The 72,089-nt window shown below is 34.5% G+C and overlaps 6 protein-coding genes and 1 pseudogene across 10 annotated transcripts; 2 read left to right on the top strand and 5 right to left on the bottom strand.

Moving 5' to 3' along the window:
• Positions 1-32,172: 32,172 nt before the first annotated feature.
• Positions 32,173-36,923, bottom strand: LOC128394203 (protein CBFA2T3-like). Its single transcript, XM_053354497.1, has 4 exons — positions 36,646-36,923; positions 34,073-34,421; positions 33,818-34,005; positions 32,173-33,436 (listed from the first exon to the last, which is right to left on the bottom strand). Exons 1-4 carry the CDS (start codon positions 36,739-36,741, stop codon positions 33,086-33,088), a joined length of 984 nt encoding a protein of 327 aa, XP_053210472.1. The 5' UTR covers positions 36,742-36,923; the 3' UTR covers positions 32,173-33,085.
• Positions 36,924-45,034: 8,111 nt separating this feature from the next.
• On the bottom strand, positions 45,035-49,232 carry LOC128394214 (cytochrome P450 3A31-like; annotated as a pseudogene).
• A 1,048-nt stretch (positions 49,233-50,280) lies between these two features.
• Positions 50,281-51,334, top strand: LOC128394193 (rho GDP-dissociation inhibitor 1-like). The gene is made up of 2 exons (XM_053354488.1): positions 50,281-50,659; positions 50,737-51,334. Exons 1-2 carry the CDS (start codon positions 50,398-50,400, stop codon positions 51,072-51,074), a joined length of 600 nt encoding a protein of 199 aa, XP_053210463.1. The 5' UTR covers positions 50,281-50,397; the 3' UTR covers positions 51,075-51,334.
• A 60-nt stretch (positions 51,335-51,394) lies between these two features.
• On the bottom strand, positions 51,395-58,600 carry LOC128394175 (epidermal growth factor receptor kinase substrate 8-like). Of its 4 annotated transcripts, none has more exons than XM_053354469.1 (13): positions 58,326-58,600; positions 57,511-57,572; positions 57,140-57,356; positions 56,923-57,075; positions 56,476-56,671; positions 56,194-56,353; positions 55,383-55,512; positions 54,979-55,104; positions 54,767-54,853; positions 54,218-54,625; positions 53,907-54,117; positions 53,370-53,572; positions 51,395-51,791 (listed from the first exon to the last, which is right to left on the bottom strand). In XM_053354469.1, exons 3-13 carry the CDS (start codon positions 57,309-57,311, stop codon positions 51,721-51,723), a joined length of 1,917 nt encoding a protein of 638 aa, XP_053210444.1. In that variant the 5' UTR covers positions 57,312-57,356; positions 57,511-57,572; positions 58,326-58,600; the 3' UTR covers positions 51,395-51,720. The 4 variants fall into 4 exon arrangements, with proteins under 4 accessions (XP_053210444.1, XP_053210435.1, XP_053210424.1 ...); XM_053354460.1 differs by lacking the exon at positions 58,326-58,600 and adding an exon at positions 57,984-58,297; XM_053354449.1 differs by lacking the exon at positions 58,326-58,600 and having other exon boundaries at positions 57,511-57,780.
• Positions 58,601-60,498: 1,898 nt separating this feature from the next.
• On the bottom strand, positions 60,499-64,636 carry LOC128394151 (casein kinase I-like). The gene is made up of 7 exons (XM_053354423.1): positions 64,278-64,636; positions 63,601-63,711; positions 63,309-63,457; positions 63,007-63,238; positions 62,427-62,746; positions 61,847-62,100; positions 60,499-61,721 (listed from the first exon to the last, which is right to left on the bottom strand). Exons 1-7 carry the CDS (start codon positions 64,408-64,410, stop codon positions 61,667-61,669), a joined length of 1,254 nt encoding a protein of 417 aa, XP_053210398.1. The 5' UTR covers positions 64,411-64,636; the 3' UTR covers positions 60,499-61,666.
• Positions 64,637-65,130: 494 nt separating this feature from the next.
• Positions 65,131-68,182, bottom strand: LOC128394159 (mitochondrial glycine transporter-like). 2 transcript variants are annotated; one of them, XM_053354435.1, is made up of 4 exons: positions 67,950-68,182; positions 66,355-66,488; positions 66,203-66,293; positions 65,131-66,117 (listed from the first exon to the last, which is right to left on the bottom strand). In XM_053354435.1, exons 1-4 carry the CDS (start codon positions 67,980-67,982, stop codon positions 65,452-65,454), a joined length of 924 nt encoding a protein of 307 aa, XP_053210410.1. In that variant the 5' UTR covers positions 67,983-68,182; the 3' UTR covers positions 65,131-65,451. The 2 variants fall into 2 exon arrangements, with proteins under 2 accessions (XP_053210410.1, XP_053210404.1); XM_053354429.1 differs by lacking the exon at positions 67,950-68,182 and having other exon boundaries at positions 66,355-67,476.
• A 494-nt stretch (positions 68,183-68,676) lies between these two features.
• On the top strand, positions 68,677-71,240 carry LOC128394142 (glycosylphosphatidylinositol anchor attachment 1 protein-like). The gene is made up of 3 exons (XM_053354411.1): positions 68,677-69,209; positions 69,280-69,796; positions 69,878-71,240. The coding sequence occupies exons 1-3, from the start codon at positions 68,859-68,861 to the stop codon at positions 70,840-70,842; spliced, it is 1,833 nt and encodes a 610-aa protein (XP_053210386.1). The 5' UTR covers positions 68,677-68,858; the 3' UTR covers positions 70,843-71,240.
• The last annotated feature ends 849 nt before the right edge of the window (positions 71,241-72,089 follow it).

Genomic DNA, 72,089 nt, shown 5'->3' with positions numbered 1-72,089 from the left:
CTCATTGTAAAAGGCCTAGAAGCCTTACTTGTTATGTAAACACAAAAATTAGTGACTACTAACTTAAACCAGCTAATTGTAAAACCCAAGCACCCACCTAGCCAACCATTGTAAGTCTAGTCAGTCGCCTGACTGGGTCGCCCAGCCAACCACCCACCTAATATCGCCCAAGTCGCCGAACTGGGCAACAAAGACAAGCCCATGTAAATAATTGTATTACATGTTAAATCCGCCTAGTCGTTTATAAATAAACAGTTTTATGCAAAAAAAAAAAAAAAAAAAACCTAACCTAACCTAACCTAACCTAACCTAACCTAACCAACCTGGTCTCTCACCGAGTAACACCTTATTTTTTCTCTCTCCGTTAGTGGCCTTTTATACCCCTCTCAATCCCTTTTTTACTTTAATATTTTTATTTAATTTTATGTTTAAAGGTCCCCTGCATCGATTGTGATCATCTGCAGGACCTAACAACCTAACCTAAAAGAGTTGTGACCTGAAAAGGGCTTCGGCCCTCTTCAATCACATAAAACCTTTCAATTTAACATTGAAAAATCATCAACATCATCACCAACATTCTTTCTCTCTCTCTATCGGCTTAATTAAGCCAAAAGTGACCTCATCAACATCACCAACACATTCACCATCACCAACACTCACCAACCAACAACATCTCAACACCAAAAATCACCACCCGTTCTCAGGCCATCTCAATTTCTCTCACCCGACATCATCAATCTTCGCCATCTCTTTATTTGTGTTTTAATTAGTTTTAATTAATTCTAATTAAATCACAACAAACTTGTGCATCTGACGAATCTTTTTTCGTCTCAAAAAATCTAAAAATGTCACGGATTCCTGGTCCAAAATCCAAAACCATGAATCGCCAGGAACAAGCTGATCTTCAAGGTGACCCCACATCACGAGATACCACATCCCAAGATATCACATCCCAAGACACCACATCACGAGTAGCAGCATCACGAGATAAGTCGCCACATGATCAAGGTTACACTCACACAAATCGGTACCAAGTTTTATCGCAAAAGGATACGGATTCAGAACCAACAGAAATAGAATCAGAAAATGATGAAACACCTAGAACAAAGAACAAAAATAAGAGAGTCGCATCAATTACACCCGAACAACCAGAAACATTACAAATTCAACGGACAAAAAAGAAATCAAAAAGCACAGATGATCCAACCACCCATGTTTATAAGAGAATTCAAACACCAAAATCGAGTAATATAGTTCAAGCAATTGAAACATACGAAGAAGATACAAATATGATCCAACAATTCCTAAAATCTCGAACAGCTCAAAACGTTAATAGTAATCTCAAACAAGGTATGGAATCAACGCTAATCAACGGAAGCAGCATCATCCACTTCCTAATGGAAAGAATCCTTAACCTGGAAAAAGAAATGGAGACACAAAAACTTAAACATCAAGAGAAAAGATCAGAATGGTTAGAACAGCAACTTAATACGGAAAAGGATTTCTCAACCAGACTAATTGATACCATAAAAAACACAACAACCACCATAGCAGAAAGTATCACTGAAACAATCAGTCGGAAAATGGCACAAATGAATGAGGAAACGATAGAAAGAACGATCAACAAGATTAAAGAAATTCAACCCGTCAACGCAGCCCCAACCTACGCTCACATTACACAGTCCAACCCAACAGACCCATCACAACAACCAAAGAAACAGCTACACTCAATAATCGTCTCAATCAATAAAACATCAGCCTCGGAACATGAGATTAACAGCGACATCGTTACAACAGTAAAATCAAAAATAAACCCAAGGAAACACAATATCTATCCTGAACGAACTATCAAAATCTCACAAAATCGCATGATTATGAAGTTCCGCAATTCATCCGAAGCCAACCATGCAGTCGAGCTGATTACAAAAGACATCCCAACCTTCTTAGCTGACCATACAAAGAAAAGAGACCCAACATGCATGATAAAGAGAGTAAGAAAAGAGCTAGCTGACGATACCATAATCCAGAACATCGCAAATCAATGTGAAAGAGCAGGAATCGACAACGAACTCATTCAAAAGATAAGGATCAAGGCTAGAGTCAACATCAAGGCAACAGAATATTTCCAAAATATCATCATTGAATCTCCTGCAAGAATTTACTGGTACCTCATCAAAAATGAAAGAATTGGAATCGAATGGGAAAGGTATAGAGTTGAAAAAACAAGAAATCTAATGCAATGCTATCGCTGCTGTGGATTTGGACACACCTCACAAAGGTGTGAACAGTATGGCAACAAAGCTAAGTGTGGCAATTGCACAAGTGAAAAACACGCAACAAAGGAATGCATGATAGAAGACGAAGCAGAACAAACCTGTACCAATTGTCTTTACAGAAAAGAACATTTCAAACGTGATATTCCTGTCAACCATTCTGCCTTTTCAACATGCTGCCCTATCCGTCAAGAAATGATCAATAGAATAGAAGAAAATACTGACTATGGCTACTAAAAACCCCCATAGCAACAAAGATATAACCAAAATAGTTCAAGTCAACCTCAGAAAAAGTCCCGCAGCCTTAACCGAACTATACAAATACATCGAACAAAACAACATTGACATAGCCCTCATTCAAGAACCTCCTATCAACAGACAAGGTCAACCATATGGATTATCAACATCATACACAAATCATTTCGTTAACAACAACGACCTCACAAGGACAATCACAATCACAAGAAAAAACATCACGAGTCACATGATACCACATCTCACGACATCAGACATCAACATCACAAGAATACGCATCATAAATCATGAAATTACATTTATAAATATATACGTAGATAAAACAAAACCTATCGAAATCCTATTGGATAATATCACACACATAATCACCACAATCAATCAAAATCAAATCTTATTCGCTGGAGATGTAAACTGTTTAAACACCCTATGGGGCTCTCATACAACTAACAACAAAGGCAGGGAACTATTCAGTTTACTAACGTCAAATGGCTTTGAAATTTTTCATCAAAATACCCCTACGTGCACAACAATTAGAAATGATGAACTAATTGAAACGATCATCGATATCACAGCTCACCTTCAACTACAACAATACATCATCAATTACATAGTTCAACAACACATCATCGCCAACACAGATCATTCTCTCATCTCATTTGAATTCTCAACAAACCATCAAAAACAACAACAACCAACTAACAATCAATCAACACGCAAATACAATCACAAGTGGACTAATTGGGAACAGTTCGATAACATGTTGAAAGATCAGCTAAGGTTAAATAATCTAACTAGTGATACAGTGAAACAAGTAAAAGATATAAACAACCTTGAGCTTGTCATCAACAACTATACAAAAGTCATTCAAAAAACATGTGAAAAGAATATGCGACAACAACGCACAACTAAAAAGGCTAAAGAGATATGGTGGTGGACGGAAGAACTGGCCGAATTGTCTAAACGTATTATCGCAATTAAAAGATCAATGAAGAATGCTGGCACCGGAAGATTCAGAACGCTAAATCTAAAACGCCAAGAGCTAGTGGATGAATACAAAGAAAAAATTAAGAAATCTAAACAACAAAAATGGGAACAATATCTTGCAGAGACTGATATAAGTACGATATGGACACTTATATCAAAGATAAGAAATAAAGGAAAGCAAAACAACAGAGTCACTCTTTTAAAGGATGATAACACCCCAATACCAGCTGAAAAAACTGCCGAAGCAATAGCAAGATCGATCTATGCAGATCAACTGCAAACCACCAACCAAACATCACATCATCACTCATCTCACGATCTCATATCAAAAAGCTTCACATCACACGACCTCACATCACAACATCATACATCACATGATCTCACATCACACACTCACACATCACAAAATCACACTTCACAAGAAACACAACAAATTAATTCAACAGATTCTCAAAAAATCACACGTGAGGAACTCAAAGACATCTTCACAAGTGTACAATTTAAAAAAGCACCAGGAGAAGATGGATTTGATCCAATCATTTGTGAAAAGACTCGCAAAGCTGACCCAGAATTACTGCTAACAATATACAACAAATGCCTAGAACTCGGTTTTATGCCGAAACAATGGAAAAAGTCTATCGTTTGCCCTATTCACAAGGTCAAAAAAGGAAAACCTGAGAACCCCAAAAACTATCGACCCATCGGATTGCTATCAATGCTAGGAAAAGGACTGGAGAAGATAGTAAATGAAAGAATAACCTACCACATGCTATCAAACGATCTGCTTTCTGAAAAACAACATGGGTTTAGACCTGGTAGATCGACAATAACAGCAGTTGAACAACTAATCAAAGAAATACAACTAGCAAAAGATGAAGCAAAAATCGTTACGTTGGCTGCATTTGATTTCAAAGGAGCATTCGATAATGTCTCATGGTCAGCTATCAAGGAAGCACTGGCAGAAAACAACATAGATGAAACGATAAAAAACTGGTTTGAAAACTACTTTCAAGACAGGTCATACCAGATTCATTTCCAAAATTCTAAATTTACATTCGAACCAACAAAAGGATGTGTACAAGGAAGCCCTCTCTCACCTACTCTTTGGAACCTGGTAATCAACGATCTTCTCAAAAGACACAAAGACAAAGAGACTCATATGCAAGCTTATGCCGACGACATCATCATCATCATTAAGTCACAGAGCTATCAACAAGCACACGGTCAAATAATAAAACAATTCAACATCATCAACAATTGGGCAAGAAAAAGAGGTCTCTCACTCGAACCGAGTAAATCAGAAATCATGGTCATTAAGGGTAAACAAGATTTACTTCCTGAACTAATCTTAAACGGCAATCTCATCATTCCTCAGAAAGAGACAAAAGTACTTGGAATAGTAATAGATAGTAAGCTGAGATGGACAGCACATGTGAATCAAGCGAGTCAAAAAGCAACAACTACCTTCCAAATACTCCAAGCTATCGCCGCTAAAGGGTCGGGTATAAATATGCATCTACGCAAACTATTTTACAACATGATTTTTATACCAACTATATCATATGGAGCGGAGATATGGGCAGAAGCCGTTAAGAAGAAGAACTGCGAAAAGATGTTAGAGAAAGCTCAACGAAGAATCTTAATCATGATGCTAGGGGCCTATCGAACAACAAAAATCCAAGATCTGCAATTCCTTGCTAACTGTCCACCTCTTACGACTACAATCCTAGCAAAAGCACTAAAATACGATGCTCAACACGGTAAAACAAACGAAACGTTTCAGATAAAGGGAAGAGAGATAGAGAGGAAGTCCTATCACTACAATCTATTAGCCCCATGGCAGCAACCAACAATCACATCGCATGAATCACCATCACAAGAATCACCATCACAAGAATCACCATCACAAGAATCACCATCACGTGAAGCACTACCACAAACATCGACACCAAGAGAACAGACATCACGAGAAGTCACATCAAAAGAACCGACGCCACAGGATATAACGGAAACGGACATCAGCAAAGCGGATATAATAATATACACTGATGGATCGAAAAACGATGATGGTACAGGAGCAGCATTTGCGGTCACGAACGGTGAACGAACAATATATGAATCCAAGATCCTGTTAACGAACTATTCATCAGTGTTCCAAGCCGAGATGATTGCAATAAGAAAAGCAACAGAGTGGATTTCTAAAACGAGAAACAGAAAAGATGCAAAAAAGATTATTATTTTAACAGATTCTCAATCATCAATAGCAGCCATCAAATCGTCCAAAAACAAAAACCCAATAAGCCAACAGATAAGAAAAAACATCTACGAGTTAGAAAAAGAAGAAATAGAAATAAGATTGGAATGGATTAGAGGCCACAACGATAACACAGGAAATGAGTTAGCAGATTACTTAGCCAAAGCAGCTATTTACAAAAAGACAAAACCAGAATACGACCAGATACCGTTATCAACCATCTCACTTTCCACAAAGAAATGGGTCGAAACACAGTCCAAGTCAATTGTTGATCACCTCTCTAAAGAACTTAAAAAGATTGCACAAGGATTAATGCCTTCACAAAAAATGATATTGCACAGATTGAGCAAACACTCGATCTGGTTTCTTACGAATCATGGCCCATTCAACAAATATCTTAATACCATCAAGATCACTTCATCGAACAAATGTATTTGTGACACCATACAAACGGGCACACATCTACTCACAGAATGCGAAGCATTCACCGAAGACAGGTCGATCTTTTTCAACAAAAGATACATAGATATAAATGATCTCAGGGAAATACTAATTGATGAAGAAACGATTGGACATCTGAATCAGTTCTGCAGAAAGATCGCTATCAAATTATACAGATTGAGATCAGAGAGTAATGAATAAAATCAAATAAAAACGACAATCCATCAACCAACAATCAACGGAAATAGGAAACGATAACATCCAAACATCACATCACAACACACACATCCCAAGATGCACATCACAAGCCACACATCCCGATACACACACCCCAATACACACATCCCAATACACACATCCCAATACACACACCCCAATACACACATCCCAATACACACATCCCAATACACACATCACAATACACACACCCCAATACACACATCCCAATACACACATCCCAATACACACATCCCAATACACACATCCCAATACACACATCACAATACACACATCATAAATCACAAATCCCACGTTTTGTATCACCAAACACATCACTAGATACCAAATCACAAGATATGTATCATAAGAAAACACATCCCGTGAGATACATCACGAGATACCGAATCTCATGATACCACATCATAAGATACCACATCTTACGATCACAATCCCCTCCATATAAACCACTGAAACCGAAATCCCATTTGAATACTAACCGGTTCAAGAAAACTACTATTATAAAAACACCCCTGAATTGTAATAACCCCAAATCAAAGCCCTCAAACCCCCTACACTGTATCACACACCTAGCCTCAAGGCTGGGATTCATGTTTGCTAATAAATAGTTTTCAAAAAAAAAAAAAAAAAAAAAAAAACCTAACCTAACCTAACCTAACCTAACCTAACCTAACCTAAACTAACCTAACCTTAACCTAACCTAACCTAACCTAACCTAACCTAACCTAACCTAACCTAACCTAACCTAACCTAACCTAACCTAACCTAAACCAACCTAACCTAACCTAACCTAACCTAACCTAACCTAACCTAACCTAACCTAACCTAACCTAACCTAACCTAACCTCAACCATATTAATAAACAATAAAATAAATAACAAAATAGTAAAGTTATTTTCCTCGTAGTAATCCACAATTGAAACAAATTCAATCAATATCACTGTCATTATAGCAATTCATTTAACATCCTCTGGTAAGATACCTTGTTAATAAATCGATACTTTCTGAACTGTGAAGTATAAATTAGAAATCAACATCACAAATTCATCAAGAACCTTAGTGTCGCCCATTTTTATACTTTAATATTCATTATATTAACTAAGCGACGCGAAGAAAGAGTGAGGGACTGCACGGAAGTATACTTTATACTTGAATAATTGGAAAATTTTTAAAACATAAGACCTTTTAATCACTCTAATTTATTTTATATGTACATTGTAAAAACCAAAATTGTAAATTTGTCATAATAATGCTACTCTCTGTCAATACTAACTAAAGTTAGGAGGCCGAGAGTAAGCACAGAAAAGTAGAATGTAAAACCCACTCCCGGAAAGTACAACCCACCCAGATCTTTAACTTCCTAAATCTTAAGTACACCTTATCCACTACCCCTAAATCCACATTAACCAAATAAGTAACCATAACCTGACTAAATTAAGTCGGGTCTTTCAAGCAAAACTCAGAGTATACTCTGTAAAATTGCTACTTTGTAAAGTACAAAATTTATACTCTCAAATAAAGAACTTTTCCATACCAAAAAAAAAAAAAACCTAACCTAACCTAACCTAACCTAACCTAACCTAACCTAACCTAACCTAACCTAACCTAACCTAACCTAACCTAACCTAACCTAACCTAACCTAACCTAACCTAACCTGCATTCATCCAGAAACGCGCCTCGTCAGGATGGAACTACCCAGAGAAAGTTTAACTACACGAGATATACAATGATTCAGCTCATTGTTAAATGTGAACTACTCATCAGCGGTATAATGCACCAGTCGTATCGCCAAGGCACGGAACCCTCAGCCGACCCGGAAGACCTGGAGGAAATATGTAAAGGATTCTAGCTGGGGACCTTTATGATATTCATCTAGAGACACCGGCGACAGTAACCTTTCTGAGAGCCATGCAAATATCACAAAATACGGACAAGGCCAGCTTGATGGTAAAGAGAACCCAGGAAGGAACGACGAGGCTAACGCCTGGGTCAAAATCCTGACACCGGAGAAACTCAAACAAGCAGCAAGGCAACTGCCTTATCCGATCCAGCCAGATACATGACCAGGCCAAACCTTCAACTAAATCTTACTTTCATAAACAATAAAATATCTGTGTGAAAGAGATTGAGAGACAGAATACCAATTCCTAATACCCCATCTAGCCAATCGCCTAGTTATCCCAATCAAATTTACATTTACATTATTCATTATTAATCCAGACATAACAATTCATTCTTCACAATAAATTCAGAAACCATTAAGTCGCTCAGCAAGTCGCACTAGCTAAATCAAATTCATTATCTAATGAAGTCGTATTAAGTCGCTCAGTCGACAGACTGTGACGCCTAAGCAATGCCTTGGCAGTCAACATTCGCACTTAACGACTCACTCAAACATGTAATCTTCTTCATCAGCAATAAAATATTCAATTCTCATTTGTTAAAACCCAACCCTTTATCCCTGCCTCAAAACAACCTAAGCATCCCGTGCAAGTCACAAGCCTTGACATAGCACCAAGACCGATGAATAATTTCAATGAATACGACAACAGAGCATCTCAACTAGGCGACGACGTGATCGCCTAGTATTATTCCAGAGACTAGTCGTACTTAGAACAAAATTCTCGATGTTATTATATCATAAAATACTCATTGTAAAAGGCCTAGAAGCCTTACTTGTTATGTAAACACAAAATTAGTGACTACTAACTTAAACCAGCTAATTGTAAACCCAAGCACCCACCTAGCCAACCATTGTAAGTCTAGTCAGTCGCCTGACTGGGTCGCCCAGCCAACCACCCACCTAATATCGCCCAAGTCGCCGAACTGGGCAACAAAGACAAGCCCATGTAAATAATTGTATTACATGTTAAATCCGCCTAGTCGTTTATAAATAAACAGTTTTATGCAAAAAAAAAAAAAAAAAAAAAAACCTAACCTAACCTAACCTAACCTAACCTAACCTAACCTAACCTAACCTAACCTAACCTAACCTAACCTAACCCAAGTCAACAACATCCAAAAGGAAGAGAAATGGAGGTGATGGCAGTGGAGGCGAAGGTAAAACACCTAAGAAGGTTAAACCAGTGGCAACTACGTCATCTCCACCTACGTCCAAAACTAAAACTGATGCGAAAAATGAAGTTAAACAGGACAAGGGTAAAAAGATTGTTAAGGGCAAGCAATTTGCCTCAGCCAAGAAACAAGTTGAACCCCAAATGTCGAGTGACTCCAGTGGAGATGAGTACGTGCCCACCTACGTGACCAATAAAGAAATACAGACAAAGAAGCACCACGTACCTCGAGTCGAAATGGTAACGACAAAAAAGGCTACGCGACAAAATGAAGATCTTCATGAGTTACGTGTATGCAAGGTACCATATTGTCTGTTCATTGAAATCTGGCGACAAGGCTCCAATATGGCAGTTCACCGAACGGTCTATCACACCGAGGAAGAGGTTAAGGCTCTTGGGTCGATTAGACACTCTAGAATAATGGTGGACAGAGAGCAATATGAAGAAAGGAAGATACGATGGACTACAGTCGCCAATTTGGCTAAATCAGTTCGAAACTTTCCAGAAATATACAATGATCCAGATTTGTATAAGAAACAACTACGAATGATTCAGAGGAAAGTGGCCATTATGGAAGAATTTGAACTTGAAGATTGTGTTTACGATGGTTATAAGCGAAAAGTGCTCTTATTAGAACGGAATAAACCATCGACTTCGAAACCGAACCCAACATCAACCTCCAAACCTTGGAAACCATCACCAAAGGAGAAAGGAACAAAAGATAGATCGAGAAGATCTTCTCCCCCTGAGACCAAGATTGCTGAAAAGATTTCAGTTCAACCAACACCACTGCAACCATCAAAACCACCGAAGCCATCGTTTGCAGAGAAACTGATCTCAGAAGCCAAAGAGAAACAGAGGGACAAATCATCCGATAAAAGCTCCAAACAAAAAGACTCTCGTAAAAGCGAGAAAATCAAAAACAAAACCAAAGAGACCCCAAAGAAAAAGGATAAGTCAACCAAAGGAATCTCTCCATCCAGCGAAAAGGCCAAAGCGGAAATGAAGAAATACCGCATAATCAGTGATGATGAAAATACCACTGACGAAGGCTTCGCAAGCTGAATGATTCCAATGCTTGTTTATCTACAAATTTTAACCAAAGAAAAATTACTGTTTAAATTGAAGATGAAAGAATATCTATCCCTACATTTTGTATCCCCCTTTCTCACTTATATTACCCCGTACATTCTCCCTTACCAAAGAAAAGATTCCCTATTTATAAAATCCCGACCATATTAAAACAAAAAGAATTTCCCTCTTTTAATATTCCACAAAAGTTAACCATGTTATTCCCAATATCATTTAATCTCTATTTCTCTCATTAAAACTCGATGCACGAAAACAAATCAAAGCTACAATGTTTGCTGTTTACTCAGTACGAAGCATAATAGGTAAATGTTAATGATGTTAAGGCCAATTGACGGCAAAATTAGAGTACAAATGAATTGATCTCTCCTGGTAAATGAACATTCATATGACCTTATGACTGCTTATGAGCTTAAAATCTCTGAGCAAGTTCAAACAAATTCGCAAAATGTAAATCATTGACCGAGGAAAGAAACCTGAACTGGTTTAAACAATCAAAGATTGAGCCAAATATAGGGAGTCCTTTGTACACACAATAGAGGGAGACACTGTTGAACTCAACAGACTCTCATGAATGAAAGCGTTTTCAATTACTGTTTTTACTACGGATCTTTGATAAATTGTGCTAGTTTAAATTACGCTGAAGTATCTTCAAAACAATTACAGTAAAGTCGACATCGAAACATCAACAAGCGTTGGCCTGTGAAGGTAATCACGTAAACCGAATATGTCGAATCTAGAAGACCTGAAGAAAATCTCTGTTGGAACCGTTGAGTTACTTGCGAGATGGCATGGAAGTGAACTCCTAACCGATTTACACTTAACAAGGAGTGCGCTGGTGGAAAGGGTAGAGAGAACTCTCCTGATGTTGGAAGAGCTCATAAGGCACGCCGAGACAAATGGTCAAGAGGTGAAGACGATAAGAAAAACGATTCGAGATTTAATGAAGCTTATGATTCTAATTAATCAGACCCTTCCTATTGGTTTGAGAGGAAAAATTCAAACAATCAATTAAATGTGGGTCATTTACAACTCGACCTGGATGAAAAGGAAACTAGTATGAATGTTATGTGTCAGTAGAATAGTTTTGTCACAGCATGAAGACTCATTAATATCCAGAAACATGATATAAACTAAAACATTCTAAATGAAACCTTTTCAAAAATTTTCTTTCCTCGGTCAATGATAAAATAAAATCTATTGAAAAATTTGTCAAACCATAACCCATTATTGTCTCAATGCATTTATGTAAAACCAAAACTATAACTTAGTTAGCTAAAAGATGGCGTAGGTGCAAGCTGCAACTACGTCAACAACTACTAACCTATGTGGATATACAACATGAGAGCAACAAAAACTTGTCCAGAGAAGCCCTACGACACGTAGGTGCTAAATAGAAATTTTTTCCCTCGCCGTATGTGTAAATATCCCCCACAATCAAAATTGTAAAAACGAAATAAGGTTGCACAAACAAGACGTATATCCACACATAAGTGTGTGAGATAAACAAAGGTGTCACAGAGGTAAACAGCCTCTTAGCACGTACGTGCCTCTCAAATGGGTCCAAGAACCCACCTATGTTATCACCAAGAATCTATGAAATAGAAAACAAATGTAAACATAGGTGCGATATCGCACGTATGTATTAACCTAATCCCATCTTATTGCTTAAACCCGAATCCACGTACGTGTAAATATGTAAACGTATATGCACCCCTTAACACAAAACATGTAACCTGCGCTGGCGTAAATCAACGTCAGCACTCACTCAAGTTGAGAGAAAGAAGAGCGACTTTTTAATGGTGCATAGGCTTATAGATGTATTAATAACTAGATGGCGTTACAGGCTTGTTAATATGGGAGCACCTTGAGTGAGCAATGGATTGACCTATATTGTTTTGTATTTTTGATTCAGTCCTCATTTTGATTTCGCTTTATTATGGAAGGCCCGTGGAGCCATTCTAGGCTGGAGAGGGAGGTCTTGTTTGATGAGGAGACGGCTTTGGAGTAGGCAAAGCAACAGGGTCTCCTCATATCAAACAAGACCTGCAGCCAGCACCGGGTCCCAATGCGGTTCGAGCCAGACCGCGGGAAGTATGGCACCTTCCGCTGCCCTAAGGGTAAGCATCAGCCCGGCAGGCCAAGTGAGCTTAGTGCATCGATTGGATCGGCCTTTGAGGATTCAAAGCTTCCGATCCAGGATGCACTAAGACTCATGTACGCCTGGTGTGCTGATGACTCTTACGATGAGGCCAGAGCGGAAGCCGGTGTGTCCTCACAAACAGTTTGTGACTGGTTCAAGCTGTTTCGTGAGGCCGTGACTGCAACATTCCTTGAAGATCAGGATGATAGGGGGAAAATCGGTGGTCCCGGAACTGTGGTCCAAATAGATGAGGCGAAGTTTGGGCGGCGGAAACACCACAAGGGCCGGGACATCGAGGGTCACTGGGTGCTAGGGATGATCCAGGATGGGTCTGAGGACTTGCGCCTCGTGAAGTGTCCTGGTAATTCCCGAACATCAGATACCCTGATCCCTATCATTGAGCGTCACGTGGCTAAGGAGACATTAATCAGAACGGATGGGTGGCGGGCCTACAGGGGGCTAAGTTCCCGAGGCTATGAGCATCAGGTTGTAAACCACTCTGAAAATTTTGTGGATCCTGCAACTGGTGCTCATACGCAGAGGATCGAAGCTTCATGGAGGCCTCTGCGGGTTTTCTTCAGGGATAGGAGAATCCCTGAGGCGGACTTTGCAGACCATGTCTTAGAGTACCAGTGGCGAAGATGGTGCTATAAGAATGGTGTCCACCCATTCAAGATTCGCTAAGCGACCACGCCCACCTGAAGGGGCGGGGCAGGGTCAAAAAAATTTCATGGCACCCTTCGGGTGGATCATTTGACTATTATGCTTAGCATATCCTTTTTGACTCTACGATCATACAGCTCATAACATATATTATTCAACTAATTATTTTACCAAATTTATACATTCAGAAGTCTATGTATCATAATATCAAGTCCATTAGTTACCTTTAACATTAAAATATCCAACATAAATGAGCCTCAAAACAAAAATATAGCGATAACCTTGAAATGACCTTGACCGGTAACTTTGACCTTGAGAATAATATGTACTAAATTTTGAGTGTGGCGGACCTTCGGTTCAATAGTAATCTATGAAAACATTGAAAATACACTTTTCATGCAATTTTACCTACACAACCAAGGCACCCAGAACCTTGAATTTTCACACATGAACTCATCATACCAATATGTATACATGGTATCAAAAACATTGTTCTAGAATTTTTTGTGTTCTAGAAATGTAAAAATAGATTTTTGTCTACCTGTATCTTCTGAACCAAAAATTTACGCAGAAATTCCATCCATATGTATGACCTATATGTTAAGGGCTATACACTTAAAAAGTTTCAAGACGATTTGCGAACGGTGGTGTTCTAGAATATAGCCATTACATTATCTGGTGAGCCTTGGCGTACTTCAGTAGTTTTCTTTGGTGAGGTTACTTTAACTAATGCTTCAGCCATTGCTCTTGCTTGTTTCTCGTCCTCGACTTAAAGCTCCAAGTCGTTGTTTCTTGCTTTGAGATCAGTAATGGTTTGTTTAAGGCTGCCAATCTCAATCGCTGTATCAGGTGTTGAGATGCTTGATCTGGGCGACTTGGCGACTGAGTTGACGAATGTCCTTAGTTTCACCTTCAACTCTGTTGCGCTTTTTTCTATGATTTATTTCGCTTCTTTTGTAGCATTGATAATAAAAACTGATTGGGCACGGTCCTTCACTACCTCAGAAACACTAGTTAAAGCGATAAGCATGGAATCAATTATCTGCTCCATTGATTCCACCATGTCGTCACTGTTTCCGGCCGTGTGGCTGCTAAACGGGTTCGCTCTGGTACTACTTGCGGGGGCATTTTTGAGGGTTCCAGAGGTGGTCTTGAACCAAAATTAGTTGATTTAGGTTTGTCCTTACCGATATTGAGGGTAGGCGCCATGGCGAATTTGTGGGTAAGAAAAATACTCATCGTCATCATCATCGTTTTCTTTTCCTTCCTCCTCCTTATCTCCATCCTTATCCTTATCCTTATCATTATCATTATCGTCATCGTCATCCTCCAACAAAATCATGGCTAAGCAAAATTCCTCTATTTCTTTTGCAAAGGAGAAAGCCGATTCATAGTAATCACCGCTCTAAGATATACATTCGAATCGGTGATCGAGGAGAGAGAGTCATTTGTTTATTGACCTCATCAGTACACTGAAAGACGAAAGAAAAACGAATCAATATAAACTATTAGAAAAAACAAATCATGCAAAGAAAATAAACAAAAGAAAAGAGAAAGAAATTACCATTGAAAAGTCCGAGAAAATTCTGCTTTCATTAAAATTATAATGGAAAGAAAGTCGACGACAATAATTAAGAAAGAAAAAAGAAACACGAAAAATTAACAAATAAACAAGAAGAAAAGAAAATTTGTGTTATTGGTGTTGTTGGTGTTGTTGAAAATAGAAAGACGGAAACAGAAATAACCCCATAGTTGTTGTTGACAACTTTGACCGAACGCTCGAGCGATGTATCGAAAGTTTCGATGGTATTGGTCCAAAAGAAATTTCGTTAATTTAGTTAAATTAGTTAATTGTTCCTAACCTAGCCTAACCTAACCCATATCTAATAGATCGCTTTTATCATTTCATGTTAACAGATCAACAATCTCTCTCCTGAAACAATATCGTGAACCTCGACATGGTGGTCAATGCTCTCATGGACGCCATCGCCATTGGACACCTAGTCTGTAGGTTCTACAAGCGTATCATCTTCTCACAAGTGACCGAGTTATGTGTTGAATGCTCGAACACACAAGTTAATTGGGTCTTGGGTAGACTCTACATTGACAATCTTCTGATGACAATGGTTGTGGACTCTTTTACTCTTGGAACAAGAATTCATCTACTTGTAACCTCGATGCATGTAAATCGTTTTTTTGATCTGATCAGATCAACCTACTGGTGGAATAATCAATTAGAATTGTTTCTCGCCACCAATGTGAGATCCTCGCTAATCTTTTAGCATAAAAAAGTTACTATGTTGCTTATGTTGCTTAAACCCGAATCCACGTACGTGTAAATATGTAAACGTATATGCACCCCTTAACACAAAACATGTAACCTGCGCTGGCGTAAATCAACGTCAGCACTCACTCAAGTTGAGAGAAAGAAGAGCGACTTTTAATGGTGCATAGGCATAGATGTATTAATAACTAGATGGCGTTACAGGCTTGTTAATATGGAGCACCTTGAGTGAGCAATGGATTGACCTATATTGTTTTGTATTTTTGATTCAGTCCTCATTTTGATTTCGCTTTATTATGGAAGGCCCGTGGAGCCATTCTAGGCTGGAGAGGAGGTCTTGTTTGATGAGGAGACGGCTTTGGGTAGGCAAGCAACAGGGTCTCTCATATCAAACAAGACCTGCAGCCAGCAGGTCCCAATGCGGTTCGAGCCAGACCGCGGGAAGTGGCACCTTCCGCTGCCCTAAGGGTAAGCATCAGCCCGGCAGGCCAAGTGAGCTTAGTGCATCGATTGGATCGGCCGAGGATTCAAAGCTTCCGATCCAGGATGCACTAAGACTCATGTACGCCTGGTGTGCTGATGACTCTTACGATGAGGCCAGAGCGGAAGCCGGTGTGTCCTCACAAACAGTTTGTGACTGGTTCAAGCTGTTTCGTGAGGCCGTGACTGCAACATTCCTTGAAGATCAGGATGATAGGGGGAAAATCGGTGGTCCCGGAACTGTGGTCCAAATAGATGAGGCGAAGTTTGGGCGGCGGAAACACCACAAGGGCCGGGACATCGAGGGTCACTGGGTGCTAGGGATGATCCAGGATGGGTCTGAGGACTTGCGCCTCGTGAAGTGTCCTGGTAATTCCCGAACATCAGATACCCTGATCCCTATCATTGAGCGTCACGTGGCTAAGGAGACATTAATCAGAACGGATGGGTGGCGGGCCTACAGGGGGCTAAGTTCCCGAGGCTATGAGCATCAGGTTGTAAACCACTCTGAAAATTTTGTGGATCCTGCAACTGGTGCTCATACGCAGAGGATCGAAGCTTCATGGAGGCCTCTGCAGGTTTTTCAGGGATAGGAGAATCCCTGAGGCGGACTTTGCAGACCATGTCTTAGAGTACCAGTGGCGAAGATGGTGCTATAAGAATGGTGTCCACCCATTCAAGATTCGCTAACGACCACGCCCACCTGAAGGGGCGGGGCAGGGTCAAAAATTTCATGGCCCTTCGGTGGATCATTTGACTATTATGCTTAGCATATCCTTTTGACTCTACGATCATACAGCTCATAACATATATTATTCAACTAATTATTTTACCAAATTTATACATTCAGAAGTCTATGTATCATAATATCAAGTCCATTAGTTACCTTTAACATTAAAATATCCAACATAAATGAGCCTCAAAACAAAATATAGCGATAACCTTGAAATGACCTTGACCGGTAACTTTGACCTTGAGAATAATATGTACTAAATTTTGAGTGTGGCGGACCTTCGGTTCAATAGTAATCTATGAAAACATTGAAAATACACTTTTCATGCAATTTTACCTACACAACCAAGGCACCCAGAACCTTGAATTTTCACACATGAACTCATCATACCAATATGTATACATGGTATCAAAAACATTGTTCTAGAATTTTTTGTGTTCTAGAAATGTAAAAATAGATTTTTGTCTACCTGTATCTTCTGAACCAAAAATTTACGCAGAAATTCCATCCATATGTATGACCTATATGTTAAGGGCTATACACTTAAAAAGTTTCAAGACGATTTGCGAACGGTGGTGTTCTAGAATATAGCCATTACATTATCTGGTGAGCCTTGGCGTACTTCAGTAGTTTTCTTTGGTGAGGTTACTTTAACTAATGCTTCAGCCATTGCTCTTGCTTGTTTCTCGTCCTCGACTTAAAGCTCCAAGTCGTTGTTTCTTGCTTTGAGATCAGTAATGGTTTGTTTAAGGCTGCCAATCTCAATCGCTGTATCAGGTGTTGAGATGCTTGATCTGGGCGACTTGGCGACTGAGTTGACGAATGTCCTTAGTTTCACCTTCAACTCTGTTGCGCTTTTTCTATGATTTATTTCGCTTTGTAGCATTGATAATAAAACTGATTGGGCACGGTCCTTCACTACCTCAGAAACACTAGTTAAAGCGATAAGCATGGAATCAATTATCTGCTCCATTGATTCCACCATGTCGTCACTGTTTCCGGCCGTGGCTGCTAAACGGGTTCGCTCTGGTACTTGGGGGGCATTTTGAGGTTCCAGAGGTGGTCTTGAACCAAAATTAGTTGATTTAGGTTTGTCCTTACCGATATTGAGGGTAGGCGCCATGGCGAATTTGTGGGTAAGAAAAATACTCATCGTCATCATCATCGTTTTCTTTTCCTTCCTCCTCCTTATCTCCATCCTTATCCTTATCCTTATCATTATCATTATCGTCATCGTCATCCTCCAACAAAATCATGGCTAAGCAAAATTCCTCTATTTCTTTTGCAAAGGGAGAAAGCCGATTCATAGTAATCACCGCTCTAAGATATACATTCGAATCGGTGATCGAGGGAGAGAGAGTCATTTGTTTATTGACCTCATCAGTACACTGAAAGACGAAAGAAAAACGAATCAATATAAACTATTAGAAAAAAACAAATCATGCAAAGAAAAATAAACAAAAGAAAAGAGAAAGAAATTACCATTGAAAAGTCCGAGAAAAATTCTGCTTTCATTAAAATTATAATGGAAAGAAAGTCGACGACAATAATTAAGAAAGAAAAAAAAGAGAAACACGAAAAATTAACAAATAAACAAGAAGAAAAGAAAATTTGTGTTATTGGTGTTGTTGGTGTTGTTGAAAATAGAAAGACGGAAACAGAAATAACCCCATAGTTGTTGTTGACAACTTTGACCGAACGCTCGAGCGATGTATCGAAAGTTTCGATGGTATTGGTCCAAAAGAAATTTCGTTAATTTAGTTAAATTAGTTAATTGTTCCTAACCTAGCCTAACCTAACCCATATCTAATAGATCGCTTTTATCATTTCATGTTAACAGATCAACAATCTCTCTCCTGAAACAATATCGTGAACCTCGACATGGTGGTCAATGCTCTCATGGACGCCATCGCCATTGGACACCTAGTCTGTAGGTTCTACAAGCGTATCATCTTCTCACAAGTGACCGAGTTATGTGTTGAATGCTCGAACACACAAGTTAATTGGGTCTTGGGTAGACTCTACATTGACAATCTTCTGATGACAATGGTTGTGGACTCTTTTACTCTTGGAACAAGAATTCATCTACTTGTAACCTCGATGCATGTAAATCGTTTTTTTGATCTGATCAGATCAACCTACTGGTGGAATAATCAATTAGAATTGTTTCTCGCCACCAATGTGAGATCCTCGCTAATCTTTTAGCATAAAAAAGTTACTATGTTAAATTTGGAGGAAACTAGATTATGGTTGCACAGACACTGATTTGACTGATATCCAGGTTCTTTCTGCTGATCTACTGGTGGACGAGATCGTTAGGGTTACCTTTAGATGTGGCAACCATGAAGCGCTTGATAATAAAGAATGGCGAATTAAGATTTGCAGAAACAGTTACCCAATTGGTAACAACACCAAAATCGAACAATGTCCAAATTGTCGATTTTACATATTCGAATCACTAACTACCCATCAGTGTCAGACACCCTGGCAGATCTGTTCAAATTGCAACCTCAAGATCACTAACACTGAAGCTACAATGGACAGATGCCTTGACCAACCAGAATGCGTTGAATGTTCCACACATGATGGTCATGATCAAAATCATTCAGTTGGTGATATTAACTGCGATGCCCTTGACTATCTGTTGAAAATTGGGATGAAGAATGACACGATCATCCATCAATATCTCAGAATTTTCACTTACTCGCCGATAGCAGATTATCACGATGAATGGGGAAGATAAGAAAAGCGAAACAACCAATCCGAAAAGTTAAACAAAATCTATGGTTCAGGTCACAAATTTATGACCAATTCATGATATGTATCATTACATTTTGGAGGTAATGATTACCCAATGTGGAGAAAGTTAATCGATAATCACTAATTAAATCAATCAAAAGCCAATAGTTGACGAACTGACTCGGCAATCTTATTTGAAATATGTATAAAGAAATTCATTAATTTATCAGAGTAAAATGAACTTTCATGGAGGAGAAAAGGTTGAATTTCAACATAATCATTATAAAAATGATTCAATCCTAATATCAAATATAGTTCATCGAGATTGTAACTAAATAATAATAGAAGATAATAAAAAAGTTCTGTTGGCCAGAATAAACTGTCTTCATGAGATTTTTGATAACCTTGGTTATCCTCACTGGTAATCAACTTTTCCCAATAGTTTATCATTATTAACCAGCAGCATCTATTAACATTAGTTAATTGTATCATAACAATTAATAATGGTCACTGGTAGTGTCCATCTTGTTAAAGAATCATTGATTTAGAACAATTTTAAATTTAATAATTTCGTCATTTTTAACTCTCAAGTTTCTATTTGAATCAATAATTTTCAGCTCATAATAATTAGCAAAACATGTTAACTTGCCAATTTATAAATTGCTGATAATAAACTAATTGTTTTCAATGGAATCTAATCCAATCATGAATTATTATTTGACTAGACTTGCCAATTAATCTGGTTTAGGTGATTAAGATAAACATGTTTGTTAATTGTTGTAGGTCAAACAAGAGTCTTGTTGAAGTGATAGACATCTGCCTCGCCTTGGCGACCACAACTAAAAGCATCTTCAATAGGTTCACTGACTGCCAGAAGCCAATAACAGCTGCCGAGTCCAAATCCTATGATGCGGTGTTCATCTACTCAAAAATGGTTGAAAAATACTTTGAAACCAAACTGGTTGCGTACATAAAGGAACCGGCCAGCTCGAGCTTCCATAGGTTGACTCAGGCTGCCAGAGACCTCGATGATGATATCATACCGGTTGATTACAAAGCCTCGGCGCCAGCTGAAACCAGCCTAGGCGCTCAGGCATCCTCCAAACACCCGAAACCATCTATATCGACTGGTCAAGGTGCTGAATTGCCATCACGATCCTCACCATTTGAGCAATTCAGCGAGACACCAGCTGTTAAAACTGAAAAGCTAAGCAAGCTACTCTCTGAAGAGTTTGAGACAGCCAGCAAACCGAGACAGCCAAGGTACAAGTGGACAAGTCGGCCAAGGCCAATTATCGTCAACGAAGCCAAGGAAAAGAAAGATGAACAAGTTGGAGATGATGTAAAAGCCTCAAGTCCAGTATTAAAGAAGAAAAGGAAAGTCGCCAAGGCGGTTATCGAATCTGATGATGAAGAGAAAAGTGTGTCTGTTAGCGAACAATCCGCTGAAGTCGATGAAGCCTCTGAAGAAGAGGAACTAGTGCTTGAAAATGAATCGGAAGAATCACCTGACTCATCGGAAGAAGATGATGAAAATGAGGAATCAAGTGACGACTCTGATGAAGAGCCAACACTCAGTGGATCGATACCATGTAACTCTGACGCCAAGGCGCCTCGCAAGCCTAAGCTTGAGCCTAAGCAACCAGATATCAAAGTTAGAGTATTCGGGCACAGGTATTGTCAGTACATTGTAAAGAACACATCAGTTCGCAACTTCACCGACCACTACCTCGAGTACCACTCGCCGAAGGAGTTAGCTGTGGAGCCCAAGTACACCGCCACGGTCTTCCCCGAAGATCTTTACAATCTAATCAAGAACATTAGATGGCCGAAAATAGTGAAAATGGTTCGCTATATAAAAGAAGCCCTACAAGATCAACCAAAAGTGATGTGGAGAAACATCAAAAATCTACAGAAACAAAGAGGGTTGCTCAAAACACGAAAAAAAATTGAGCGTGTCACCTGGTCGCCTCTCAAGAAATCACCACCAGCTATCATCAAAAGGAAAAACGCCTTGGACCGTGAACCTCCACCTCTATCACCGCTCAAGAAACAGAAAACTGAATCAGTCCAAATTACATCCTCACCTCAGTCGCCAAGGCCTGGTAGATTAACCCAAGCAGCCAAACCAGCCAAGGTAACCAAGCCAGTAACCCCCAAAAAGGAACACCCTCCACAGCCTAAGCAAGATTCTCGAGTCAACAAAAAGAAATAAATAAAATCTGTAATCCAAACAACCCAATTGTATACTCATCTAATCCCTGTACCAAAACATATTCACCAACAATGAGCGTTAAAATAGAAACTGAAACAAGAGCCTAGGCGCCTAAGCATTCAGGTCTAAAATGAATAGTTTTGCATTCGTATTTATTTTACTCTTATGTTGCCTAAACCAGGCTATACGCTAAGCCAAGCGAGATCAAAGAACGATGACCGAGTACTATTCTCATCTCACTTATCACCCTTTCCTAAACACTCGCACTTGTAAATTGAAGATGAGTTTAGCCCAGTCGCCAAACTAGTCACAAACACAGTCAGTCGCCTGGCCAAGAATGAGCGCCAAGGCCCCCAGTCAATCTTTCAATACTCAAATCAATGAGCGTTCTGATCATGGTCTGAATATCCTATAACCATCTACACATGTAAAATCAGCTGCCATTTGATACTTGAAATTCAATACTAGTACAACAGTCAAGATCAAGTAAAAGATATTTTCAAGTGATTAATACGAAACTGACCAATTAATATGGACACTTCAAACAAACTATTAAGCCTTAGTGATCAAGAAGTTATGAGAGCCGCCGAGGCCCTAATAAATCTCAACTATAAAACTTTGGTTCCAATCTGTGAGACCAGTGAAAGCCATGATGATACTCCCAAAACAGCAGTCTCGGTTATCACTCAAGCGGAAGACCCGTTCAAACAATTCGCCAAGGCAATTGTTGGCTCCCTTGATGAAGATATTAAAGAGGTCAACCGCCTTATTGCAGCCAAAGTGATGAACAGAGCAAGAAACGAGGCAGCGAGCCAAGTCGATATGGAAGTAGCCAAGGCCAAATCATTAAGTGTCGCAGCTTGGCGAGAAGAAGAAATCATTAAATATCATCTGTCGGTATTTCTTAGCTTAAACAGAAGCCTAATCTTGGCCTGCGATGATTTAATACATACATTCATGGAGAGATGCTCAATTAATAAGGAACTACTATCGACTAACGACACTAAGATTTTACTAGACCTGTGTGCCAAGGCGAAGGCTGTAGGTAAACTCGTCAAGCCGAAAATGAGCTCAAAGCCGTCGATACCTTCATTTCCTTCACCAATTCAATCAATTCGGCCTATTGCCAAGGTGAAGACAATGGAAAAATCAACGATATCAGCATCAAGTAAACCAAATACACCCCAACAAGGCTCTTCGAATAAGGCGTCACATCGTATATTCCCTGATAAGGAACCAGGATACACTATGTATCATTCATTAAAGTTTTCTCTTGTATTCAATGATAAATCCAATTATTGTCAATTCACGCAAATGATCAGAACACCTATCCAGGCGCCGCTCCTAGGTTAGGTACTCATACAACAAATTACATTTACTAATAAGTTATTCTCATATTATATTCATTCATTTACTAACCAATTTCCAGCCACTGAAACTTATCTTAAATAAATACATTCATGAAACCCTACACCCATTACAGATAATTGCTTTTAACTCCAAAAATGCTTCTCCGAACCTAGGCGACTAACTGCTCCTAGTTGCCTAGGCGGAGAGAACGCAAAACTGCCACTTTCCTTACCTAACCCTTAATTCAGTTTTGGATTTAACCCAAACTTGTACATTCTAATCAAAATTTTACTGCCATCGTTAAACCCTCATATCATATAATCCAAATCAAACCAAGGTAAGACTTTACTATACCCCCCCTTTCAAATCGTCTCGAAATTTTTTCTGTGTATAGCTTGCATAATAGTCTACGCATGTGTGAAAAATTTTTTTACGGAAACTACTGTGGGCGGAGTTATAGCCATTTAAAAACTCAAAATCCTTAAGGAGTCTATGGGACGTTTCAACTTTGCGAAAATTAGAATTAAATGAAAGTGGGAGGGGCTTAGATGATAAAAATTTTAAAAATCACAAAAAAATTAGTTGCAGCGATCTTGACCAAAATGACCTTGACAATTATTTTGACCTTGAAAAATATTCTGGTCAAATTGCAAGTTGACCTGAGCAGTCTGTCATTACATATATACAAATAACAGTTTTGACTATTTTTGACCTAGTCTAAGTACTGTTGCTAATATCGAATTCGGCTAAAAGTTGATATATAAGATGTTCATAGTCAAATGTATATGTGAAAAAATTTTTATCATCTAAGCCCCTCCCACTTTCATTTAATTCTAATTTTCGCAAAGTTGAAACGTCCCATAGACTCCTTAAGGATTTTGAGTTTTTAAATGGCTATAACTCCGCCCACAGTAGTTTCCGTAAAAAAATTTTTCACACATGCGTAGACTATTATGCAAGCTATACACAGAAAAAATTTCGAGACGATTTGAAAGGGGGGGTATAGTAAAGAATAGCCCAAACCAAATCAATCCAAGTCAACTTGTGCGTCCGACAGAGCCATGGCAAATATTCAACCTAGGCGATGCCTGGACATGACTAGACCGACCCAGTCACCAGCACAGGCGCCAAATTATATTGCCTGTATTACCATCAGTATTTTCTTAAATAAAGAGTTTAATGCAATTAAAAAAACCTAACCTAACCTAACCTATTTCAGAGAGGATTCATACCAAGATGGCGATGAATCAGATGAAGACGGTGATGACGAGATGATCATCACAACAACACCTAAGAAGAGGACCAAAGTCATCTACTCTGAGTCTGAATGATGACTTAAATCAGTACAGAAGGTACCTACTACCAGTACTGACAGTGGTTCTGTTCATCGTCTCATCGTCTCAGCTTTTTCTTTTTCTCTTTCTTTATTCTCTTGTCCTTCATCCATTCAAATAAAATTGTAATCCAAATCACTCTTTTCTCCCAATCTTATGTACCCCTTCCAATCCAAATACATATTCCCGCCTCCATTACACCCAAGATAACAAAGTACTGAAAGTACTAACAGTAACAAATGGGGAATACGAAATCATAAAAACATTACTAATCACAAACAATAACAATTCGATCACAACGCCACCTACATTTACCTGTACATTACCACTTCACCAAACTCATTCATTCACTCATTCAACCACAACACCTCCACATCAAAGTTAATATTGTGATTCATAATCCTTATTTCAACCTGATTAATTATGAATAATCAACAATTAATTAGTGAATCTAATGCCAACAATATAAAACAAATTCCTCCTCAAGGTGATAACGATGAATTTACTGTTCCCGAAAAGATTGAACCAAATACAACTATAAACTATCAAAATACTGGCATCATGGTGAATCAACAGGTATCCGAAATCTATAATGATATTGAATCGCCGATACAAAAGAAAAACTTTTTGGAAATAGTTCGTAAAAATCAACGAGCTAATACTTATTTACATCGCTTGATTTCCAATCAACAATCTAATCTTACTCATAGTACTGCCAGTGCCACCAGTACTGTCAGTACCTCTGGTACAGGTTATAAACGTGAAGGTAAACCTGAACGATCAATCATCAATAGATTCATCATGCTTAAAGACTTTGGATACGTTAACAAAAATACGCTCAAGTTTGTACCAAAACCTTACAAGAGTGGTTTCGACCCGAAAACGGGTTATCGATTGGTTCTAGAGCAGTTTCGAGGTGGCCAGCGAATTTATCCAGAACCTAAGCACAACAACGAACGTTACCGGATTTGCAATGTACAGTCATGTCAATACATTGAGAGTCAACGTGCGAATAATTGCACAACAACAAACACTGGCGCTACCACCACAACGACAGAGTCAGAACAGCCACATCATATCTCTGGGTTGAAATAAATGATGACCAGTATACACTGAGACTGAGCAGATGGAAACAACAAGACCACAATAACAAACAAATCAGGAAAAGGCAGAGCATTTTGGAGGAAATTGAATCAGAGGATGAATGTACAATATCGGAACAGGAACAATCCTTTAGTAGTACTGAGAGTACTTCAGGTACCGCCAGTACTGCCAGCCCAACATTAGATAACGAGAAAGTACCTTTACCAAAGAATTTATAAATCCAACAAATATATAAAAATTACAAACATAACAAATCAAATCTCAAATAGCAAATAATATGAACCCCCCTCTATGAAAACAAATATATATGTAATAGTCATTACCCTAGTCAACCCAACCAATCAAATTCAATTGTACTACCTACAGTACTGCCAGTACCTCTGAAAAAACCCAATCAAACCCACCTAGATTATGTAAGCAAATACCTACAGTACTATGACTAGCGAAAAGTTAAATCCTGTCTAAACCAAAAGATGGGAACCATGTAACCAAATGTTATATCAAAAAAACAGTACTGACAGTACTGGGGTGATTGGGTACAGGTACTGACAGTGCCATCACTACTAAAGGTACTCAAAGTACCTCACTTGTGATGGAACTAACCGTGCTGTGCCCACTCCCAGTACTGTCAGTGCTTTAAAAAAAAAACCTAACCTAACCTAGCCTAACCTAACCTAACCTAACCTAACCTAACCTAACCTAACCTAACCTAACCTAACCTAACCTAACCTAACCTAACCTAACCTAACCTAACCTAACCTAGCCTAACCCAACCTAACCTAAGCTAACCCAACCTAACCTAAGCTAACCTAACCTAACCTGGAGGAACTCTGTATCCATGATTTTAATTGGCCAGATTGTTTTTGTCTCCGTATCGTAGCTGTAAATATTTGTTTATATTTTGTTCTTTTTACAGAATTGATTTATCCGAGAAACAGGAACATTGCCTCGCACATCAGAGAAGTCATAAGAATTTATATACCTACTGTAACTGGATGAGCGTTGGGGGTTATGTGCTGGAGGGTGTAATGCTGCTAAAATTGCATACATGAAACAGTCAGTGTTATAGTCAGGTGAAATAAGACATTTCTTATTTTTGAGCTCATTCGGTAATTTATGTGATCTACATCCACCTCTATGTGGTTTGTATAAGCCAAAAACAATATCACAATGAAAGAATTTAGATACACTCCACCCTGATCCTTTTTGCGTGTATTGGTCAATGAATAAATCGAGTTCAGTTACGCATTTGCCAATTTTTTTCGAAATATTTGTGGCCTGGTATACTTTATGAAGTGTTGATGTGAAAGTTGGTTTAATATACTGGAGGTCATCAAGTGATTCTTTCACCATTTCAACTTTGACACTAATTCCAACTTTGATCAGTTTAAGTTTAGCGATACCTATTTATAGAACAATAAATAATTAGTGAACCTTTGTTAACTTATGACTTATTCTTAATTAAAATTGCGACTCAATACTTACCGCATTTAATGAGTTGCATTATGTTACCATGTAGTTCATCATGAACCCCACTTATATCGTAAATCTGAAGATTATTAGCACGATATATAATGAATCGATTACCCATTAATATGGAAATAAGATTGAACTTATCGATTACTGTGAAGAATCTGACATTTTTCACAGGTGGAGGTGCTCCGCAGGTTTTCAAATGTAATTTATACATTCCATACTTTTGTATGGTTTATGCGAACACCTTGGGCATTTGTATGTTCGTGATGATGTCATTGTAGCATCCTCATCACCGTCGGACGATTCAGTCGAGGAGAATGAAAGAATCTCAGTTTCAGATGATTTAGCAGAAGACGAGGATGATGCTTCGGTAGACGATGAAGATGATGAGTCTTGAGAGTGCATGATTACTGTATCATCGCCTGAGTCCATCAGGACAGTTTCATCATCAGAACTCTAGAGAAAAAAAACAAAGAAAAATTTTGAGGTTATTTACCGGCAAATTCAAATATTTTGAGTCAATGAATTTATGAGTTTGAATGTTCATAATGGACGAATGGAAATATATTTAATTTATTTTTTTGTTATTCATAATCTTTTCAAGATTTTATTGTCATCATTTTTCTTTCTTTTAATCATTATTATAATTATTATTATTATTATCATTATCATCATTATCATAATTATTTATATGTTTATTATTATTATTTATCATCTTTCTTCTCTTCATCATTAAGTTTTGGCTTTTTATTACCAACGTCTGCAAATAGGTTTTTATATTTTTTCGTTTGGCAGCAAGTTTTTTTTCGGCTTGCGCAATGTTTTTTTCCATCTCTTTTTTTCTCCTTTAGGTGTTACCAATACCCGTTGGTACATGCCTATCAAGTTTTGTTCAATTTTATCAGGGGCTGCAAAATTTTTCTGCCCTTTTTGCATAAGCCAGATCTGTTTATATATGTCCTCCCTAGGCATATCCTACATTTTTTGGGCCCTTTCTTTAGCCCGTATTTTGGCTTTCTGATTTTCAGTTAAGCCCTCAGGGTACCGCTGTAAAGAAAAATTCATCCATTATGAACATAAACCCAAAAATCTATCTTATAAGAAACTTACCTGGCTATCCATAATTGTTGTTGACAATAGAAATTGAAAATGAAAAATACAGAGAAACAGTTGCACACCTAATGAAACAAATTAGAAAAAAATCAATCGATTGATAAACAGAAATTCCGACCAGTTGATTAATATATTTATCAGGTCATCTCTTAAGATGTATGGACATTCCTGAAGGCCATCACAATCATCTCTTGGACTTTCATGGAAAAAGAAAGATTCACTTACGATATGAAATTTATTGTAAAATAAAAAAATTTTCTATCGATAAGATGGTGGAATTTGAAACAAATGGTTTAAAAATACAATGAAAATCTGAATCGATAAAAAAAAACAAAAAAGAAAAGAAAATGGTTAGAAACTAAGCACATAAATGAATTAAGTAGCACTCAATATTTGGCACACTTTGCTCATCACTAGAGATGTAAGGACAACCCCGAAGGTTATCACAAACATCTCTTGGACTCGAATTCTACCATTGAAATGAACTTACCAAGACAAAAGCTGGAGACAAACTGAGAGAAATCCGCTTTGTTTTGACACGTGACTGCAATATAGACAGAGAAAGTAGACAGAGAAAGAAGAAAAAGAAAGTGGATAGAAAGATGGCCTACGTGACTGAATGCACACACATGCAAATGATACAATAATTATTTCGCAATAAACATTTCGCACTAGTTAATATTGTGCAATTTTTTCTCTGTCTGTTTTCTCTGTCTACATACAAAATAATTATTGTAAGTCATATTGAGGTCTCAGTTTATGATCAACCTTTGAAGTGGTAAGTTAATTTCCTTATTCCTTATGCGAGTGCGAGAGATATTTGTGATGACCTTCGGGGTCGTCCTTATATCTCTAGTGATGAGCAACAGTTAGTTAAATTAGATTTAGGAAATTCACTAATCCTTAATATACAGCCAAAGACTTTGAGTTTGCATAAATTTTTAATCATTCGCGCAGGTTATGGTAATCAATTGAAGATTAACTTTGATATCTAACTTTTTCCAATATCGATACATATAATTTTATCTTTGTTTTGAATTTATCTTTAAATGATAATATGACCGTTTCAAATGATTAAAAATTTATGCAAACTCAAAGTCTTTAGCTGTATTTATTTAGCTCACAATCAGATTGTTATTTCACCGAATTCAAAGTTTCTCTGTATATCCCGATAATCCTAATAACTACTAATTAGTAATTAATAATTAATACAGGGTGCCTTAAAGGGCAGCCCATATTCAGATCACACAGTAGGATGATTTTCTTCACTTTGGTACACCCTGTATAAAACTGTGCCAGAGGTTAACTTTTTATACAACTGGTGAAGTTCGGTAAGGTTTACTGTTAATTGGAATTTTAGAATCTAATTCAATGATACATTGTGCTTCAGAAAGAACACCAACGTTAAATTTGTTATCACTAAAAACACTTTCAAATTTTGTTAATAGTTTGATTAAATTATTATTATTATTGATTGAATTCAATTTAGATTCAATATCAATGTGGAAATTTAAAGGTAAATTGATTTGAGGATCAATCAATTGAACTACTGATTGTTCATTTTCCTCAGTTAATTGTTGAAAAATTTGATAATTTGAGGGACAATTTAATTTGAATTTGTAAATGTTATCTAAACCCAATAGTAAATCAACATCCAATTTAGTAACATAAACGATAATTGATTTGGTAATTAAACCAATGGTTAAATTAATACGAGCAACACCTGAGACCAAAACGAGTAATTAGTTTATTTTTAATTGTGATCCAATCACCAGAATCACGAGCAGAAATGTAAGTATTTAAAGCATCTTTGTCTAAATACTCCGCAAGAAGATCAATTCTTTCATCATATGACCAATTATAACGATTAGCAGTTGATTCATATAATTTCAACCAATTTACAATAGTTACCGACTTATCATGTCCATTAAAAATATGTAGTCTTGGGCGGAAGTGATTTGATTGTTGTTGATGTTCAGGTGGAGTTGGTGGTCGTGGAGGATGAACAACTTCACTATTATTATTAATATTAGCTGAAGGCTGAAAATTATCACCATCATTGAACATTTTGATTTTTTGAATTGATTATGATGAAAATAATAAGGAATTGAAACAATAGAGTTGTAATTAAACAAGATACATTGATGAGGAACATTGAGTTGCAAAAGTGAGTGAGAGTAAAGACGAGGCAATTTATCCTGTCGACTTGTAAGGTTTTCACCAGTAAATTTTTTCACCCAAAAGAAATTAAGATTTTTATTATTATTAATATTATTAATTAGACACAAATGATTAGTAATTTAACTAAAACAAATGATTAACTGAATTACATGAACCAGATTGATTGAAACTTATTTGTTGAACAAAATTAAGTTGATTAACTATCTCAATTGAGATCCAAATTGTTAATAGTTTTCAATGGTTAAGGGTTTTGGTTAAGTACCAAAGGATGAGAAGAGGTAAAGAGAAAGAGAGAGGATAAGAAAGAAAGAGACAAAGAGAAAGAGACAACGAAAAGACTAATAATATTATCATTAGTACCCTTTGCTCGACTGTTGTAAAGATTTGAAACTGTTGGGATAAAGGTAAGAAAGAAGATAAAGATGATAAATTTTGTATAAATAGAAAGAGAAAAAGACAGAGAAAAGTAAGAGAAAATTGCTAAAGAAAAATCTTCTTTCTATTTGTCTAATTGTAAAGACAAGTTTTCAAACGTAAAGTTTTTTTGGTCAACTGAATTAGCTGATTGAAACATTACATATTATAACTAATATTTCAAAAGGTTTTTAAATTGTTTGTAAATTACACTTATTTAGTTTGAATTTTTGTTTTAACAAAGTGAAAACTTTTATTTCGGTCATTTGTAAGCTTTTTTTCCAAATTTTTGTTTTGTTAAATGATGTAGCTTTTGTACTTCAAAGTGGCAATTAATTGTTAAACCGTCAATTGTCCTTTTATAACATTGAAAAGCTAAACTGGTCCTTAAATGACGGTTAATGGTAGCTTAAATTTCAGGGCAATCGGAAGGGGCTATAGTATATATAAAGCGAAGATCTTCGGCCAGAAATTTCACTGAATATTTCCAATCAGAATTTAACACAAAAACATGAATTCCAATTAATCACTTCCTTGGAAATAATACCCAATCGAAGCTGAAAAGGAATCAATTAATTAACTAAATTTAAACAAACAATTTAATCTTTATTAATTACAAATTAAAACAAATTAATTTGATCAACATCAACCGTCACCATCATTAGCTAATGACCAACTGACTTGTTGTTGTTGTCGATTGTCAATAACAATCAAATCATCATCATCAACAATTGATGTTGATTAATAAAAATTAATATTTGTTAACCAGTTGTTGTTGTGGTTGATCAACAGCAACAATAACAATAAATGTTTGACAACAATTAGTTAATTAATTGTAGGTTGAGAGAGAGAAATTAAATCAAAAAGAAAGAGAAAAGTAAGAGAAAATGAAAGAGAAAAAGAAAAGAAAGAAAGAGATGAGAAAGAGGATTTCTTATCCTTTGGTTTCTCTTTCCAAAAGTTGATTTTACATTACATATATTTCAGTCAAAAAATTAATCACGCCAATATTGTACATCCCAGACAATTTGTAAATCCTTTCTCACCTCTCCCAACACTGTACAATCTCTTCAAATATGAAATGCTACGAATCATGACACTGACGATGACGTGTCAAACTGACGGTCACGAGTCAGTGATACATGTCACCGTCAGTGTCAGTGTCAACACCCACACTGTCACCAAGTCAAAGTCAACACTGACATGCTATCACCTTAAATACCCGCTCTGAAATTACAATCTCTAGAAAGCTCATGTAAAATCACCTCGCTTTTCTAAAAAGGCTCATTGGAAAGGTACTTTCCATTAAAAGAATTGTTAATATCGTGTAAAATTGGTAATCTATTACATATTTTATTTAGATAATTGTTTCATTTACTATTAATATCTTGTAGCAATAATTTCAAATGAAGTATCAGGTGACTAGCCTCAAGTTACATTATCTCTGTTCGGTCTTAGCTTAGATGAGGTGAGATGATTGGTCAATATTCATCTCATTGTTTTAGTTTTCGGTTAATTATTACACTTTGCACTTGATTAATTGTAATACAATCTTTTTGTTTTACAATCAATTCTTTATACAATCTTATTAATATTAATAGAACAAATTTAACATAGCGGAAGAGAATTAGAGAAACAATTATAAAAGAAATAGGAAGAAATTCTAGGAAATAGTAGGAAAGAAGGGAGTTGAGATTAGAATATTGAGATCGCACAATCAGTAGCAGAGTGGCCATTCTGTTTGCAGTTAGAGAATTTGTGTTAGATTAACATATAAGATGATTTGGTTATCTTTTCAAATTAAATCGTGAAAAGATGAGTCGAGTTTGCATCTAAATCATGAATTGAGTGATTTCAACAGAAAAACTTTTGAGTAAAATGCTTCAAGTGAAAAAGATGAATCCATGTTGCAGATTATGAATTCGGTGGTGATAATAATTTAACTGATTCCATTGTTTAGTGAAAGATTATAAAACATTGGTGGTTACGACGATGAGCGGAATTTAAAGATAAAAATAATTTTCTCGATAAAATGAAGATTTAGAATGTATTCAATTCATCTGCTCTCGTCGTTTTGACTATTATTTATAATTTGACTAGTTTTGCATTCAAGGAACTGGTTCATCAATAAATCATCATGGTTGAAAAAATTGAGTGACAGTGAGTGTGTTCACTGTCATCGAGAGTTATCACGTTTTATCGTTGGTTTTTATGTTGATAAACGGTCGTTTCCTCGAATCAAAATAAATTATTCCGATAATTCACTAACATCGCCATTTACAGTTGACCCTCCATTCCCAATCGGACTTGACCCATTCGAGACTGAACCATTCAGGCTATTAGCTAATTCTTTGGGTTTCTTAAGATCCATCGTCGTGGTGGGTAGTGACGCTGATGGTGAACAATTTGCTTCATTACGCGAACTTGTCACATTTACATGGTGTCCATTTATTACTGATCCTGATTCACGATGATTTGATGATCCACAAACTTTATGGTGATTTTCCCAATCTTTGTGCTGGCAAAAGGAACCACAATATCTAGCAACATTACAACCGCTACAAGTTTCACTCGCTTTTCTCCCGCAATTCCAACAATGCTAAAAATAAGGAAACAAAACAAAGATTAATGATAACAATCAGAATAGTCAATATACTAAACGACGATCAGGTTTCTACGTGATTGTGTTTAAGTAATTACAACAAATCTTTTTTCTAACTCCGAGTAATTTTATTATTGATTGAACTTCCGATAACCGGTCTACGTACTTGATCAACAAAAACTTTCAAACTACGGAAATTAATATGATAAAAACATAAGTCAATTTCAAAGAATTGAACCATTTTGTATTTTAGTTTCTTCCTATTTACTTAGCAACCATAGAATTGAGGTATAAATCTTAATGTTCAGTTCGTTCTGCGTCGAAAAATTTGATAGAACCAGTTTTCTTTGTTGGAGAATGTCGACCAATTGTTCTTACTTCGTCAGAATCTTCCTGATGATTCATAGCAGTGATCGCATCTTCGGTAGCTTGGCGTCGAGCTTCGTTCAACATTCTTTCCATTTTGGCTCGTTCAGCAGCGACGATTTCACTTGCTTTACTTTCCGCCGCACTCATCGCTTTATGGAGTTCAACTACTGCCGCTCTTTTAGCATCATTGACAACCTCTGTTCAGAGATAAATTGAGATGATCATTAATCTAATCAGTCAGATACGAAACTGAGTTACACCCACCGAAATGGTTATTATTACTCCCCAATCTAGTTCGTCTTGCTGAATCTGCTGCAGCGGCTGCAGCCGAAGCCATGGCTCTGTCGACCTCAGATGGATGATTTTGAGATTTTGCAAAATGAATTGTAGTTAACAATGGCTCTCTAGATATCCTGAATTCGTGAACATCTAATCCATTATGAGAAGATGGATCCAATGGAGGAGGTGCAGCACTAAGCCGATTCCTCAAAGCCGTTCCTGGAGGAGTCCACAAAGGGGGAGAATTGATTGATGCATATTCAACACTTCTATGTTGTAGGATAGCCAAGGCTCGTTTTGTCTTCTCTACCATTCCCATGATACAATTAAGCATCTAAACGATTGAGAGAAAAAGATGCATAAACAGATTAGTGATTCATTAGTCCTTTCGCGCTTACAACCAATAAGTTAATAGGACGGATCAGAAAAACATGACACTCTGCCTGACTCTGATTAGTCTATAAATTGTTATTTCATTTTACTATTAAAACATAAATATTTCTTCCAGACCAAAACTGGTGAAATTTTTCACAAGTTCCATTGGGCTGAGTTACTGATTTTAATTGAAAACGAATTTTAATCAAAGATGAAGAACATTGCCAATGATGTTTTCATGGAGTTTAAATTGACAATAAACACTTATCTGTATCTAATCTGAATAACATGATAAAGACCAATGGTTATTGAAAATATGATTATCATAGTTATTATTATCCAGACCACTCGCTTTTAACAGTTAGTTAACAGATGAAACTGATTCTTATAAACACTAATATGATATGAAACACAACAAAACCATTTTGCATGAATTTGAAACTGTCCAGAAACAGTTAATTTAATCCAGAGACAATCTTGTGAATACAAAATTTACCTGCTTTACAATTACTAAAAGTTGTAATAATTATCTAAGCATTCTCGATGGTTTTTCAAATAATTTACTCCAATTATAGACTATGGTCTAGTTTTGATTCCGAATAATATTTCGATCAAATAGGATTAAAGTTGACCAAAAACACGACTAAGATGATGATAAAACTGATAATCTTTATGATTCTTTTGGATTGATTGATGAGAATCGATAGTTACAATTGTTATACTTTTTTCTCGATTGCAAAAGAAAATGAAAGAGATTTTTGTTCTGTTGATATCGATGAACATGATTATTCTTGTCGAAAATAACACAAAAACTCATGTTGGAACTTCAATACCAGATAACAACAACAATAAGACAATAAAACAAACAAATAAACAAGAAAAAAGTAAAACTGATTTTCAATGAAATATTGATTCTCATCTTTATTTTTCTCTTTTTAAGGAAAATGTTGACAACTTTATTCTGTGAGAATGGTATTGATGTTGTTGATATGAATGATTCTGATCATGACAGGATAAGGAAAACCCCTTGAAGAAATGTCTCTCTCGTTTCATCTACAATTGGAACTTGAAATTAAGAGTTAGCTGTCAGAATCAGTTGATTGTTCAGTTCCTCAGGTAAATTGTCAATACATTTTCATCTTTTCCACCATTTCATGAGTATCATCTATTTGATTGAATTTCATGAAGAAAGAAGGAAATAAAAATCGAATGTGTAATACTCACAATTAAAAATTAGCAACTGATTGAAAACTGTTCAAGTTAATCAATTAATTTAAATTACTATTAGATTGACATGATGCAATATGATGTTGACACTTTTGCGAATTTGCAAGTTTTCATCATCTTGTTGTTGATGAGATAAACTCAGCAGGATCGAATAGCAATTTAAATGTCATTTGCAAATAATCTTTCGCTTTATTCAAACAAAAGAGTCGATTTTAATTAAAGTTCAATCAAAAATTAAATTATCAGTTGGCAATGAAACCCTGGTTATTACAAGCAAATCAATTAACATTTATCACAACTATTAAACTTTAGACATTAGTGAACTTGGCAAGTTTAATAATTGAAACATCTTTAAATAATCAATTGAAAAACTCTGGTCCAATCATCAGCATAGGGAATTACAACGAGTTTTTCTCGGTGATGAAGAAAATCAAATAATGGACCGTTTTTATCAATTTTGTGAATAAATTCAACATTTTGTCTCAGAACAAAAACCAATTACCAATTATGCTATTTATAAAAGCCAATTATGTCTATTGTATCATATCCCCTGTTCTCGAGATGTGTAGGGTATGAACCTGATTCTGGTCGCTGAATGACCTCGAAATTCGTTATTCAGCAAAGGGTTGGAATGGACTGGATACGACAATTAAGTACTAATGTATTATCAATAGTTCTTTTTTCTATAATGATTTTCTCGTGAAATAAGTAAAAAAAACGAAATTTTTCTCACTAAAATTGACTGTAGTTTTTACCATTAAATCTAATACGATTGGTTTCCAATCATGAGCTCCCTCTCAATTTTCCAATTAGGTGTTAATACCACGCACACAATATAAAGTCTTGTTTTTGTAGTTTTGATATTTCAGTTCGAGTGATTCATTCGTGAAAAGTTTTTCTCTCTGTCGATAGATCGGGTATCTGAGCAACACAAATAACAATAAGAAAATAATTACCGTATAAATATTTTTCCATTCTTCTTCCATATCTCTTGAAATGTCATCACCATAGTTTCGTTTCATCCTTTTACCTGGTTGTTGACTGGATAACATAATATTTTGATCACTATGAAAACTTAATTGAACTGAAAAACTTCCACAAAATTAACAAGTATTTATAATCAAAGGTTTGATGGTGATGTTATTTTATCTGAATTAATAAATTAACATAGATAATTTCGATGATGTGACAACTCTGAGAGCTAAATGATAACTGATAAACTGATCCCAGTGAGTTAACTTAAACTAGATATCAATTCGATTCTGCGTGTTTTTGTGTTGGTAAAAGATGATGAGGATGAAAATGGAAAGGAAACTCACCTGGAAAGCAGATGCTGTAAACACAAACAGTACTCACAACGATGGAGGATGATGACAGAATGAGAAGGAGAAGAGAGAGAGAGAGAGAGAAGGGGAATATGATATAAAGGAATCGACGGAAGATGTAGACAAGGAGACACAACAGATAAAGAGATAGAGATTCCCAATAAAAGGAGTTGTACAAAGATGCTGCAAATGATGACGATAATGAAGAGAGAGAGAGAGAGAGAGAGAGAGAGAGAGATGAAAATGTACAGTTGGCAGAAAGAGAGGGAAACAATTTGCACAAACTGTCTCATTGTTGATGTGTTAAAAAAGGAAAATGTTTATCGTTGTTGGTTCATTTGTTTTGTCATTGGGCAGCTGATAAATTTTATTATCATTATTTATTAAACGAATACCAAATCATATGGTTAAAACAAAAGACTAAGGAACCATCATAATGAACAACAAAGTTTTAATATCAATCGATTCATCAATAATGTTGAAATATTGAAATTAAATTATTGCAAATGTGAGAGTTAAAGACTTAATCATGATCATTAATAAGAATCAAATTGATGAATTATATTAAATTCATTGTCTTAGATTAAATGATTGATAAAGATTCACCATAGTTTTGCTTTTTAGACCATGATGAATGTTCATACATGAAAGACACATTTTATTATCTAGCATTTGGATAATTGTATTAATAATATAATTGATCGTCAGCATTTCATTTTAATCAAATGCACCTTAACCAGATTATCAGTTTCACTCATTTCATTACTATTGGTTATGTGATGGTGATGATTACTGATCATGTTTTCATCAATTGTTCACATCAATTTGCTTATTGTTTTGTACCATATTCGTTTAATTAGATCATACTGATGCGAAAATAATCTTTGCTTGGATTGACAATCATCCGAAAACTGTAAGAATCAATAATGTCGCATTTCGAACAATTTCATCGATATGATGACTCATCCCAATCTTCATTGAAAGTTAATCATTTGGATAAACTGGCTATGTAAATAACTACATTTATGTTGTATTTAATTGATTAAAAACAGTTGATAAAACAATTAGTTGATTAGAGAGGAAATTGAAGTAGTTTGATTAAAGAATTGGGACTTTTGGTGTATTGAAGTTCGAGGCTAGAAAATGACAACAATAGAAAAAGTGAAGATAAACTGTCCAAGGATAAAGGTGAGAAGGAGAATTAATAAAAAGAAGATGAAGTGATGCGGGTTACAAGCGATTTCAATGGACCATCAGTCTTTCCGTTCTTGATCATCATCTCTCCTCCTTCTGTTTATACCACCACCCACCCTATAATCCTCTTCCACCACATGGCTCTTTCAACTCCTCATTTCAATTAAATTCGAACTTGAACAGTTCTAATAACTGTCACAATCGTAGAAGCGAGCACACAGTTGACCATAATTTCTCATTCGCTGGTAAATCAACCGAGCAAAAATTATGTAAATTACCAAACATCATTAGAACGGAAACTTTCATTATCTATTTTAATCGATATAAAACAATCGCCACAGAGACTTTGTTTCTTTTCAATTTCTTATGCAATGAAATTACAATGAATTCACTTTGAGTGAATGAAAATATGTTCATCAATCGGTAACAAGAAAAAAACTGTTATCCAAACACATTAATTGGTTTTATGTCAATAACAAAAACCTGAGATCTGTTGATGAAACATATTTTTTAAATGCTGTCTGTTGATGACATTTGAATGAACAAACAATTTCTGCTTCGATCTGTATCGGTTCTGCCCTCAATGCCATCGAGTTGGTGACATTATTCGGGAATGGGTAAAGTTCATTGTTTTCAACCAATTGTTTAGCTATTGACCAGCAGTAAAGTTTATTGATTGAGTCGATATTAGTTTCGTTAGTTGTAATATCTATCGAAAACGAAAGGTTAATGAATATAATTATAACCCTGAGTGTGAAACCACGAGTGTATAGCTATTGTTTACACTCATGTTTCTAACTGGGGAGTAAAGTGAACAAAAAATAGGATATTAACTGAATTAACCATGAACATTGAAACAGCTAAACAAATATGAACAAAACTAAACAAAATTCAGTCGATGAATAATGAGAAACAGTTTTTATTATAATTTATTTACATTTTATCATCATCGTCGTTTTGTGCCCAATAAGATGGTGAAGATAAAGTAAGAGATGAAAATGATAAGAACCAGGGAAAGTATAAAATCGACACTTGATATGGATTCCAAATGATGAACATTTTCTCGCAACATTTCGATTCCATGGGAAAATTTGTTCGAAAAGATAAAGAAGAGAAAAGGAAGAGAAAAAGCAAGTGCAAAATGTCGATATGTTCCCATGGTTAAAGTGACATGAATTCTATTCAGAGGAAATATCATTTCGAATACTCATTTTCAGAGTATTTCGATTAATTTCTTCCATTTTACTTTATAATCAACAGTCAATTAAATCCATGATCACAATTTTCGATATCATGTCAGTAAAAGAATCAATTTTAAGACGATCAACTTTTTTAATTGTTGACTTGTTAATTTTCAGTTAGTATGGTTGAAATTAAGGAATCAGTTTTTATTTCAATGATTGAACTCATTTAATTTCAGTCAGCAATTAAACTTGTTAATTATTCTTGTTGATTTAAGGTGAAGAGTCGATCAGCTCTTAATTGTATAATAATTAAGTAGCTAATCGAAATCATCTCTTGTTGCTAATCAGCTGAATAAACGACTGACGCGTTTATTGTAATATTTTCAAGGTTTCGTCCTTTTATCAGTATCTTGATGATCATTATCGTTATTTACTGATTATTAATTGAATGAACTTATACTAATGGTAATTATTTAATTAATTTAAATAATGAACATACAGGTAAAGTGTTAAGCTGAATACACAAATTATCATTTGTGATCATTTTAGTAAATATACAATTGAAATTATATTGTTATCCAATTTATCCGGTTTTCAACTAGATGATAAACAGTGCCCAAATTGTCGACTGTTAATTAACAATCAAATGAATTTTAAGGACCCAAATTAAACTTTATTCAGGTAACTCTGGTTAAACATTTAATCAGCCATTTAATTATACATTTAAATAACAATTGTTCTGCCAATGAACCAACAAAGTAAACAAAAAACATGAATTTCCATTCATGTTTTCAACGATCTTTCATTTTAATTAATCCCAATTAATTTGTACTTCTTAATTCTTAATGAGCTAAATAGTAATCAGTAATTAGCTAACAATCGAAGAAACAAAAATGAGACAAGAACAGTTTATTGACCTTCGATTAGACTTTAACGGTCTAAGGTTCTTCATTTGTTGATGTTTAGGTCAAATGATTATACTAGAACATAAAAGGAAGTAAGGAGTAATCCCTCTTGACCATTCGAATAGTCTCTCTCTCTCTTTTCGACTATTGTCCAGCGTGTAAATACCTTCGCCATAAGTGATAAGCGCGTGTTAGTCGGATGTTCCCTCGGTAACAATGGGCTGATGTAATAGAATTTGGATGTATATTTAATGTCCTTGCGAAAGCTCCGGAAGTTTATTGAAACAGAAAATGATGACCGTTGGTCATCAGACATAAAAGGAAAAAACATACGATAAGTTTTGGAACTGACGAATTTGCTGCTTGATAGATGAATAAACAAAAGTAAAGAAAGGAAATTACTTTCATCTGTTCTTATCTTTTTTTCTTATCAACATCTCACTCTTTCTTATTACTCCTGAACTTTCTCATGAGCTTCCATGTGTACCTTTTCCCATGGTTGGCAAATATTTCAAATTATATTCTGAGAAAACATAAAAACATTCGACTGATAATAAACTGGAAAAAGTAAATATGATAACAAAAAATATTGATAAACCCTCATCCTGATTCCTTTTATCGCTTTTTATCAACAATTTGATTAAAATTGTAATTGTTTTTCAATTCTATTGTTCAATTATCAAACTCAGTCCATCAATAATTCACGTTAGTCTGGAAAATATTTGAATTTTTCCAGAATTCTTAGCCATTTTGATCTCGAATTAATTAATCGTTGAAATTTATTAATATATTACCTGAACGTTCAGGGTAATTTGCTAAAATTTCGTGTTGATTCAAAGATAAGATAAGTATTAGTAAAAGTTCATATTCTCATGAATAGAGAAAAAACTTAAAAAGAGTCAAGAAAAGATCAATAGAACTCATTTCTTGTCCGATATTAAAAAATCGATTCATATGTTTGCAAAGAAGAGAAATAAGGAGGGAGAATGATGAGAAGAAAAAAAGAGAGTCCGTGTTACCCTGAAACACTTTGATAACGTGGCTCAGCTTAATAAGGCTTAAGAAGAAGGTAACAGTTTATTGGTGAAGAATAAGATGAAGATGAAGGAGCTTCTTAAGACTATCGCAAAAAGTCAGTCTCTTGCTCTTCTTGTTATTATTATAATGTAATAATATAATGTAAGTCTTATTATGTCTTTTCGATCAACCAAATTTTCTCTTTCTTTTCTTCTTCTCAGTATAAGGTAATTACCTTAGACTGAAAAATTAAGACTAGAAATTCGATTCTGTTTGTTTCCGATCACATTTATGAGTACAAGTATTAAATTAACATGAAAGGTTATGTCTATCAATTTTTTCACTTTTTTTATCCTTTTTAGTTAAAGGCATAACTTTTTTTGGTAATAGAATCTTGGATTTTTCTCGTGTGGGGTCAAGTTCATTTTCTATTGAAGGTAATTAAAGGTCCAATCAATGAAGAATGACCTTGATTCATTTTACTATTAAAACATAAATATTTCTTCCAGACCAAAACTGGTGAAATTTTTCACAAGTTCCATTGGGCTGAGTTACTGATTTTAATTGAAAACGAATTTTAATCAAAGATGAAGAACATTGCCAATGATGTTTTCATGGAGTTTAAATTGACAATAAACACTTATCTGTATCTAATCTGAATAACATGATAAAGACCAATGGTTATTGAAAATATGATTATCATAGTTATTATTATCCAGACCACTCGCTTTTAACAGTTAGTTAACAGATGAAACTGATTCTTATAAACACTAATATGATATGAAACACAACAAAACCATTTTGCATGAATTTGAAACTGTCCAGAAACAGTTAATTTAATCCAGAGACAATCTTGTGAATACAAAATTTACCTGCTTTACAATTACTAAAAGTTGTAATAATTATCTAAGCATTCTCGATGGTTTTTCAAATAATTTACTCCAATTATAGACTATGGTCTAGTTTTGATTCCGAATAATATTTCGATCAAATAGGATTAAAGTTGACCAAAAACACGACTAAGATGATGATAAAACTGATAATCTTTATGATTCTTTTGGATTGATTGATGAGAATCGATAGTTACAATTGTTATACTTTTTTCTCGATTGCAAAAGAAAATGAAAGAGATTTTTGTTCTGTTGATATCGATGAACATGATTATTCTTGTCGAAAATAACACAAAACTCATGTTGGAACTTCAATACCAGATAACAACAACAATAAGACAATAAAACAAACAAATAAACAAGAAAAAAGTAAAACTGATTTTCAATGAAATATTGATTCTCATCTTTATTTTTCTCTTTTTAAGGAAAATGTTGACAACTTTATTCTGTGAGAATGGTATTGATGTTGTTGATATGAATGATTCTGATCATGACAGGATAAGGAAAACCCCTTGAAGAAATGTCTCTCGTTTCATCTACAATTGGAACTTGAAATTAAGAGTTAGCTGTCAGAATCAGTTGATTGTTCAGTTCCTCAGGTAAATTGTCAATACATTTTCATCTTTTCCACCATTTCATGAGTATCATCTATTTGATTGAATTTCATGAAGAAAGAAGGAAATAAAATCGAATGTGTAATACTCACAATTAAAATTAGCAACTGATTGAAAACTGTTCAAGTTAATCAATTAATTTAAATTACTATTAGATTGACATGATGCAATATGATGTTGACACTTTTGCGAATTTGCAAGTTTTCATCATCTTGTTGTTGATGAGATAAACTCAGCAGGATCGAATAGCAATTTAAATGTCATTTGCAAATAATCTTTCGCTTTATTCAAACAAAAGAGTCGATTTTAATTAAAGTTCAATCAAAATTAAATTATCAGTTGGCAATGAAACCCTGGTTATTACAAGCAAATCAATTAACATTTATCACAACTATTAAACTTTAGACATTAGTGAACTTGGCAAGTTTAATAATTGAAACATCTTTAAATAATCAATTGAAAAACTCTGGTCCAATCATCAGCATAGGGAATTACAACGAGTTTTTCTCGGTGATGAAGAAAATCAAATAATGGACCGTTTTTATCAATTTTGTGAATAAATTCAACATTTTGTCTCAGAACAAAAACCAATTACCAATTATGCTATTTATAAAAGCCAATTATGTCTATTGTATCATATCCCCTGTTCTCGAGATGTGTAGGGTATGAACCTGATTCTGGTCGCTGAATGACCTCGAAATTCGTTATTCAGCAAAGGGTTGGAATGGACTGGATACGACAATTAAATAGGCAAAGTCTTACTACTCGCATTTTGAGCTTGATGGGTGTTTCGATTCAAAATCTTCCTTAAATTCAAAAGAAAATGATGATAATGATAAATTCACATTCACTGTCTTAGTGTTTTTCATCATCGAGCATCTTTAGTCAAAAAAGAGTGTCTATAAATTCCTTGTACTGATAATTACATCCGAGTTTTTTGTTTGAGCATTTAACTCGATAAAGTTTTTTGTATTCTCTATTTCAATGTTTCGTTTTTACTCAATGGAATCAAAATTGATTATAAGCTTTGGTTGACTGAAGAACAACGAGAACCAGAAATACAATATGAATGTTTCCTGGTAGAAGATCAGTTTTCTGTTACTTTCAGCTTTGAATAAACTTGTCTCTTCCTAAATTTACAGAAGGAAGAGAAGATAGAGATGATGAAATTGTTGATTATTAGTTGATTCTTGATGATGTTTAGTTACTGATGAACAAACTAAGAATCAAATTTTATCTGGTAAAGTGTCGATAAGAATGAAAGTAAACGGCATCAACCATTGCTGAAGACAAACACTTTTTATCATGTATTCTGCTTTAAACATGATAAGACTCTTTGCTCTCCCTAAGCAGACATCTCATCATCCTCATCTTCATCTTCATTCTGTACTTTTTACTCTCTCTCTCTCTCTCTCTCTTTCTTTCTTTCTTTCTTTCTTTTACTCTGTATAAGATAGATGAAGTTTATCCATCCAATAAGCACACACTCAATGATCAAAAGGTAACTAGTCTTTATCATCTTCATCCTTGTCTTCATCTTTTTCTCATGGGATCAACTTAACAGTATTAGTTGAGAGAATCAAGAAAAAAAGGTTTTTCTTTTTTCATCAAATAAAACAATTAAGTTTCATATCGATAATTATTGTTAACCACAACTGTATTTAATCGTCTTTAATCAATCAATATCACAGAATGATTAACATTTGAATATCCAAGTGGTTGTGCTTAAGAAAAATAATAAGCTTAATATAGTTCTCATTAAGAGATTCAGCTGAGTGAATTGATTGGAATTCGAGAAAAAATATTCTTTTATTGATATTTTTCCATATTCATTGGTTTCTCCATTTCTGATACATTATATATCTAATACATTGAATTGGAAAAGAAGCAAATTAAGTACAGGTAGTTACGGGCACCCTGATCTATTTGTTTCTAAATCGCCATCATTTTTAGATTCATGAGAATCATGAAATAGTGAATGAGTTATCATCTGAGAAATGAATCATCTGTAGTTTCTATTTATTATTACGATCAATAATATAACATTTACCTGACAGATCAACACGATTTAGAATTAGAAAAGATTATCTCATTTTATTTCTCTATAAATCTAAAGAAAAGATATAATAACTTTTCTGTCGTTAACTTTAAGAATTTGAAGGTAAGAATTTCACTGAAAACAACCAATAGAAAATAATCATTCGATTGTCTTTAAATAAGATTAAAAGAATTTTCGTTATTTTATTGGTTCAAATTTGAGGAAAATTGGTCCCTCTGGATTAAGAACCGCTGTTGGAACTTTGAATCGTAATGGATTCATGGTCTTCTCACAAAAAGTTATCCGATATTTAGAAATGATAGATGATAACAATTTACGAGCTTCTGCATTAGCCAAGTGCATTCGAGACAAGTTCGACCACCAAAGCCATAAGGTAAAAACGATAATGGTACAATGTTTTTCCTTTCATGATAATAGTTGTGTTAATATGCTATTTCGCTTATGAAGTGTATGTTGGTTCGTTACCTGTTACTTGAACTGAATCTCTCAGGGTCAAATGTCCATGGGTCTGGCCAATATCTCTCTGAATGGTGTATCTGCCAAATAGGAGCTTCGACAATCCAGCCCTTTTCAATCGTCAATCCATCGATGTTTACTTCTTCTGATGCTTCACGATTAATGATGAACAAAGGAGGTGGGTAGCAACGAAGTGTTTCAAGCCAAACCTTCAATTCATTGTATTAAGAAAATATTATAATATTATTATATTAATAATTGGAATGATCATTTAGACAGTAGAAGCAAATTACCATTTCTGTATAAGATTCTTCTTCCACCAATTCTGTTAAACTTTCTCTCATTTTATCCTGGACATGTTGATGTTCAGCGATTGAATAAAGACAAAAAATCAAAGCATTCGCAGTAGCTTCGAATCCCGCCAAAACAATGAGATAAATGTTACCTAAAAAAGATAACTAGTTTTAATTACAATTCAATCAACAGGTTAAATTAATTTTTCCTCGAATCATTGAAAAAGCAATTAAGAATACTGTCAACATGAATATCCAACATCAGGAGAAATTCCCAATCAATTGGATAACTAGAAATGGAGTAGATATCATACCAAATAATGAGAAATATAAAGGAATGAAGCAAAGAATAAGCCTCAATTCATCATGTACATAATAAAAATTGGGTTGGTCAATTGGTCAACACAAGAATAAATATTATGCATCAGCAATAATTCACTGAGTATTCCAACTATAAGTTTACCTCAGTGTTTTTGATCAGATGAACTTTGAATGGGTAAAAATGGATAACGAAGAAAATATGAAGAATCAACATACATGTATTACAAATTGATGGAGAAGTGATAAGAGGAAGAAGAAGACAAAAAGATTATGCTCATTCAGTTATTCTGATGGTAACAGCAGGATGGAAATGAAAAACAACATGACGATGCTGATGAGATTGAGGAAAAGGAAGAAGAGAAAGAGAAAGAGAAATAATGGCGAAATGAGAAAGAATAGAATGTGAAAGAAGCGATTGAATGTTTGATGCCAATTTTACGAGAAAATGTATTACATTGGATGAGAATGAAAAAAGAGCAACAACTCATAAAAAGCTATATAATTATTGTAACTGTTCAATATGACCAACATCATCTAATTCAGATTCTCCCATAAGCTTTTTCATGTTACTGCAATTTAATGGCCATTCCATAGCCTCTGATCCAGAAACCGTGAAAGCTCAAGATGTTGCAAAGAGAAGAGGAAAATATTAGTTAACCAAGTTATTGATGCACATGAAACAAGGGAAAAGGAAAAGGAAAAGATGAAGAAAGTGAGAAAATAGAAAAGAGAAAAGAGATTGAAAGAGATTATCTAATTTTGGACATAAATCTTATTTTTAGCTTTTTCAGGCTTAAATCCTTTTCATTTCTTCAAAGAATCTCAAATCTCTGGTTAGAGATTAATTGTCAATCTCGTGTTATTATTATTCAATTTTAAGAAAGAAAAGGTTCGCTTATAATTACACAGTTCGTAACAATGTCAACGGTAAACTTATCATCCTTATCTTCTTTCTCTTCCACATCCACATCCTCATCTTAATCACCTTCAAACATTTCCCTTTTAGTTACTTTCTCCTTTTCTCTCTAATCTATTCTTGATGTATGATCGTAACAAGAGACGAACCATAAATAGTTGTACCATGAAATTATTTCGCTTCGTATTGAACCTAATCAATAGTCAACATTTAGTTTAAATTAACTTGATTTTGATGAATGGAACAATTTAGTCAAATATAAAGGCATTTATAATATAGGATTATAATTGAATAAATTGTGATTTAAATGGTCAAATGGAAACAAGAAAACAGGCAATTAGATGTTCATCAATATTCACTTAATCATGTCGTTTCTGCTCAGTTAATGAGTTAATTTTGTGAACAATTAACAACAATTTATTGATGGAAATCTTAACCAAAGTGGCTTAAAGTCACGATAATCAGTCAAGATAATAATCTTCAGGTTGCTTACCGATTAATTCTTGTTGACTCAATTTACCATCAACGAGAAATTTCAACATGGATTCCAAGAAAACGGGTTTTCCCGGCTCATCATCGACCGATTGTGCTGATTTAAATTCGATGAAATATCTGATTTGGTTTTTCAGATTAGCAACAATTGAATTGGTCATTTTTCCAGAAGTCAGATAATTATTGATAAACTTTAATAAGTGTGAGAAAAGAGGAAAAGCTTCGGACAGAAGAACCGCATTGTTAAAAGCATTGTCGAAAAATTCGACAACGGACTTTACTAATTGATCATTTTCCGAATAGCAATTAGATTCCATTCCAAGAGATGTGCGACAAATTATATCGAAAGTGAATCGATGAATGTTGTCAACAATATCGACAATGAACGGTGCACCTTCGTCTACATTTTTTGGCCTGAGATGTTCAAGATAACTTTCAACACATTGGGAAATGATCGATGTCAAAGGAGGGGAATCAACTCGAAAACGACTCAATAAAGGTGATATTGTTTTCCTTGACCGTCTCCATGTTTCTCCACCAGTTCCGAACAAAGAATCTCTGAGAGGGACAATATCAATAACCAAAGATTCTCTATCTTGAAACGCCTTGTGCACGGAGATCTTTCTCAATAGATGAGCATCGTTCACGACAAGTCGACATCGATTCGGTGAATAGTAGCCGAAAATGTCTCCATACTTCTCAATCCATTCTCCCATAACTTCATGAGGTAATTTCTTGTCAGATGAGTTTTTTAGAGCGAAATGATTACCAAAAAAGAGATTAGGCCTCGGACCTGTTGGTGAAATTTATTAGTAAGATTAATGGATTAACCAATCACAGATCAGATCTCACTTTACGCAGCTAAACACTTGATCTTATTTTATTGTTCCAAACATGGAAAAAATATATCAAGTACTCATTGAAAGTAACAATAAATAAATTGCAATGGAATAATACTAAAAATATATACGTGAAATGTGAGTGGAAATTTACAATAAAGGAAACTGATTTGAATCAAGAATATTGGAAAATCAAAACTTTAGTTGTGACCGTGGTACAGAACCGAGTCTGAGTACCGTGAGACAAAAAGACGAAAAGAAGCAAAAAAGAAAAAAAAGGCCAAAATTCACCACGGTTAATTAAACACGAAGTGAAATGGCCTCAAGTCGTTTTATTCTGAATTTTTGGCGAAATATTCAGAATAATAAAACTTAAACGAAACAATAATCACCGAAATTTCAAGATAATTTAATTTTTCTGATTTTTGATGCGCGAAGTTTGAACGTCAATTAATGGATATTTTTTTATCCCATTTCAACTGAAAATTTATTTTTTATCGATAATTTGACCACATTTACTGACCTGAGTTCATCTGTAAATCGTAAAAACTAAATATAAAGTAAAAAGAATTGAATCTGAGAAGTGTTTTTGTCGTTTAGCTCTTTTTTGCTTTTTTGCTTCTTTGATTGGATTGGTTTTTAATAATTACTTGAGAAATAACTTGATGAGTATATTTACACCTTGGCAACTTGTTAAAGTATCGCTATCATCTTTTCAAGTCAACTGAAACATGAGAATCTCAAGGATTTCTATGATTGCATTGGAATAAATGTCAATCATTAATGAATTTTAGAATCAAAAATCTGCTGTAAATCTTAAAATCAGCTGTTTTGTGAAAACTTACCATTAATGTTTCTCCTTTTAAATGACTGAAACTTTCTGTGTTTCTTGAAAATCCAAATAACACAAATAGCAAATAAATAAATGATTGAAAATTTCAACACAATCAACAACATTTTGATGGATAATATTGAGAAAAATTAATTTTGAAAATTGATTCAATCAATTTGATTGAAAAACTTGTTCACATTCAACATTCTCACCTCACCGCCATCTAGTGAGTCTAATTTAAAATACTTCGTCCATTTAATTATTTTGATTATGTCCGTCGGTCATTATGGCCGAATGGTCAAGAGAACTGTGGCTTAGACCCAAAGTGGTAGGTTCGCCTCTTCTTGACTGATGAATTTGTGATTAGCTCTAATGTTACAAAGAGCTTTTTCTTTCCTTTCTTTTCTTTCTATCCTCTGTCTTTCTTCTTTCATTCGAATTTGTAACCATGATACTCATTTGTAAGTCTGCACATTGGCGGACAAACTCCACCCCCTTTCTTTCAAATTGATTGAGCGATTAACATTAATTTAGATGATTTGTGGACAAATAATCAAAAGTAGTTATCACTCAGAGCAAAATTTGCGGTGTTTCGAATTTTGGCTAATTGACTGCTTTAATCGATCGGAGAATTGCCGCACAGAAATTGAGTTAATCTAAATGGTTGAATATTTGAATTTCAACAAAGTTCATTTCAAGACAATTAATCATACATTTCGAGTGAAAAGCGACACAAAGCGATGTGTGATTCACTTTCGCTGTAAATTGCAAATTAAATGTAAGATACAATTGCAAGAAAGTTTGAGTAGCGATGAGAAGATGTAAAGTTTACTCTTCTCATGAGAATTTACATCATCACTACTCAGTCATTTTCCTTTCTCTTCGTTTTCCTTCCTCTTTTCAACCTTTTCCTTCCTTTCACAGAATCAGCGACAAATTTGCTTCTCGATCAAAGATCAAATTGAAAGAATTGATATCAGAACTTTGCGGTCACAGGAATATCGTTGATCTTCGGTCGTTTAGTTTATTGTCCTCATTCACATGAAGAGCAACAGGTGATAACTTTTTCTTTCGAGAGAAAAGTAAAAGTGATGAGATAATTTGTTGGGCGTTGGTTGAAAATAAATGTGGTTTTTATCTCTAACATGGTGTGTAAATTGTAGCGAAACAATTTCATTGATTGAATCAACCGAAAGCAAACAGAATCAAATATCGGATCGATATTCGTTTGGATCCTTTTATGACTCGAATCCAAATAGGGCGAGTCAGTGAGTCTTCAAGTCAAAGTTTCTCTTTGGTTTTTTGTGTTTTTATTTCTTTTTTGTCTAATTGTTTTTCTTTTGATTTGTTCTTTTTCCAAGTGCTTTTAAAATGAGTGAACATAAGCCCACAGGTGAAGGAGACTTTGAAGAAGGAGAAAACATCGACTACAAAGCTCCACCAGAGAAAAGTTTAACCGAGATTTTGGAAACCGACAAAAACGATGAAAGCCTAACTCGGTACAAAGAAGCCTTGTTGGGAGATGCTGCTGTTAGTGCCCCGGTCGTTGATCCATCTAATCCCAATCGAGTGATTGTCAAAGGATTGGCCTTGTTAACCGAAGGTCGACCAGACCTTTATCTAGACCTTACAGGTAATGTTCCTACCGATGGTCGCCTTCAGCTCTTTGCTAATATCATTTATCTCTCATCTATTGACTAACCCTTTCAGGAAATCTCGCTGAACTCAAGAAGCGTGTTTACAAGATCAAGGAAGGAATCCAGTACAAAATAAGAATCGATTTCATTGTTCAAAGAGAAATTGTGACTGGACTAAAATATGTGCAAAAAATCAACAGATTGGGCGTTTTAGTTGAGAAAATATCACAAATGGTTGGTAGTTATGCTCCCAAAACCGAAATCCAATCTTACACGACGCCTCCGGAAGAGATGCCCTCAGGTCTCATTTGTCGTGGAAAGTATGACGTCAAATCTTTGTTCACCGATGACGATAAACACGAACACTTGAAATGGGAATGGACCTTTGAACTGGTCAAGGAATGGGAATAATTCTCGAGTCTTTTTTATGTGTCGTCTCTTATTTGGTTCGAAAAACTGGAATATTCAATGAAAGAGCCAATCAATCAATCGATTTCATTTATTTGCTTTGATCGAATCGTGATCGTGTGCCTATTGTACAATCTAATTAGATTGTGCGTCCAAATTAAACTGAATGTTCAGTTTTCTTTTAAATTGTCCAGAATAATTTTGATCCTTTTTTATCTTGTTCCTTTGCACTAAAACAAATTAAATCCAACTTTTCCACTCAATTAGTATTGTTGCAGATTAACAATTCAATTTATGTTCAAATAAGAAACTAATTTGCATAATTAACAATTAATATACTTTATTGATGGAAGATGGTAAATATTGAGAATTGGCTATTTTAAGTGAAATTTGATTATTGAAATGGATACAATTTGAGCCCTTTAATTATTTTATAAAATTTGCACCAATCAACTTTTAATTATCGATTATTAATAAATCGCGATTTGAACGGACAAATTGAAGATGGAAAGTTAAAGAATCGTAAGAACTGATCAGAGAATGATAATATCAAGTATTGTTTTGCTTCGAGATTGTATAAATATAGAATCAGGTCCTTTAGGAAAAGTTTGTGTTGATCATTTGATTGTAATTGTAACAATTAATCAACTCATCTTGGTAGAATGCGATGTCGAGACGAGTTACGAGACGAATTTCCTTGATAAGAAGCACCAGACAAATCTAAAAATATAATAACAATAATTGTGGTAATTTAAATTTTTAATTAATTGAATCAACTAATTATTGTTTTCAATAATCTTGTAGCTGTAAGAGTTTCGTTGCCTTCTCGAACTAATCAAATTGATCAATCACTTGATTGTCTCGATAAACAATCACCCTGATCAAGGAATTGTAATTGTCCAATTGATTTGGCAATTTAATAATGATTAAGAGATGGCGAAGCAAATCAAAAAACGACAATAGGAAGAACCAAAAGATTAAAACGAAAGGAAAACAATTAACTTTCAACCAATTGAATCAAATGATAAAGGATAAGGAGATTGAAGGAATTGTGTTGCTTATTATTCAGGTGAATTGAGGGCTAATTGTTGTTGATTAACACACAAAATTAACACAAGAAAACAAAATGAGATGTTACACTCTCCAAGTCTATTGTTTATTGTTGACAGTTAACAAGGTGATCAAGACACAGAACTGGAAACAGATTAAGAATAACTTTGCACTTTGGTTGATTCGAAACAATTGATCTCATTTGGAGATTCTAATTGATTCATTAATTGTCACTCTTCATTTCAAATTGAGTTTTCTTATTCATCTGAAAGGAGATTAGTTTGTATTGAGGTAAATCAAAAAGTGTGTCCTTGACAATCACAATCCTGGACAATCAAAATAACAGAAACATCAATCAACTTAAAGTCAAGACTAAATCGGGTTATTTAATCATCTTGATTTTGATGGATTAGATTAAGAGAAAGGACAAGTAGTTGTGATAATAATTGTTCCAATGAGAACAGAATCAACTATAATTTAATCAAAAGTTGAAAATAAACAAAAAGTTCTAAAAATCAAAATGAAACAATTAAGATATGATGATGACAATATATCCAAAAATATTAGATAAATTGGATTGCTAATTGTTGATATATTGCTTGGAGTTGCTTTGCGATGTTGATTGTGTTTTGGTTACAATTAAATCACTCATTTAAATGGAGTAATTTTCTGATAGATGATTATGATATGATTAATGTCTGTAATCCAAAACGGGAGTTGTTCTCTCTCACTCTCACGCTCGCTGTGTCTTTGTGTTTACACTTGAGGTACATTTTACATGGGGAAACATGAATGGGATTAAAAGACGATCAAGGATCAATGTAGGTAAACAGATTAAGTAAGACAAAGAAATCAGGTAGTAACCCAAATCAGGACTTTGATTAGGAGGAGAGGGAGAGTAGGAGATGAAGGATGATTGTGATGATGATGATGAGAATAACATAAAAATTGTGCTATACACTTGAAATTACATTTCACATTTTGGTCAAATCAAAAAAAAAACATCGGATAAAAGGGATAAATGATAAGGTTAAGACAATTTAAGAAAAAATTGGTTCCTTGATTTTTTGTTTGCTTGTTGAGTTTAAGTAAAAAAGGTAAAATAATGAACGTGATAAACTAATCTCCCCTTTCTTTTATCATCTTCATGATGTGTGTGTGTTTTCATTGATGATGAAGTTTAAATAGAAATAATCAACTCAACATCAATTCGATGGATGAAGGCGCCTTAAAAATATCGAAACTCGCCTTTTTTACCTTGTCTCTCTTTACGGATCCAATCTTCATCAGGAGATCCTCTTGTTAAACGGCTTCCTCTTTCACTTCGGTTGAATTGGTAGTTACTTGAAATTGGTTCAACGATTGTATTGGGAACATGAGCGATTTGTCCACGAGAATTGCGAGCTTTCCACCAGTTTCGTGATGAATCTAATATTTCTAAAATTTCACCTCTGAAAAGCGACAACAGAACGAGAGAAAATGGAAAAAGATGAATCAATATTATGAGTCAATTGTTTTCTTTTCAAGGCTTCAAGGGCTGGGCAATCTCGAGTTCTTTTGATGAGCTTTGTGATCCCGTTAAATCAGGAAAAAAACGCCAACTTAATCAAAAATAAGTGGGCATTCATGTTATATCACCTAAACAAGTAAATTGTTTTCTTGGGTTTAATTGGGTTGGTAGCGGAATCATTTCAATTGCTCAGCTCTTTTTGAACTTGAAAGTAAAAGCTTTTGTTTTATTGCTTATAAACCAAAACAATAAAGATAATAAATGATCAATCATACTTTTCAACAGTCAATTCCTTTTCATTATTGGCAGTTCTTGGGAATAAAACCTGAACAATCTTGGCTCCTTTATCTTGCAATTCATTTAACCAAGTTGTTTGTTCCAATTCACTGAGATGCCCCATCGTTGGAGAGTCTCTTTCAATTGAGTCAATGGGTGAAGGTGGTGGGTGTCGTGCATGATGCATACCTGATGGAGGTGGAGGAGGACCTGCTCAAGGTAAAAGCGAGAAATATAAATAGTGTCATTATAAACACGAAGAAAACAATAGATGGGAATCAAGGTGAAAGTCAAGACGAAATTTGCATACCTTTGTGTGGAGGTGCAACCATATGATGCTCTAAGTGATCATCAATGTCACTATCAACAAAGTGCGGAGGATGGTGACGACCATAGTCAGATCGGTCTCTTCTGACGGGCGTCTCCCTGCTTAAAGGTAAACCGTCATCTTCATGTTCAGATGTCTCCGAGGAAGAGAGGAAGCCCATCAAATCTTTTTCCGTTATAGTCGGAGCCCAACCATCGGAGAAAACAGGTTGATACACTTGACCCAGACGAGAAGATGGACCGATCGGGTGTCTAACAGGTTGAGTCCAATTAAGACCAAGCGATTGCCATAGTTCAGTTTCCTTACTGGTGCAACAATTAGATAATAATTCAATGGCATCGGCACTTAAATATGGGACTGTCACTGCTCCCGGATCAATGGGAACTGGACCTAGAATAGCAGAGCGAGGAGATGGAAATGAAAAGCAACCGGGAGTTAATTAATTCCTTCAATTCTGTTTTCAGGGTGAATCAGGGATAGAGAATATGAATCAATCATGATTCATCAAATTAATTTAAAAGGGCAACATACCATTCATGCGAGCAGCTTCAATTATTATTGCTAAAGGTGTAAACAAGAAATGGACCAGTTCTGGTGCATTAGGATCATGAATAAAACCTGATGATTAAAAGTAAATAAGCAAACATTAATTGAATAAGTGGTCAAGATTGTTGGAACGTTTTCTTCTCAAATCAAGAGAGAAATTCAACTTTTTCTTTCGCCTCTCAAATAAGGATTGTTACCTTTCAATTTGGCCAATAAATTAAATGCTAACTTGAACTTTCCAAGAATCTCGTAAAACTCAACTTCGCTTGGCCCTCGAGCTCTAATTGAAAGTAAACCATCACCACCATGAGCTGCACCTTTACCTGGAAAAGGGAAAGAGGAAACATGTTACATTAATAGATTGCGAGTAACAATTAGCGAAACCATTTAACGTTTTACAATAACAGTTAATGATTATAATGAAAAAGATTTCAAGCGAACGAAAAGATTTGATTAGACGTAAACAAAAAATAAAGATAAACTCTTATTAATTGATTGATTATTAACAGATAATTGATTTTGTTTAGATAAACACAAGTTATCATAATCTTATTCTTCATCTCAATTGTTGATATTCAAATTGAATGAATCGAATACAAACCTCCTCGTTTGTGACTACGAAGTTGGAGTTCCTTCAATGCTACAGCAGCGTGTTGAAGTCGTTGGATGAATCTTTCGATATCGTCGAAACAATGGTTCAGAATCGAAACGTAACGTTCGTTTGAAAGAGACTGAAGAATAGAATAGAAAAGTTGAACAATATTAAAAATCAGTAATTAGTAAACAAAATTCAATTAAAGTGATAATCATCATGACAATGAAAAAGGAACGTTTCGAATGTGAATATTATTGAGGTAAGAAAATAATTAAAATTATGTAGACACGAAGAGGATTAAATTGTTCTACTTGATAGGCTTTCTCTTTTTAATCATTGGAGATAAAGGTAATCACTTTCATTTGAATTTGTGCTTCTCTATTGTAGTTAATTAGATTGATCATTAACTAATTCGCAATGATGGAGAGTATCAATCAAAATTCCAGATGAGTTTATGTTCAACATTTCCGGCTTTTGAAACATCTTTTATATTCTCTTTAAGGACAACATGTTCATCTTTTTCATTATAGATTCTCTCTTTTCTTTCTTGTTCTTTCCTTTTTCGATATAACTTGAACTGAGAAGAAAAGAGGATAGCACGATGATTGGATGATAGAGGATGATGATAGGAGAGAGAAGGTAAAGATAATTTGTTTCTCTTTTTCTCTTCTTCATTTGCCCTGGAGGGGATCAACTTAAGCAACAGTAGCTCAGGAATGTACAGATTGACGAAAGGAAAGAAGAAAGAAACAAATATTTCTTTCAAGTGAATCTTTGATAAACACAAATTACGATAATTAGGATCAGGTAAACATACCTGGTCATGAGAATTGGTTCTCGGAGCTGCATTGTGATTTGAATCAATTGAACTTGTCGTGGTTACAGATCTAGAGTCATGGTCACGAGAATTGTGTCCTGGTCCTAATGGTGGAGTCCGTCTTTGAGGGGAACTGCTTATAGATGGTGAGGCTGGTTTCCTAAAAAGAACAGAAGGAAACAAATTAAGACGAAGCACTACACTGATCACACAATTCGATCACAAATCGTTGAGATGATCGGAAAACAACAAGAGAATCCGGAAATAAATGATGACTCTCACTTTTCTCTTTGAGCTGCAAGAGCGTTGAATGCGTTGACTGTTTCTTTAACGTGAACATTGACGGAAATGGGATTGGGTTCGTGGTGAATATGGTCCACGGTGATGGCGAGATTGCCGTGTTTCCTCATCCAACTGGAAATGTCTTCAGCTATTTGTTGAGCAGAATGGGAGACACACTGGAAAATATGAAGTTCACCTGGAAAGAGAAGCGATAACGAAATAATCAAGATGAATAGACAATTAACGAGAAAAATGTATATCAAGGTAGATGAAGAGATTGGTAACAAGAGAGTGAGGGAGAGAAAAGAGAAATTAAAAATGGGTTATGAAGAGTATGACAATTGGAAAAAGGAGACAATCAATTGATGAGAAACAAGAGAAGAGAAATGATTCATACATTGAGAACAAAACAAGAAATTATCTAAAGAATATCATGAAAACGATTACCTTGACTTTCTTCCGGATGTTGGACAGTGAAAATCAATATGTTATCATACATGTGATCTCGATGGCTGAATGAGATTGGCTGTTGGATGAAGGCAACAGGAAACCTCTCAACGATATCATTTGATTCGACATCAATAATTAACATATGGCTACCTGATCGAGAGAAGAGAAGATCCAGTTAATAATCAACGGATGAAACAAGATTCAATGGATTTACCTTCGATTTTAACAAACATTCGCTGAGTCCATATCCCTGAGGTCTTTTCCATAGCAAACAAACGCTGAATGGCCACTTTGGGTGTTATCGGTTGTTGTGAGGTCATCGATGTTGAGAATGTGGCTAAATGTTCAACCACATAGTTTTCCTGGTTACTTGGTCTAGAAACCATTTTGTCACAGTAATTTAAGGCTCTCCTGATGGATTTTGATACTTTCTGTTAAACAAGAGAAGAAGATTGAATTGAGAAGAGGTCAGTTGATGACAATGAATCCATGTGATGGTTGAAATGATAACAACAAAATTGACCACACCAGCAAGTTTGACGGTCTTTTTCAGTTTCTATTTAAAACAACACAAATTTTGTTTACCTTTAACTGTTGTTGATGGGAGATTATGATGTTAATGTGTTAACGATGTCATCGAGACAAAACTATTAAGGAAAAGGTAAAGAAATTAAAACAGGTTGTAGAGTAAATAACTTTAATTAAGTAGGTGTTGATGTTTGAATTTTATTAAATTCCAACCACACTTTTTAATACAATCATGTAATACAGTCAACACATAATTGTTTTAAGATGATCTAAAAAGGTGAGATGTCTCCCTTAAAGTAAAGTTAATTTTTCTTATTGATTAAGAAAAGTAACTTTTACAACTGATGATCTAACTATCGGTTGAAGCGCCATCTCTAGGGTTCTATTGTAGTTGTAACAAGTGGTCTCTGTGGCGGACCGATTGATAAAAGGCCGCAACGGACACTTGTTAGGAATAAGAAATTAGATACAATCTTAGACAATGTATTGAGAGAAACGGGGACTTTTCTGGTTCTTCTTGAATCTCTTACCTTAATCGAAAGTGGATTAAATGAAATGATTGATCAGTGAAGGCTGATTATCAGGTAGTTGTGTTAGTAATGGAAAGCAGAGCGATTGTTGATTAGTCGGAATGAGTTGAGGTGAAAGGGTTCAGGTGAATTCGGTCTGGTGTCACAAACAAGGATTAAAATAGACAATTGTTACAATTAGAAAGCAAACAATCCGGTTAATTGGAAGATAAAATTGATTACTAATTGACAACTAATTGTCTCTTGGTTGAGGTGAAAATGACAACAATCACAGTTGATAATCTATTAATATGTTATTGATTAAGTATTTACTATTGCACACAAGATTTTCTCTTCTCTCACATTCTTATTTGGCTTCCATTTACAAAGATAAACACAAATGACATGAAACACTAACGATGATTATTAAGCCGATGATGAAGTGGATTAGTTGACAATTAAAGAGAAACACAAGGACGGAAAATGGAAAAGTTAAAGAGACGAAACTTTGTATCCCAATAAAATGGCGATTCTTCAACCCGAAAGTTTAATGTTGATTTTGTTCATTAAAATGGTTTGTAGTTCAAGTTGTTGATCAGAAGAAGAAGATGGTGATGAGAATAAGAAAAGAATAAGCTGAAGATGAAGATGAAGATGAAGATGAAGATTTAATGGAAGAAATGAAAAGGCAAAAGAAGAAACAACATTAAGATTGTGAAAGAACCTGAATCAATGAATGAACCGAGTAAAAGAAACAAAGTGTTCCAACTTTCTGGTCTCTCCCTTTTTTCTTTCTCTCCCTTTCATCGAGTCTTTTCTCTTGCTATTTACCTTCTTCTCTCTCTCAATTATCTTAATCCAAATCACTATCATAATCCATTTGCGATTTAATCTTGAACTTTTAATGTCGAATTAGAAAAACACATAACAATTAAGAAGATCAACTCAATCCAATTGATTGCTTATGGGATGATCTTAATTGTTGAAGATAAATTGATTAAGATCAATTGCAATTAGTAAAAATGGAAGGGAAATGATCAATATCAATATTATCATTATAATTCCAATATCAGGTTGATTACATTTTAATTTGCTAATTATTTTCCGTGTTTATTGTTTTCAGAGCGGAAAAACTGATTAAGATTATTAATGAAGATTCACATTCAAATGAATACAGTCATCATCATGATTAAGAAAACACGTTGATCAACTTGGTAACAAAAAGATGATCGTGATTATTATAACAATCGTGTTGAATTATTATTTAAATACATTTTCTGGGTTAATAATCATAATAAAGATGATGATTAACTAATAGCAGAACCGGAATGCCAATTGTAATTGATTACATATTGTATATTGTGATCTGCTTAATTGGCATCATAAATTAAACTAATCATTGATTATCTAATCATCGTAAAGAAAAGCAATATTGGTTGAAGCAGAATTTGTGAATACTAATTTGTATCGAGGATCGAGAGAGAGAGAGAGAGGGTGGAAATCGAATTTAACTAATCAAATTGAATAGATATCAAAACGATCTCACTTTTAAATCTCTATTGATTCATCTATCGATCTAAAATCAAATCAATTATTGATGCAACTACGATGTATTTCTAATACTAATAATTGATCTGCCGAACTATTCTCTGTCATTATTAAGGAAAAATCGTAGCTAGATGATAATTGAGAAAAGCAACAAAAATTAGAGTTTTAATTATATGAATCAAAATTGATTACGAATAAGAAATAACATTTCGATACGAAAGAGAAAAGCAAACATGCATATTTAGAGATAAACAATTTGATTGATCGTTTAATTCTGATTAGTCGAATTTAATTCAACAATCAAATGCTCATTAAAATGTAAATAGAGAGAAAGTGGTTTCATTATTGTAAGCGAGTAATTGGAAATATCTTGATTATGATTAAATGTTTGAGTGTAACAATCAACATAATCTTTGGATGTTTGATTGCTAATCTTAATTGATTAGCTAAAACTATCATCTTATTTTTGGGAACTGATAAAAATAAATCTTACCAATTGATTATCGATACTTTTCAAAAGTAAATCGCATCTCAACTTAAGATTTCTCAATTATTAACAATCAGGTAAACAATTAAATCGACCTTGGATTTATAACTTCAATTATTTTCAACTCAGTTGCATCAATTTACCTGATGACCCAGTTACGAGTTTATTGACAAAGATATCAAAGGCCTCGAGGGAATGATAAATCAGTTAAATTTTCCGAAATTTAATTCTGAAATTAATTGCTTGTAATCAGAAAGTTACAATAGTAATTATATTTTTCATTCATCACTTCGTCAGGTGTTTTTCGGGTTAAGATTCAAAGAAATGATAAGTGAAAACCTACGCATTTGTGAATAATTGAAACAAACAATTAAGAAAATAGTTGATCAATCAACTTATTGAGCTCAACCTTGAATCAAAGGCAAATTTTAACCTCTAATTGTTGTTGATTAATCATGACACTTGTTGATTGGATTGAAATAATTTCTAAAATGGAAAAAGTAAATGATTGGAAACTTTAGCTTTGTTTTAATCACAGATTTTGATACAACTTTATTAATCTTGATCCAATTCTATTATTAATCGTTGACCAAAAACTGAAATCATTTACTTCAAGTCCATTAATTGTGGTACATGTATAAACCATTTGATTTGAGATCCGATAAAAGGCTTTGCAAATATCAAAAAAATTACGGTTTATGATATAATAACTGATCCATTGAGCGTCTTATCAGAGCCATGAGACTAAATTAGAAAAAGATTAATTTCTTTGTCAGGAATATGCAATTGATTCAAATCTAAACTCTCTCAAATGTTTGTAGTGTTATTTCAACGTCCATGAGCATTATTTAACTTGTGATTCCATGATGGTTGAGCTAAATTGATGAGTTCGAATTTGCTTCGCTTAAATCAATTAGAAATGATCAAGTCAATCGATGAGCTAATTCTGATACGAGCAAACATTTCGATGATCCAAATTGGTACACAGAACGAGAGCCAATATAATGTTAATCCATCCAAAGTAATGAGGTAAACGAAGTTATCTTGGTCATGATAAAGTCTCAGCTGATTTACTGTGACGATAAATTTTATTGAAAAAAACGATGAATGTGCTTGATACCAGGGCCAGTAAATTGTACAATCAACAATCAACATGACCATTTAAAATATTATCTGGTATGATAGCCCAGATATTCAAGCGTTTATCAAAGTTGTAGATTAACCTTCGCTTAGATCATTCCAAGCCTTTCGTTGAATTGATTTAAAGTTAGGATGTTACAGGTATTCTGCTTCTGGAACTTGATTTCAAAATTTACATGTTGACACTCGATCTAAGTGGACAATGAAGGATGCAGATATTTGGTCCTTTGCCGTTCCTGTTTTCATTTCTCGGATCAGAATTAGATATAAGAGGGGAAAGTAAGAATAGAAAATGAAGATGATGTGATTATGGACTGGAGAGACAGTGAAAGCGACAGTGATAGTGACAAAAGAGAATTTAAATGAAATTGGAGATAACAGGTGGAAATAGAAACAAAGAGAGAGAGAGAGAAAGAAAGAGAGGGGGAGAGAGAGCTTTAAGTCGTCACGCAGATATGAAGTCCGAGAGGGATTGATGAAAACAGATTCATTTCAGCTCAGGATTGGTGAAACTGAAATGTGCCATTAATTAATCTTTGGGTCGAGAAGATTTTTTTTTCTTCTTTTTGTAAAAACAGCAGCATCTAAAAAGAGATGAAATGAAATAATGGAAAATTAATATGAATTGATTGAGCAATTTGAATGATAGCCAAAAGAATCAGATGAAAGAAACTCTAATACACCGAATGAAGAGAAAAGGTCAAATTACTTTGTTTCCGACACAACTTCCACTTCAGCGGGATCTTGAACTTTGGATCTAGAATGACCGGTGGTTGGATCATCATTGGTTAATTCGCCATTAGTTGAGCTAACTACTTGTACGGAGCCATGTCTATCGGCTGGAGTCAAGTATTCTTTCATGGGTCCTATGTTTTTAGTGAAGTCCTTTTGTCCAATTCTGTCGCTTCTTTCATTTAGTCTAAATCTATCAGAGTCCATGCTTTTATCACCATCACCCCATTGCTTTTGAGTTCAGAGACATTTCCGCAAATGGATCCAGAGAGAGTCACCAATTGAATCAAAATAAAATAAGAAAAAAATTAATATCAGATCGAAGAGATTAGTGTTTATTTTTATACATCTTTTACAATTGATAGAAGGATATTCTTTCATGATAACTCGAAAGAGTAAACAATAAAAGTATAAAATACGAAACAAGTGGTTGGGCTGAACTCTAAATGAATCAGTCTCAACACAAACCTAAAAGGTGAAAATGAGTTGGTATCAAGGTTATCGTTAATTAGATTCGACTGTAAGATGTAAAGATTAATTCATTTTTGAACACATACTTGATTTACTGAGTGCCAATCAAATATTCCATCATCTGCAAATCCTTCTCGGTGAAATAAATCGATGAATAATTTTTTCAGGTATTCGTAGTCTGGAGTTTCAAAGAAATCCAGTCGACGAACATAACGTAAGTATGTAGCAAATTCTTCCGGAAATCCTTCACATAGAATTTCAATCGGTGTTGCTCGTTTCGTATCACCAATTTTTTGATATCTTTCTTTCAGAGTATCGGCCTTTAATCCTTGCCAAGGTAAACTTCCTCGCAAGAAATACATGAACATGTGACCAAGAGCTTCCAAATCATCTCGACGACTTTGCTCTGGAAAAGAAACAAAATTTGTCAGAATTTGGTAGGAAGTGAATTAAACTTCTGAATCCTTGGTCGAAACAAGGTCAAACTTAATCATATTTCTACAAAGTGTCAGAATTTTAACCTTTCAATCAGTTGTAACATACATAATCACTCTGCTTGAAAATTAAAAATTGTTTCCAATATAAAAGACTAAAAGCATGGCTACTCAGGTGAGTTCAATCAAAGACAACCTGTTAAGTATTTACGGATTCAAGAGGATCTCTAACCTTTGCCAAGATGTGTGTTGATACTCATGTATCTGGCAGTGCCGGTTAAACTTTTATGTTCCCGGTAAGGAATATGTTTATTTGTCTCCGGATCGATGTATTCCTTGGCCAAACCAAAGTCGATCATATGAATTACCGTCTTCTTGGAGTTTGGCCTTCCCAAGAGAAAGTTTTCTGGTTTCACGTCTCGGTAGATGAGATGCTTGGAATGAACATATTCTATTCTATTAAACTATGAGAAAAAGGAAAATAGAAAAGTCATCAAAGGTGAATGATCAAAAATCACAGAAAAATTCACATACCAATTGAAGAGCTATTTGGATGACTGTTTTTACTGAAAACCGACGCTCGCAAAGATCGAAAAGATCTTCTAAACTTGGACCCAGTAGTTCCATAACCAAGGCATTAAACTTACCACAAGGTCCAAAGTAATAGATTTTTGGAATGCCCTCTGAGAAAGAAATGACAAAAAGCTATTAGAATGGGCAATGAATCACTCACACAAATGGTAAACACATGATTGAGATTTGGGTTTTTCGTGAGTCAAACAAGGCCACAGAGAAAGAGAGAGGGAGTATTACTACAAATACTCACCATGGTTGCCAAGAAGTTTGTAGAATCTGTATTCCAAGTGCAATTGAGGAGCTTTGGTTTTCATAGCTTCCAATTTAATGGCCACATGTTCGCCAGTGTATAAATTTTTACCTAAATGGAGAAAGAGCAACAATGTTTATTCTTTGCGAAAGAAAATCGCTATTGATTGGAGACATGACTACAATCAATTTCATTTGGATTAATCTATTTCTTAAGGATCATAAATTTGATATACCGGTTGTTGTATAAATAAATAACTAGATTATGATTAGGTGGTTGTATGGAGAACAAGAGCAAGAGCAAGAGAGAGAGAGAGAGAGAGAGAGAGAGAGAGACAGAGACAGAGAGAGAATGTGGATGATAAGAGAGGAAAAAGAGATATAAAGAGAAGGGGATGGAGTAGGAGGAAAGGAGAGGAAAAGGTGAGAGAGTAAAAGTCAAAGGCCGGAATAAAGTGAAACAAAGAACGAGGAGGAACATTAACAGGATTTCGGTGATGGGCAAGGTAAATGGTTCCTTTCTTATTCTTGATGCTCTCTTTTTCTTTCCACTTGTATGTGTGGTTCAACCATCTTCCCATTCAACCAGTTTTAGTAGAAGAGAGAAGAGGGGAGATAGAGATAAGCAGATAGCACAAAAAGGCCAAACTCCATCTTCTAGGCCTTAATCCAACTTACCTAATCTGAGTTCACCGAAATTACCGGAACCGATTTTTTTGCCCACCTTGAAATTGGGCCCGACCATGAGAGCGCCAGAGGCACCTCCAGCCACACTCGAAGAAGCTGAAGATATTCTCATTTGAGATTGCATCTGAAAACAATTCTTTCTTGATATTGACGGGGTTTCACTTTTCTTTTACTCTTTCGCGACTTTTGAGCAACCGGATAAAAAGTCTAGACGAAAACTAAACGAATGGACATTTTTCAACAGAGATTAAAATAAATCCTTGGAAACAAACAGTTTACCTGAGATTAAATTCAACTTCAACCACAAAAGAAAGAAAATAAATAAACACAATTAGACAAATTGGAAAGACAGAAAAACTCACAACACACCAACAAACCAGAGAAAATGAATGCGCCATCTCTTGGACTTTCAGCGAACATTTCTGGTTGAATTTCTTTCGACGACATTTAAACAGTTTGGTGAGTATTCTAATCTTTGATTGCGATTGATTCTATTCCTATTTAGCTCTGGATTCTGGTTGGAGTCTAGTTACCAAAGGATTTCGGCTAATTACTGTTCGTCGTCTCTATCAATCAATCGAATCATCTGGTTATCTCTTCAATGTTAAAACAACTCGAGGCGGATCCTTGATTGTCATTATCTAATCAGAAAATTGGATTAACCATTTTAGTGAAAAATACTAACCAGAAATTATTGATTGAATTTACCTTGCAAATGAAAACAGTGATAAATTGTGAAAGTGTCTTCATCCTTGTTTCAAGTTTAACATGACCAACATATAATTTAATCTACAGTCGCAATATTGATTGGGATTCGTGAATCAATAATGAGGACGCAAATCGATAAAGACTTTGACTATTCCATTTATATGAATTTATCTTCAATTAGTGAGTTTCATCAACATTTACAATGTTTCATATTGTCAATGATAACGAAATGTTCATTGTAAGTTGATTACTCCAATTAGTTTAAATGGCTCAGAGAGATTTGTCCTTTCAATAAACAATAAGATAATCAAATCGGATTGAAAATTTTGCTGCACTTTGATTTTAGTTTAATGAAAACGATAACAAATAAATAAATGGTGATTAAGTTGAAACGCTTTTTGATTAATATTATTACAGGAAATAGATTGTAAATCGAATCTAAATATTGTGATAGTAATCATTTGATTCCTATTGAACGAATACAATGTTCAAAAATAGTCCAAGTGAAAGCAGTCATGGCAGCTCTTCTCATTAATCGTGGAGTTAATCCAATAAAGAAACCAATTGATCCTTTATCTCTAAAGATAATAGCTACCGATGAACTTAATCCAGGAAATCCTTTTGGATCAAGTTGCATTCTGGTTTTAATCACATCAGCTGGATGAGTTATTATCGATGCAAAGATGCCCGAGACCAATGAACAAGTGAAATTGATGAAAGTCTCGAGGTTGGGCTGTGGATTATCATGATGATTACGTGAATTTAAACAACAATTAGCAGCATAATTTCGTAATTGACTGTAAAACATGTAATATATTCCTGAATAGGGAACATCTCTCAATATTGTTGGAAATGCTCCAGAATAAAGTCCACGAAGTCCATGCTGACTGTAGACCAATCGAAAGGCACTTGGAATACTTTTATTACTAAATTGACCACTTTCGAATTGAGTTTTAATCACAGTAACTGGAATGAGAATTGATGCCGCTAATAAACGAGCAGAAAGTCCAATAACCATCGCTTGACCAGCCGAAGGTTTTTCATCTGTAGTACAAATTAACGTTTGTAGTTGGTGGAGAGAAGCGAAATAAAGTCCAACACCAGGAATACAGCGAAGAAGCGACTAAATTTAGAAGATAATTTTCGTCAAAAATCAATCAATGAGGATACAAAGTAATCAGTTAATCACTTTGTGGATTAGAATTTACCGGAACTGTTCCTCTCCATAGACCAACTATACTTTCACTGCGAATCACATCAGAAAACGTTGTCATCAATTTTATTTTGTTAACTGTAACTCTAAAATTGTAAGTCCAATGATTAGTTTAAATTGAATGATTTAAGTAAGCAAATCACTTACCCTGAATCATGAGAATTGGCAGTTAAATATTGAACATTTTGCATTCGCGTCTTTAATAAATCCAGAGGTTGGAACAATAAAGTTGAACATGTTGAACTAAACGAGCCAACGATAAATGAACGAGCCACTGGATTCTGTTGAAGGTAATCAATTAATTTAGATGAACTTGTATCAATCATTTTCAGCAATTAACTTGTGAATAAAAGTTAACAAATTATCTGCTTCCCAACAAAGATCAAGTTGAAAAAGATTACAATCAATCCTTTCAAATACATTAATTATCAATAATTTCACAACCCACTTTGATTATTATCAATTAGATTCGTAATCAAAACTAATAGAAAGCAATTGTTAACCTTAATCACTGATTCCATCGATCACATTTCATGATTATAAGCATATTATCACCACTGATTGTTGACTATCTACTTTAAAAAACCATCATGATCATCTTATTATTGATTAATGATATTAATTAGATTTGTAGTTGATTGAATAAGTATGATAATGATAATAATTTGACTTGACAATCAACAATTATTAGCAAACAACAAAGATGTTGATCAAATCTGATTATCATTGAGTCAACTGCCACTAATTGTCCTAGATAATGAAATGAACCATATTGAAAACAACAGTTTAATGTTAATTGTGATTATCGTTTTTAGCATCTTTTAATTATCTTGATTGTTTCCATCATCAGTTATAAGCTTTTCCTGTTATTGCAGATTAAACCAGATTTGTGGTTGAAAATAATCGTCCGACTGATTGGATCAATTTAATCAATTGATTACAATCTATGACGTTTTCAGTTACAATCGAAAGATAATAAATTCTAACTCTATCGATGACTAATTATCGTGACAATTTAATCAAACAATTGCATAATAGATTGTTGGCTGATAGATTTAAGCATTTTCAGGAACTGATCAAAATTTGCGTTGACAATCTAATTGTACAAACAAGTTATTCATTGAATATGAAAATATCAAACTAATTAAACTGACTAATTGACTAATTAATAGAATTTCATCTGCTGATTATATCTAAAAGTGAAGCTCTGAATTTCGAAAAAGACTTGACCTTGTTTCGATATTTAAACTAAGATTCCATTCAAGACGATTAGTAACTAGATTAAACTGATTCGTTTCTTGTTTAACATTTAACGACGAAAAATGTAGTTGAATCAGCTCAGAAATTATCGTTTATCAAATCGCCAAAAGTTCTGCTAATGATAATTTCCAAACAAATGTAGTTGTAATCACTAATCACTTAATTACTCAAACGCTTAATCAAATTATGATTGTTAAATCATAAGTATTTTACTGTATTACTTTATTATCGTGTTTAGAATGTGGAAAAAGTTATCAGACAATTGCTACAATTAGAAAAGTTAATTGAATGGTTAACTTTAGATCTTGAATATCAAATAAGAACAATTGGAAGTTGAACCTTTCGATTTTGTAACAATTTGTGGAAAAACAAGCATAAAATCATATGAAAAAGAAACAAACATTAGTCAATTAATTAAAAGTAATTGAAAGTAGAAATTGTTGAGAAACAACAATTAGATTAACAATTAACTAAACAATTACCTGGTCGAAAAACTGTTTCACTTTAGTTTCCATTAACTAAATTGACAAAAAATGTGAACAAATGATTATGTTAGTCAATCAATAAACAAGAAATTGTAATGACAATTGGGCAACGATATCGACAATGATTAAGTCAATAAATTGGGAAGGTAACTTAAGATTAGGATAACTAAGAAATTACGTTGACAGATTAATAATAAGAATTGATTGAACCTTTCAAATGGACAAATGATTTGAAACTAAACTCACTAACTAACTGTGATCATGATAATTGCTTTATAATTATAATCTTTTATCATGAAGATGATTGTGGTATTAATCATTTGCATCGTTGGTCTTGTGTCAATTCAACGTGAGAGTTGAATGAAAATGTAAGAGTTACTTTTGATCAATCGCATTTGGTTAATTGTTACCAAGGCAAAATGATAATCGTTATTGACTACGATATAATATCATTTACAAGTATGTCCATATTTGGTGATTGTTGATCATAATCTTAATTAGAATCACAATCAGTTTTTTCATTTCAATGATCTCTGAGAAATTACTTTCACTAATCATCGGAATTTTCCTTCATCAAATTGATTCATTTGTTGATCGAAACTCAACTTTGTTAATTAGTCTCTTGATTAATGACTGATAAGCAGCCATCAATTCACAACCTGTATGATTATTTTTCCATTTTTTCTTTTAAATCTTTAGAATAATCGAATGCGATTAAAATGATGAATCTATGAGAGTAAATATGATTTTTTGGTGCGATAATTTCCGATTTTTTCAAGAAAACTCACACAGTTCAAAATTGGCGCTTCTTCGGTTTGTTGATCATCAAGCAAACAGATGTTGGTGTTTACTGACATCGGTGACACTGAGTTGGTGTTTTGAAACTGTTTCAATTGTCGATTGATCATGGGCTTATTATTTGATGAAAATAAGCAAATTCTCACCTTATTTACCAATCATTGTAATAAAATCTCCTTTTTATGTATTTGCTCTGCAATTATCGTTACTTTTACTTTGGTGTCAGAAGGATATGTCGATCCAACATATTTTAGTGAAAATGCTCTTTTACCTGGATATGTGAACCGGGAATTCAGTGCTCAGCCTTATCTTAACTCTGTGTTGACCAGACTAAAAGATGTAACAAAATCAAGACCTGGTGAATTTGTGTCTGATTGGCTCGTCAATGAATTCAATTCAATCGGTTTACATTCATATGAACACAATTACACTTTTGAATATCCTTTTGATGATAAAAAGGTAATTTTTTAGATTCCTTTTCTAGAAATCTTAAGCAGCTAATCTAATTATCTGTTTATTTTCATTTTAGATAATTAATGGCAAATCTGTTTATGCAATTCTTGAAGCTCCAAGAGCACCAAATACAGAAGCTCTGATAATATCATCCCCGTACCAATCTTCAAAAAAGTTCAATGGGAAAACTTTACCTGGCATCGGTTTGATGTTGGCGATGGCTAAATATTTTAGCAAGAAAAGTTATCTAGCTAAAGATGTAATATTCTTGATTTCTGGTCAAGAGATTGGATTCCAGGCATGGCTCGATTCTTACCATGAAGTTTACTCATCACCTGTTTTAACTTCTGGTTATCTGACAGCTAAGAGTGGGCCCATACAAGCAGCCGTTAATTTACAAATTGATGATGAAGATATCACTCAATTGGAGATTGAGATTGAAGGAATCAACGGCCAGTTACCCAATTTAGATTTGTTCAATGTCGCCGTGGAATTAGCAACCAGAGAATCGATAACGCCAACATTTCATGGAAAATCGCATCCTTTCTCAACAGACTTTTATCAAGTTTCCCAAAATTATGCTTTAACAACAGGTAAACCATTTTCTCTGTTTACATTTTTTTGCCACAATACTAATCAACAAATGATTGATAATATTTTTAATTTTATCTCAGCTTCTATGATGATTTCCCAAGGAAAAACAAAATCAACAGGACTTCATGGTATTTTTCAAAAATATGCAATCCAAGCAATTACCTTGAAAGGGATCGGTCAGAATTCTGGAAACAAACAAGATGATTACCTTTCTGTTCCTTTTTATGTTGTTGGTCGAGTTGTTGAAGGTGTTTTTCGAAGTCTCAACAATTTATTGGAGAGATTTAATCGTTCGTATTGGTTTTACTTGCTACCTTCAACCCGTCGGTACATTTCCATAGGCTATTACATGATTCCATTCGGGCTGCTGGTGATACCTTTGCTATTCAAAGCCTTAAATATTTATTTGAAAATGAATCTGGATAGTTGCCATGATGAATCGGGGTCTTTATGGGCTGCGTTGCCTTTCAACTTTTATTGTCACGTTTGTGGATTTCTGGTCGCGTCTTTGCCGTTCTTTCTACAAAGATTTGCTTGGATTTACCAAAGCCATAATCTAGCTTTTAAAGAGGCCATTTATTATTCTTTAATTGTTTCCTCACTATTGTTCATCTTTAATCCTCTGGTCAAGCTGAACAAAAACTCAATCGAACTTCTGAAAGCAAGGCAGTGTGTCACTCTCATAAATTTGGCTTTAATTCTATCATGTTTATCTCTTTTTAATATTTCTTTGGCTCTTTTCCTTACCATCCTTATGATGCCCATTGCTTACATTTGTGTTTCTCTTCCAAACAATTTGCTTAGAAAACTTTTTTCACCATTGGTGTTTCTCATTCATCCTCTATCAATAAGTTATCTTTGTATACTTGGTACATCATTATGGTTCAATTCTCAATTGGACATTACCTCTCATATTCAACAGTCTTTTCAGAATCATAAATCGTTGCTACTTGGTCAACTGGAGGATTGGTACATTTATGGAAATTGGACTTATCTCTTTGGTTCTGCTTTTCTCTTCCCAATCTGGCTTCAAATTATTGATTGAATTTACCTTGCAAATGAAAACAGTGATAAATTGTGAAAGTGTCTTCATCCTTGTTTCAAGTTTAACATGACCAACATATAATTTAATCTACAGTCGCAATATTGATTGGGATTCGTGAATCAATAATGAGGACGCAAATCGATAAAGACTTTGACTATTCCATTTATATGAATTTATCTTCAATTAGTGAGTTTCATCAACATTTACAATGTTTCATATTGTCAATGATAACGAAATGTTCATTGTAAGTTGATTACTCCAATTAGTTTAAATGGCTCAGAGAGATTTGTCCTTTCAATAAACAATAAGATAATCAAATCGGATTGAAAATTTTGCTGCACTTTGATTTTAGTTTAATGAAAACGATAACAAATAAATAAATGGTGATTAAGTTGAAACGCTTTTTGATTAATATTATTACAGGAAATAGATTGTAAATCGAATCTAAATATTGTGATGGTAATCATTTGATTCCTATTGAACGAATACAATGTATAATGATATTCATTATTTATCAATAATCCAAAACTTGGTCTTAATCTCAATGAAATTTAATCCGTTCAATTATATTGATTGTTCATTTTTCCATTTACCTTTTTTTCTTGTTTCTCTTATTTTAATCAACTTGAGTTGTGTTCTTTTGTCCAATAAACTGTTGATTTATAATTAAGGTAAATTGTAAAGTAAATCAACTAATACTCTACATTAGTTGTTTTATAATTTAACAATCAAACAGTAAAAGTTGGTTGTGGTAATTAAAAGTATCGAGATTCTGATCATCATCTTCGTTCCCATTATCATAGAGAACGATGAAGACGAAGATGATGATGAGCGAGAAGATGATCGGATAATAGATACTAATTGAGTTTAAGTGTCACAATTAAGGTTAATTATTTCTTTGCTTTTTTCACTTTCATTTCAAGTCTGAATTTAAATTTTTATGACACATGAAAGGTAAGAGTAAAAGTAGATGACCATTGGTCACTAACACAAGGTTGGTAATGACAGAGACTCAAACAATGAAATTGTTTATTTGCCAAATGAAAATGTGATATTTATTGAAAATTGAAGGATATTAATCAAGTTTAGTTGAGCCATTAACATAATTGAATTAATGAAGTCATTAACTTTTGTTTACAATTTAGATAATAATGACAATTATATTGGTCTATGCTTAACTATCGGTAAATTATCCTTAAGGATGAAAAAACATTAACTTTTTAAGCATAATTAGACTCCAATGATTT

Source organism: Panonychus citri, unplaced genomic scaffold, assembly GCF_014898815.1.
Source record: "Panonychus citri isolate SS breed McGregor unplaced genomic scaffold, ASM1489881v1 Contig00018, whole genome shotgun sequence".
Lineage (NCBI taxonomy): Eukaryota > Metazoa > Arthropoda > Arachnida > Trombidiformes > Tetranychidae > Panonychus > Panonychus citri.
Note: the sequence above shows the minus strand (reverse complement) of the source record. Positions and strands in the feature narration are given on the sequence as shown.

Coding starts and splice junctions, on each gene's coding strand:
- LOC128394159 (XM_053354429.1), bottom strand. CDS start 66,533: ATGATTGATACAAGTTCATCTAAATTAATTGATTACCTTCAACAGAAT. Junction 66,294..66,354: donor GCCAATTCTCATGATTCAGG/GTAAGTGATTTG, acceptor TTACAATTTTAG/AGTTACAGTTAACAAAATAA. Junction 66,118..66,202: donor TATGGAGAGGAACAGTTCCG/GTAAATTCTAAT, acceptor TTCTAAATTTAG/TCGCTTCTTCGCTGTATTCC.
- LOC128394151 (XM_053354423.1), bottom strand. CDS start 64,410: ATGCAATCTCAAATGAGAATATCTTCAGCTTCTTCGAGTGTGGCTGGA. Junction 63,458..63,600: donor CAAACTTCTTGGCAACCATG/GTGAGTATTTGT, acceptor TTTCTTTCTCAG/AGGGCATTCCAAAAATCTAT. Junction 61,722..61,846: donor GAAGTTGTGTCGGAAACAAA/GTAATTTGACCT, acceptor ATCTCTTTTTAG/ATGCTGCTGTTTTTACAAAA.
- LOC128394175 (XM_053354469.1), bottom strand. CDS start 57,311: ATGGTTTCTAGACCAAGTAACCAGGAAAACTATGTGGTTGAACATTTA. Junction 57,076..57,139: donor AATGTTTGTTAAAATCGAAG/GTAAATCCATTG, acceptor TCTCTCGATCAG/GTAGCCATATGTTAATTATT. Junction 54,118..54,217: donor GGTTGCACCTCCACACAAAG/GTATGCAAATTT, acceptor TACCTTGAGCAG/GTCCTCCTCCACCTCCATCA.
- LOC128394203 (XM_053354497.1), bottom strand. CDS start 36,741: ATGTTATCCAGTCAACAACCAGGTAAAAGGATGAAACGAAACTATGGT. Junction 34,422..36,645: donor AATGGAAAAATATTTATACG/GTAATTATTTTC, acceptor TCAATCGTTTAG/ATGCTTAATTGTATCATGGG. Junction 33,437..33,817: donor ATCAGGAAGATTCTGACGAA/GTAAGAACAATT, acceptor CCTTATTTTTAG/CATTGTTGGAATTGCGGGAG.
- LOC128394142 (XM_053354411.1), top strand. CDS start 68,859: ATGGGCTTATTATTTGATGAAAATAAGCAAATTCTCACCTTATTTACC. Junction 69,210..69,279: donor ATCCTTTTGATGATAAAAAG/GTAATTTTTTAG, acceptor TTTTCATTTTAG/ATAATTAATGGCAAATCTGT. Junction 69,797..69,877: donor AAATTATGCTTTAACAACAG/GTAAACCATTTT, acceptor ATTTTATCTCAG/CTTCTATGATGATTTCCCAA.
- LOC128394193 (XM_053354488.1), top strand. CDS start 50,398: ATGAGTGAACATAAGCCCACAGGTGAAGGAGACTTTGAAGAAGGAGAA. Junction 50,660..50,736: donor CCTTTATCTAGACCTTACAG/GTAATGTTCCTA, acceptor TAACCCTTTCAG/GAAATCTCGCTGAACTCAAG.